The sequence below is a fragment of the Pelodiscus sinensis genome, unplaced genomic scaffold (assembly GCF_049634645.1).
Source record: "Pelodiscus sinensis isolate JC-2024 unplaced genomic scaffold, ASM4963464v1 ctg67, whole genome shotgun sequence".
NCBI lineage: Eukaryota > Metazoa > Chordata > Testudines > Trionychidae > Pelodiscus > Pelodiscus sinensis.
The window spans coordinates 553,360-618,479 of NW_027465935.1; the positions used below are offsets into that span (position 1 = coordinate 553,360).

The 65,120-nt window shown below is 55.2% G+C and overlaps 1 protein-coding gene across 8 annotated transcripts; it reads left to right on the forward strand.

Moving 5' to 3' along the window:
* Positions 1 to 423: 423 nt before the first annotated feature.
* NF2 (NF2, moesin-ezrin-radixin like (MERLIN) tumor suppressor) lies at positions 424 to 49,790 on the forward strand. 8 transcript variants are annotated; one of them, XM_075916994.1, is made up of 17 exons: positions 424 to 815; positions 2,542 to 2,741; positions 13,507 to 13,632; positions 14,175 to 14,297; positions 14,666 to 14,749; positions 20,741 to 20,809; positions 21,513 to 21,595; positions 22,551 to 22,626; positions 23,093 to 23,227; positions 26,500 to 26,574; positions 28,175 to 28,288; positions 30,153 to 30,275; positions 30,360 to 30,577; positions 32,166 to 32,271; positions 32,989 to 33,119; positions 34,307 to 34,466; positions 43,838 to 49,790. In XM_075916994.1, exons 2-17 carry the CDS (start codon positions 2,637 to 2,639, stop codon positions 43,886 to 43,888), a joined length of 1,779 nt encoding a protein of 592 aa, XP_075773109.1. In that variant the 5' UTR covers positions 424 to 815; positions 2,542 to 2,636; the 3' UTR covers positions 43,889 to 49,790. The 8 variants fall into 8 exon arrangements, with proteins under 8 accessions (XP_075773109.1, XP_075773113.1, XP_075773110.1 ...); XM_075916998.1 differs by having other exon boundaries at positions 2,542 to 2,702; XM_075916995.1 differs by lacking the exon at positions 2,542 to 2,741 and adding an exon at positions 37,053 to 37,101.
* Positions 49,791 to 65,120: the final 15,330 nt, after the last annotated feature.

Here is a 65,120-nt window from a genome sequence, read left to right on the forward strand (position 1 = left end):
CTAGACCCCCCCCCGCGGAGCGCCCGCCCCTCCCCCCGGGCTAGGACCCCCCCAGACCCCCCCGGGCTAGACCCCCCCCGCGGAGCGCCCGCCCCTCCCCCCGGGCTAGGACCCCCCAGCCCCTCCCCCCCTTAGTCCCCCTCCGTCCTAGGCCCCCCGCCCCTCCCCCCACCTCCCCACCCTCCCCCCCGAGCTAGGCCCCCTCTACTCCCCCTACATCCCCCCCACCCTCCTCCCCTCCCCCTCTTAACCCCTCCCCCATAGGCCCCCGCCCTTCCCTTAGCCCCCCCGCCTCTGCCCTCCCCCCCTCCTCCCCTATAACCTCCCGCCCTCCCCATCCCCCCTTTAGCCCCCCCATAGCCCCCTCCCCCGTTCCCACCCCCATCAGGCCCCCCCCTTTCCTCCCCAGGGCTAGACCCCCCCCCGGGATAAGCCCCCTGGGTCAGCCCCTCTGCACTCCCTTCCCACTGCCCCCCCTCTCGGGCTGGGTCTCGCAGGGCTGCCCCCCCCCCACTCCGGCCAGGCCCGCTGCACGCTCGCCCCGCCCCCGTTGGCGAACCGGAGCCACTGGGGGCTGGTAGGGTGCCCCCCCGGGGACCAGACCCAGCTCACCCCGCCCCCCGCCTGCCCCTGGTGCCGGGCCTCGGGCAGCGTGTTGGAGGGGAGAAGTGGGATCTTGCCCTAATTCCCGGCACCCCACCATGGCCGGGGCCATCGCGTCGCGGATGAGTTTCAGCTCCCTGAAGAGAAAGCAGCCGAAAACCTTCACGGTGCGGATCATGACCATGGACGCCGAGATGGAGTTCAACTGCGAGGTAACAGCGTCCGCAGAGCACCACGGCCAGCGCCTCCGGATCGCTGCCGGCGCGGGGTTCCCGGACACCCTGCTGCCCGGCGGGCCGCTTTCGTTCCACTGTGGAGCGATCCCTGAGCCGGCCACGGAGACGCACCCACCCCTGGAGCGGACGGTGGCGGCGGCTGGGTAAAGCGCAGCACGCCACAGCTACACAGTGGGTTGGGACAGGCCCCGAGGACGGATCGGGGGGAAATCAAGGCAGGCCACATGTAGGTAGTTGGAGCCCTCTAAAAGTTGGCCCACTAATGGCTTGCCGCGTATTGGTAAATCAGAGCAAAGTGCTCCCGATAAAATCCACTTTCTGCGCGCTGCTGCATCCCGGCGTCCAGAGATGGGGAGTTGCTAGCCAAAGACACACCCTCTAGAGCAGCGTCTCTCAACTTTTTTTTTTTTATAAAGTACCCCCTTCAAAAAAAAAAAAAATAAGTATCCCCGATACCTCCAGTTTTATAAATAAAATTTAAATCACTGGAGATTGCCTATCTCCTAGAACTGGAAGGGACCTTGAAAGGTCATCGAGTCCAGCCCTCTGCCTTCACAGCAGGACCAAGTACCATCCTTGACAAATATTTGCCCCAAATCCCTAAATGGCCTCTGTGAGGATTGAACTCACAGCCCTGGGTTGAGCAGGCCCATGCTCAAACCACTGAGCGATCCCTAAAAAAAATTTCCGACACACAATTTCAGACAGGTACAGATGTGGTCTCCTCACCTCAAAAAAGATATTTTGGCCTTGGAAAGGGTTCAGAAAAGGGCAACTAAAATGATTCGGGGTTTGGAACGGGTCCCATATGAGGAGAGGTTAAAACGACTGGGACTTTTCAGTTTCGAAAAGAGGAAACTGAGGGGGGATAGGATAGAGGTCTATAAAATCATGAGTGGTGTAGAGAGGGCCGATAAAGAAAAGTTATTTATTAGTTCCCTAAATAGAAGAACTAGAGGACACTAATTGAAATTAATGGGTAGCAGGTTTAAAACTAATAAAAGAAAGTTCTTCACACGGCGTGTAGTCAACCTGTGGAACTCCTCGCCAGAGGAGGCTGTGAAGACTAGGACTATTATTAGAGTTTAAATTGAAGCTAGATAATTTCATGGAGGTTAGGTCCATAAAAGGCTATTAGCCAGGGGATACAATGGTGTCCTTGGCCTCTGTTTGTCAGAGGCTGGAGAGGGATGGCAGGAGACAAATCGCTTGATCATTGTCTTCGGTCCACCCTCTCTGGGGCACCTGGCGCTGGCCACTGTCGGCAGACAGGATACTGGGCTAGAAGGACCTTTGGTCTGACCCAGTACGGACGTTCTTATGTTCTTAATTTTTTTTCTACCGTTGCAACATTTAATCGTCGCCGGGCAGGCGATGAAATTTTTGGATGTCAAATAAGGACACCCATAGTAAAACGCTGTGAAATTGAAAACAACGATTCAGTTTTCTCCAAGTTTCAGCAGCGTAAAAAGTCTACAGAAAAGAAAGCGCTGTAAAACTTAAAACGCAAATTCAGTTTTCTCCAAATTTGAGCAGCGTAAAAAGTCTACAGAAAAGAAAGCGCTGTAAAACTTAAAACGCAAATTCAGTTTTCTCCAAATTTGAGCAGCGTAAAAAGTCTACAGAAAAGAGAGCGCTGTAAAACTTAAAACACAAATTCAGTTTTCTCCGAATTTCAGTAGTGTTGATGTTCCCCTCCCAGACTTCTCTCGAGTACCTCTCAGGATCCTTGTACCACTGGTTGAGAAACATCGATTTAGAGTGTCTCCGGAGACACCAACGTGTTTGTAGCCAGAGATGGAACATCCACGTTTCAGTTTGAATGTTCTTGGATCTACTCCCTGCCACCTGCATCTGTTCCGGGTAGGCAGCTGTGTTCGTAGATGGCGCCACTTTTCAGAGGTCTGCATTGTAACGCCCTCGTTAATCTGCCATGGAAGCAGGAAGGGTTGGGGGGGATCTGGGCCCGCCCACTACTCTGGGTTCAGGTCGAGGGACCAGGGTTTTCCCTGTAGTCCAGTGGTTCCCAAACTTTTTGGCATCACGCCCCTTCCCCCCCCTCCCCAAAATAGCAGTAAAACTTGTTGAGAAAAAAAAAAGGAACTGAGCTGAGGGCGGGGGGTGAAAAACAAAACTTGCAGCAAAACTTGTTGAAAAAGAAAAAAAGATTGCCCTGCCCTTTTAAGAACAGAACAGGCATTGCTCTTTTAAGGTGGCCATTGTGAAATCTGCCCCAGCCAGCCCGAGCTGCATGTGTTCCGGCGGCCAAGCAGACAGACAGACAGACGGACTGGGCTCTTTCTTGAGGGGGAGGGGCAGGAGAGGGGCAGGAGAGGTCTTCGTGGAGGGGCAGGAGAGGTAAAGACGCAGCATCTGAGACAAGGAGTGAGTCGGGACACACCCGGTCCCTTGCTGCATCTCTGCCTTTTAAATGTAGTAAGAGCCAGGCAGGACTTTAAAAGGCAAGGCCCGGAGCTAACCCCACTGTGGCTCTGCAGGTCTCCCCTTATCGATTAATCGAGTAGTCGATGGAAATTCCATCGACTACTCGATTAGTTGATTAAACGGACTTTAACATCCTTAGCTCTGACTAGATTCCAATGTAACAAAATCAAATATAGGGTCACCCTCTATTTTATAGCTTAATTAGGTAAATTAATTTTGTTAATTAAAGGCTAATTAGATCATTTATCCCCTCTAACCCATAAAAACTGCTAGCAGTTGCTTTGTGTACGATAGGGGTGCGTCTACACAACACCCTTCTTTCGAAAGAGGAATGTAAAGGAAAGAAATGGAAAATGGAAACGACGCGCCAGATTTACAAATCTCGTGCTTCATTTGCTTCATCGCATCCGATCGCTTTTTCGAAAAAGGTTTTTTTTTAAGAAAAAAAAGTCTAGACGCGGTTCTTTCAAAACAACCCCTTTTCCGAAAGAACCCTGTACACCTCATTTTTTTCAGGAATCAGGGTTCTTTCGAAAAGGGGTGTTTGTTTTCGAAAGAACCTCATCTAGACTGCTTTTTTTAAAAAAAAAAACCTAACCTTTTTCGAAAAAGCAATCGGAGGCAATTATGTAGATGAAGCGTGAGGCTTGTCAATTGGCGCGTCATTTGCATTTTCAATTTCCTTCCTTTACATTCTTCTTTCGAAAGCGGGATGTACTCTAGACGCACCCTAGGTGAGCAGAAAGCTTTTGAATGACTTGCATGTTTTGGGAACACTAATGGATAAATCTTCGAATGAGGGCTCCGAATATGCATTTGGCCTTTCATGTCCTTCGTTATCACCAGCAACATCTCTGCTTGAGCCGGCTTCAGCAGTCCTGCCTTTGACATGGAAATAAATGATTAGCGGCTTTGATCGCCCCAGCTGGTGGACAGCCAAGGCCGGCGATAAACATTTTGCAAAGCGCATCGGAGATGTAGCGATTTGCCATTGTTCGTTGGCATTCCAGTGCTAGCAGTCTGCGTGGCGCAGTTCAAAATAGAAGCAGGATGGCGTATCCAAAAGGGGGAACTATGAAAACCACCCACAGGCTGTGAGATTTCTTGAGTGTTTTCACGCCGTGATGGAGCCCTGATTCTGATAGAATCTATATATTTGAGCGAGTTTGTATGTCTGTCCATCAGTCTGTGAGTATGGGTACGTCTGCACTACATCCCAGTTCGAACTAGGGATGCAAACGTAGGCGACCAAAATTGCTAATGAAGCGGGGATTTAAATAGCCCGTGCTTCATTAGCATGATCTCGCTGGCGTGTTTTAAAGGAGTAACGTTTTTTGAGGAATGACATTAGCTCGAAACAAGGGCTTTGGTTTGAACTAACGCGTCCCACTTTCGTTTCCGGAACAGCTGTTGAGCGGAGTAACGCGCCGGCGAGATCATGCTAATGAAGCGCAGGATATTTAAATCCCCGCTTCATTAGCAATTTCGGTCGCGTACATTTGCCTCCCTAGTTCGAACTAGGGTGCAAGTGTAGAAGTACCCTATGTTTGTTCAAGAACTCCTGATCGATAAGAGCGAGGACCGTTGTGTTTGGTAGGCAGCGTCCTCTTATCACAGGGGCAGGTCTGGGTTTGGTTGTGCCGGGACGGTGCGCTGCGTGTGAGACGGGATGGTTTCATATCGAACGGAAAGGAGGGGTGTGGTAGCAGGGAGAGTTATACTCCGGAGTGACCACAGGGGGGCGGTAAAAGTGTAGTTAAACTGCAATCCCGAGAAGGTACAATATCTAGACCAGCGGTGGCCAATCCGCGGTTCAAGAGTTGTGTGCGGCTCTTCCTCCCCCCCCTTAAAGTATGGTTTACAAAGCCCCCCCCCCGCGGCTCATGAAGCCACCCCTGCCCCCCTAGAAACCATCCCCAGCTCCCTGTGCTCACTGGGGCAGGGGACCCGTCCAGTGCGGTGATTCAAAATTGCGTTGCCAAGCTGGCGGCGGCCGATGGGAGCGTGATGTGGCCAAAAATCTTGTCTTTTAAAGGGGCGGCACCTTTTTTTTTTTTCTTTTTCTTTTTCTTTTTTTTTTTCAACAACTCCGGAGAGCTTTTCTTTTTTCTCGGCAAAAATTGCTCACAAAAAAATTCTTCGCGTATTTTCGGCTCTCTTTGTTTCGTGGGTCCCCCTCCCCGATCTAGACACGATGCCGAACGATGCAAACAACGTGAGCGAGGATTTGGAGGGGTCCATCAGCTGCAGTCGGGGAGCCCCGTCGATGCGGGAAGGGAAGTGACTTGGGGATGAATTAGTTAACCGATTAAGCTGAGAACTAGCCCGCAGAGATGTTATGATGCAGCCAGCTGGCTTTGGACAGGTAACCTTGGCGATCGAATAGCCCTTCTTTCTGCCAGATTGTGTTGTTTCCGTGTTCCGGTTAAGCTCGCCCTGTGTCAGGATTAAGGTTAAGACTTGCTCGCCGTGATTTTTAGTCAATCCTGGACAGGTTGTGGGGCACGGGGCCTGTATGTGATTTTTACTAAAGATGATGAGTGGGGAGGGCTGATGCCTGAGGGGAGGAAGAGAAAGTCTTAGCTCCGTTGCAGCAGAAGGGGATCGGGCAGCCGTTCCAGTGCCCGTGCCGGGACCCTGGTGGCTCCGAACTCACTTCCCACGGCAGCTCACGTCTCCAGGTCCTCCTGCCGCCCCATAGTGCTTCAAGGTCCCCACTGGCTGGGCCTTCCAGTCCTTGGTAGAGATCTCTGCGCGTTGTCGGATCCATGACATCACCTTTTACTGGCTAGCACAAGGGTGGGCAGAGGGGCCTTTGCGGGCTGAATCCAGCCCACCAAGCCTGTGGATCACCTGCGGCCGCCCTGCCACTTCCCCCACCCCCAGGCCAATTGAGATCTGGGAACCCCTCTTCCTCCGAAAATCAACCACTAATTCCTCCCCCACAAATACAGTCAGTAGCCGAAGAGCCCCACCTTCCCACACGTCACCTGCCTTCCAAACCTTTCTGCTCTCTCTGTCAGCCCAAGAACGTACCCTGGTGGTGCACCGCTGCCCATGCCTCGGTGCAAAGAACAAAATGTATTCCGCACGCAGGTGGGCCCAACAAGATGGAGCACCGTCGACCGCACCATCTGGGTGGATGTGCCGTTAGTGCACTTTCAGCCTCCTTGGTGGCTAGCGGGAATCGAGTTTAATTAAGAAACTCGTTATCAAGCTGTCCCACCACATTAGCAAATAAAAATAGCGTTTCCAGCTGCCTCCTGTGGCTGTTGAAACCATCTGACACCTCTCTTATTCCAATGCCGTTTGCCAAAGAATATTGACTGCCTTTGCTCTATGTGTCCTCAGGTTTTCCACTCCCATATTGTCTTCCCCCTCGCTCCCGCCTGCTGTCATTTAAAATTCCCGGTGGGAGGGGTAGCAGGCGGTCTTAGGTTTACTTTATTGGGATTTATAAGGTGCCACTTGGCCAGGCTTGGCGTTAGCGAGCACACGTTTTCTCGGCGACTCGAGAGGGAGTTTGAACTGGATTCCAGGAACTGAACCTGACGAAGCAGCTAACTCGTCATTTTGCAGCATAGACTAGAGTGCCTGTTCTCTTAGGGTACCGCTAGACTACGAGTTCTCTGGGCAAAAAATATGCTAATGAGGGAGTCATTTGCATGAGTCGCGATCTCTTTTGCGTATTTTCTGCCGAGCTGTTTTTGCCCAAAAACAAGCAGTGGGGACGTTTTCTTTGTTGCGCACAAACTCTTGCGGAAAAAGGGGGTTTGGCGCCCAAAAAAAAGTCCCCGCTGCTGGTTTTTGCGCAAAAACGGAGCGGCAGAAAATATGCAAATGAGATCACGACTCATGCAAAGGAGTCCCTCATTAGCATATGTTTTGCCGGGATAACTTATCGTGTAGACGTAGCCTTAGGATACGCCTAGACTACGGGGTTTTTTCTTCGAAAGGAGATATGCAAATTCGGCGCTAATTTGCGTCTCTTCTTCTGATCACTTTTTCGAAAGTGAAAGTAGCCTGGACACGGTTTTGGGGGGGGGGGGCCCTCTCTTTTTCAGAAAAAAAAAAGCTCTTCCAAAAAAAAAAAAGGAGGTTGACGCGGTTTTTCGAAAAAAGTGTTTTTTTTTCGAAAAAAACCTCAGCCAGGCTACGTTCGAACAACCCGCTTTCAAAAAAGCGATCAGAAGAAGGTATGCAAATTAGCGCCGAATTTGCATCTCTCCTTTCCGGGGGGAAAAAACCCCGTCGTGTAGACGTAAGCCTTCTAGCACCTGGCTCCTGTCTGCGGGCGCGCTCGCAAAAATTTGCCCTCCTTCCCGTTTGCTCGGCGGTATTTCTGGCAGCTCAGCCGACCTCCCGGCTCATCTCTGCAGCCACTCTGTGGGCGGGATTAGCCGGCGAATGATGTCGGGAGCAAGGATGCGCTACCAAAATTAATTGTCTCGTCCCAGTGACATGTTGGCTGCCTGCCAGTTGCAAATGACTCTCGGTGCGGGTTAATAAATAACACACCCCACTAATAGCTGCCCAATCTGATGTGTCTGTTGCAGACAGAGCACCTGCCAATAAACCCGGTCTTATTCCAGCAGCTCGCTGCTGAGATTTCAAGTGCTTCGTGTTTACCTAATGCACTCTCTGCTGATACATGACAAGCCCTCTGCACTTAGCAAAGAAAATAAATCCGGCCCCGCAAAATAACAGCTTTGCGGCACTCAGCCCTGTCTGTAGAGTCATTCGGCCACGTCGTCCTCTACATCCAGCCCACGAGCCACGTGGCGATCGGATCGATGGGGTGCTACGAAACCACAAATGCGAGGCCGGTGGGTTGGAAGGCTCTGGCTTAACGGTGACGTGGAAGGAACCGGGTGGCTCCCCTACCCTGTGGGACCTAGACAGTAGCAGAGCCGCTGTTGTTGTGTGTGTGTTTAAGGCAGGGCTAGGGTTGCCACGGAAAAATCAGTCGGGGCGGCGCACGTGAGAAGCGGAAAACAAACTGTCGTTGTGGCCCCTGACTGAGGAGAAAGACCTTTCCAACGCACACCAACAGGGCCCAGCCTGGTAGATTTTGTGTGTCCCAGCCCCACGGTGGGGCAGCAGGGGGGCTAGAGCACTAGCACAGCCTCCCCAATGCTTGGGGGGGAGGGTTGAGCTGCAGAGGCCGGATCCAGACAAGCCGAGGGCCGCATCCGGCCCCTGGGCCTGAAGTTCCCCGCTCCTGGTTTAAAGGCGTTTGTCTAACATCATTTTCGTTCAAGCTTTTATTACAGCAACCAATCTAGTTTATAACCCTGGGGTAGAGTGTTCATGGTACTTTTTGCTTTCAGGCCCCCTTCGAAAAGTTGATCCTTTATGCTGAAACCGTGGGGAGACGCACAGGTCAGAGAATCAAGAAGTCTGAGTTCGATCCCTGGCTGTCTGTGTAGCCAGGCCAAGTCATCTGAACTCTCTCGGCCTTTTTATAGGCCTTGCTTGTACACCGGCGGTTGGCGATATCTGTCCGTGTAGGGGCTTCGATCAGGAACATCCTGATCCTTCCTCTTTACTCGGCTCTGGTGAGGCCACATCTGGAGTATTGTGTCCAGTTCTGGGGCCCCCATTACAGGAAGGATGTGGATGCGTTGGAGAGGGTCCAGCGGAGGGCGACCAAAATGGTTCGGGGGCTGGAGCATATGACCTATGAGGAGAGGCTGAGGAAGTTGAGTCTATTTCGTTTGCGGAAGAGAAGAGTAAAGGGGGATTTGAGAGCAGCCTTCAGCTTCCTGAAGGGGGGTTCCAAAGAGGATGGAGAGAGGCTGTTCTCAGTGGTGTTCTCAGTGGTGACAGATGGCAGAACAAGGAGTAATCGTCTCAAGTTGTGATGGGAGAGGTCCAGGATGGATATTAGGAAAAACTATTTCACGAGGATGGTGGTGAAGCACTGGAATGGGTTACCTAGGGAAGTAGTGGAGTCTCCATCCCTAGAGGTGTTTAAGTCTCGGCTTGACAAAGCCCTGGCCGGGTTGATTTAATTGGGATTGGTCTTGCCTTGGCCAGGGGGCTGGACTTGATGGCCTTCTAAGGCAGTGGTCCCCAATGCGGTGCCCGCGGGTGCCATGGCGCCCACCAGGGCATTTAGGTGCATCCGCCTAGTGACCAGGGCCGGCCCAAACCATTCTTGCGCCCTGGGCGCCCAGCACATGCGTGGCCTCCACCCCGGGCACGCGGTGCTGCGCCCGGATGCCCAGCATCCCCAAAAGGTTGGGGATCACTGTTCTAAGGTCTCTTCCAGATCTATGGTTCTATGATTCTACGAACATCCCGCGTTCATGCTGTCGACATGCCAACTCTTTCGACAGGCTGCGGGATTCAGTCCTGCATGTTGAAATGAACTCAGTGGCTGTTCAATGTTTTGATTTTCAGCGACCAATGTGTGTGTGTGTGTATGTGCGTGTATATAATATCTGGCTGTGATGTTGTGGTCGGGATTTTCACTCTCCAGTAAAACATCCCGTTCCCACAGCAACATCACCATCTTCACAAGTGTACATTAAGACCTAAAACGTCACAGCATAAACAGTCATTCAAAAGACTTGTTTCTACACACGGGGTCAACTTACATTTGCGGGGAGAAAACTCAACTCTCTGAGGACTGCCGATATTTTAAACTAACCATTGACGTCTATCGGCAGAGGTGCGAGGCTTTGAATTCCCTGACTGGTGTGCGTTAATGAGCGTTGCTCGTTGCGAATGTTAACATCGGTTTTGGCCCGCGATTATGTAACGGCAGATCATTTGTAGTCTGCTGGCTGGTTTAAAACCCAGCTGGGAGTGCCTCCGAGGAGTTTGCAGCTTAAAGCACAGCTGGAGTTTCAAAAGAGTGATTCCATAGAGTACAAATCAGCATCGCTAGAGGACTACCTCCCATGGCAAAGCGCAGTCGCCTGCATCGAGAACACTTGCTTTCCCCTCCATTTGACTGACTGGATAAATGTCGGCACGTAACCATTAATTGCTCCCTTCAAACAATCGCCATAAAGCTGGCTTTTAAAAATTGCTGATGCTGCTGTATGCCTAGATCGGAAATAACCTCTTGCTAAAAACGTTGGCAACCCAAATCCGGGGGCTGGATTTGAGAAGCGCAGAAGAGCAGCAGAAATCTTTTCGTCTCTCTCTGGTGTGCTGAAAACCCTCAGGTGACATTTTCCTTGAGAAAACTGGCCCCCAAAACCTACCTCTGGGTTGAGCCTTCACATACCACGCTGTACCCCCGTGCAAGGGGTGGATTTGAACCCGTGGATTTAGGGAAAATGAGTTTTCATTGCGGTCTTTCAGCATGTAGATTTCGAATGTGTTTAACGTGAATCCCAGGGATACCTTCGGTTTGTGGTGTTGCATAAAAACGTTGTCTCCGGTAACGTTTGTGCATCTGTTGGGTGGAAGATCATCTGGCTTCTTCTCTTTGACTCTGACTAGGGATGTGAACGACTGGTTGACTGTCGGATAAGCAAATACTTACCGCAGTGTTTCCCAACTGGTGCTTCCCGCCCTCTCTTAAAGAGACAGAACCTCTTTGAGGTGGGACTTCCCCCTCTCCCCCCCCCCCAACAAATTGCAGCAGGACTTTTTTTTTTCTCAATTGCATGGCGGGTCTTTCGGTTTTATTTTGCTTGACAAATTTTACCCTGGCAACCCTAGGGGTTTCCTTGAAATTCTTTCAAGCTGAAAAGGGTTCCGTGGCCAGATAAAATTGGGAAACGCTGGCTTATCGGATAGTCAACACGCTAGTCAACTCGTCGCTCCTTCCCCTTGCTGCCTCTGGCGTTTAAAGCAGCAGCGCCACGTGGAGTCCAGGGTCTGCTGCTTTGAAACGCCGCCTGGAGCTTGACGCCGGTCTCCCTGCGGCATTTCAAAGAGCCAGTGCTCCGTGGGGGCCGGCCTTTGAAGTGTAGCAATAGCTTTGGAGGTGCCTTTATTGACTAATCGAATAGATGCAAATTGCACGACTATCCGCGTAGACACCTAATTGGAATGTACCATCCCTACCTCCGACACGTTCCGGACTAATGAGGCACTGGGACCCACAAGGTGGCATTGTATGACAACAGCTGGTACAGGTACAGTGGCCGGCTGTTCTTCAGCATTAATATTGAAGCCGTCCCGGTGGTACTAAGATTGATCGGCAGTGACAGGGAGACGTTCTGGGATTCTTCTGTCCTTGGGCTTTAGAGAAATGGCCATCTGTCCCTGTCCAGCGGTGTCTCCGTCCGCGCGAGTGACAAAGTAAAATGGCTTGGGAGTACCGGGCCCCCTGTGTGTAACCCTCTGCGTCTCCCTGCCCCCTTCACAAACCAGCTGTGGAGCTGTTGGAAGGTCGCGGCCGGTAGTTTTCTCCGCTCCAGCAGGTCCTTTTGATTACCCATAGTCTCCAGGGCAAAGCATGGCTGTGCTCTGCGTAAAACCGGCCCTTGGCACGCCCCCCACAGCTGCTCCTGGCGTGTGTTGAGAACAGAGCAACAGCCGTCCGGGATGAAAACAGGACGTGTTCTTTTTATGTTGTCAGTCCCAGGGAGCTAATGGCTCTGGGAGAATAAGCTAGATTCGACTTTGGTTTGTGCATCAGCATTCGAAATAGTGTAAGTGTCGGGCTCAGGCCCAAATTCTGCCCTCGGTGTCGACTGGGAAGCCCCATGGAAGCTAGTGATGTTAGTCTAAGACAGGGCTACTCAACACGAGGCCCATCTGTTTGCAGCCCACGGTGCAGTTTGGGTGTACACTGCGGTTTGGGTTACGTGTTTTAGTTGTTAAATTCTTAGACTGTGGTGAAGTCGGAACAAGAAAGCAGTCAATATACCGGTATTCTGTCGGTATGCGTTTTAGTCATTAAGTTCCTGGACTGTGGTGAAGTCGGAACAAGAAAGCAATCAATATAGTGGTATTCTGTCGGTATGCGTTTTAGTCGTTAAATTCCTGGACTGTGGTGAAGTCGGAACAAGAAAGCAGTCAATATTACGGTCTTCTGTCGGTATGCGTGTTAGTCGTTAAATTCCTGGACTGTGGTGAAGTCGGAACAAGAAAGCAGTCAATATAACGGTCTTCTGTCGGTATGCGTGTTAGTCGTTAAATTCCTGGACTGTGGTGAAGTCGGAACAAGAAAGCAGTCAATATAACGGTCTTCTGTCGGTATGCGTGTTAGTCGTTAAATTCCTGGACTGTGGTGAAGTCGGAACAAGAAAGCAGTCAATATTACGGTCTTCTGTCGGTATGCGTTTTAGTCATTAAATTCCTGGACTGTGGTGAAGTCGGAACAAGAAAGCAGTCAATATAACGGTCTTCTGTCGGTATGCGTGTTAGTCATTAAATTCCTGGACACTGGTGAAGTCGGAACAAGAAAGTAGTCAATATAACATAAGAATATAAGAATGGCCTACTGGGTCAGCCCAGTGCCCTGTCTGCTGATAGTGGCCAATGCCAGGTGTCCCAGAGGGAGTGAACTGAACAGGTAATGATCAAGCGATTTCTCTCCTGCCATCCATCTCCACCCTCTGACAAACAAAGGTGAGGGACACCATTCCTTACCCAGCCTGGATAATAGACATTCATCGCGGTAACCTCCATGAATTTATCTAGTTCTCTTTTAAACCCTGTTATAGTCCTAGCCTTCACAACCTCCTCCGGCGAGGAGTTCCACAGATTGACGATGCGCTGTGTGAAGAAGAACTTCCTTTGATTTGTTTTAAACCTGCTGCCCAATTTAATTGAATTTAATTTAGTCGTTCAATTCCTGGACTGTCATTGCTCATTAAAAGTGCCGTCACATGGGTGGAAATGGGGTAGATATTGCATTTTATTAATATCAACAGAACTGACGTAAATGGGGCCTGCGTGTTTGGTAGTCTTGCCTTAAACTTTGTATTCATGCTCGTCGGTGTGAAAGAAGCTATTTGCATATATTTGCATATATATTTGCATGCATATGCAACCATACGTAAGTTGCAACGTTTCAGATCCCAGACGAGGGTTGGTGCGTTGGCTGTAAGAGAAACTCTCTTCTAAATGGAACCGGTTTGATTCGGATTCGCCGAGTGACGCTCTGCATGGGACCCCGTCGTGTTACGTTTGTGGTTGATTTCCGGAGTCAAGCCAGATCTCCAGGGCGGGTTAAAATGGCTGTGGTGTGTCTTTGGAAGGACTTAGAGGAGAGCGTGATTGCCTTTTGCTGTTTGTTCTCTTGCTGCAGGTGAAGTGGAAAGGCAAGGATTTGTTCGACTTGGTGTGCAGGACCCTCGGACTCCGGGAAACCTGGTTCTTTGGACTTCAGTACACCATCAAGGACACGGTGGCCTGGCTCAAAATGGACAAGAAGGTGGGAGGGGACGTTCCTTTTCAGGGGTGCGCGGGGAGGGTTGAGCTGTCCGTGGAAGTCGGGAGATGCCTCCGTGAGAATCCTGGAGGTGCACCAGGAGTAGAACAAGGCGTTGGCTAATCTAGAAGCCTATCAGTCAGGTGATCCGAGGGCAGGGTGATTGTCCTCCAGCCCGGTTAGCGTTCGGTTGTACCGTTAGTCCGTCCCTGAACCATCGCAAAGCCTTGGACTGGAGACCTGAGGGCCCACCCAAGCGATTGGGCACCAAATTGGCAAATGAAATTGAATGTTGATAAATGCAAAGTAATGCACGTTGGAAAACATAATCCCAACTCTACATACAACACGATGGGGACTAAGTTAGCTACAACTATTCAAGAAGAGATCTTGGCGTTATCGTGGATAGTTCTCTGAAGATGTCCACTCAGTGTGCAGCAGCAGTCAGAAAAGCAAATAGACTGCGAGGAATCATTAAAAAAGGGATAGAGAATAAGACAGAGTCCAACTCCGCGGAGTCACTGACTGGTTGTCCGACCCTGCAGGTCCTGGATCACGACGTTCCCACGGAGGAGCCGGTCACGTTTCACTTCCTGGCCAAATTTTACCCGGAGAATGCAGAGGAGGAGCTGGTTCAGGAGATCACACAGCACTTGTTCTTCCTGCAGGTATGGGCCTTCCCCTTGCATGTGGGGCTAAAAAAATGGCAAAAAGACGGTTGGTGGAACCCCCGCTGGGGCTACCTCCTCCCCCCACTTCTTCAGGGAAGCGATATCGGGCATGGGTGGGGACTCAGCTGTCCTTGCTACTCGTGGCTTCTGGTGGGTTTGAAATGGGATGTGGCGGTACACACTGCAGAGGTCTCCCCTGTCTCCTGGCGGGAATGGGATGTGGGGCGGAGTCTGTCTGCATCAGTCAGAATTGTTCCCCGAGCAGGGAAAATATTTTCCTGGCTGATTGGCAGCCTGCATTACAACTGCTGCCGCCGCGTAGCTTTGTTTAGCGGCGTTTTTTTCTCCGGTGATGCTTTGCTCAGGTAAAGAAGCAGATTTTAGATGAGAAGATCTACTGTCCTCCGGAGGCGTCTGTCCTGCTGGCCTCATACGCCGTGCAAGCCAAGGTAGGTACAGAAGCATGATGGGAAATCTCCCATAAGCCCCCAGGGGGCCGAGCGGTTTAGCATTGTTTCCTCGTGCGTTCGGAAGTGCCATTGCACTTTTTAGCTCTTTCTCTCCCGATGGACTGCCGCCGGGGATTATACATCCCCTCCAAGCCTTGCTCCTGCCCATTTTACGTTAATATTGGTGCAAAATTGTTGGGATGAGGGAAATAACTTGAATAAGGTGTTTTTCTGTCCCCTCTTCCTTTCTCTTAGGCATCAGATCCTGGGTCCTCTAATATAGCTGGCCTAGCCAGATCAAACAAAACACGCAGCGCACAGCCAACTTGTGGAACTCCTTGCCAGAGGATGTGGTGATGACCAGGACTTGAACAGGGTTAAAAAAAGAGCTAGATAGATTCGTGGTGGATTTAGCCAGGATGGGTAGGAATGGTGTCCTTAGCCTCTGTTTGTCTTGAAATGGGTGACAGGAGAGGGATCATGTGACAATCTACCATCACTGGGTTGCCTTCTCTTTGCAGAATAAGAACTTAGCCCATACCAAACTCGATTGTGCTGGAGACCTCTGGGTCTTGTGGGTTTTATTGGCTTTAGAAATAAAGCCTCATTTCTGTTTTTAACGGTGTTCTCATTTTCCTTAGGGCTGTTTTCAGCCAGAGAAATGGGTCTTTTAAAATATTTATTGGCTAAGGAGCGCTGTACTGAATATTCATGCCGAACCCTCGTATTCAAGAGCACGCGCGAACGTTTGTTTTGCTGTCTCGCCTTCCCTGTTTCATGCACAATGTACACATAGGCCGTGTCTATATTTTTAGCTTCTTTTGACATAATTAATGTTATTTGGGGTGGGCGTAACCTCCATGAATCTGTCTAGCTCTTTTTTTAATCTTAGTGTGCACAACATCCTCTGGCAAGGAGTTCCACAGGTTGACTGTGCACTGCGAAAAGAAACGACATTAATAACTCCCCTCCCCCGAAGTGACAATGCCCGATTAGCCACTCTGGCCAGCGCTTTTATTGCGTAGCCGTCCTTACAGCGTCGGTCGTTCAAGTGGCAAGAAAGTAAGCCAGAAGCCGAGAGAGGGCTGGGAAGCCAAGAGGTGGCTGATGGAACATTTTTAACGTTCCTAAAATTCCCAGCTCTTCGTTGCGCGTTCTCACAGCGCTTAGTAGCAGGTGGTGCCACCAGGCACCATGGGATGCCTACCCATAGAGTGTGTCTAGACTACAGAGTTTTGTCGACAAAAGTCCACTTTTGTCGACAAAACTATACCTGTGTTTACACTGCCGCTGAGTTCTGTCAACGTAACGGCGACCGAACTCGGCAGTTTTGTTGACGATGGTAAACCTCATTCTATGAGGAATAACACCTTTTGTCGACAGAGTTCTGTGGACAGAAGGCGTTCTTGCATCTACACTGTCCTTTGCGTCTACACTGTCATGTCGACAACGCGGCTTGCTTTGTCGACAGAACTGGATGTAGTCTAGATGCTCTTTGTTGACAGAAGCTTTGTCGACAGTATGTGTCAACAAAAGCCTGTAGTCTAGACGTACCCATAGTGCTTTGCTCTTTCTGTCGCCAGGGACGCTAGCACTGTGGCCACAAAATGTCGACAGTGGGCGGCAGAACTGATTTGAGGAGTTTTGCGTGTCGACGGCCCTTCCATCCCCAAACCTTTCCCTGTGCAGACCAAGGCTCAAAAAGGCCTTTCCTAATACGCCTTTCACAGCCAACAGATGTGCGTTTTCATTGGATTTCACCGATTGATAAGTGCACGTTTGTGTGGCAGTTTTACCTTCATAATAACAAAGAACCCATCAGAGAATTTTTTTAAAAGTCTACTCATCCTGGGAATTACAGTAGATTTCTCCCTCCAGAGTTGTTTTCAAATCGCCGCCGTTTCCAAATGTTGGCGTAGCCTTCAGTTTTCAAGAGCAAGCGTTAGGACGGAGTCTATTGAAAAATCTACCCCTGCAGAAAACATCCGAGAGATTTTCCTGTTTCTTTTCCACGTGTCTTCTTGATTCTCCGCCCGTTCTGCAACGTCACAAGAGGCTGGATTCTAGCCCTGGCGAGAGTTTTTTCCTCTTTCTGTTTTAATTTTTCTTTTTTTGCCCCAATGAATAATGTATTTCGTTGCTATCCAGAATATTAATGCACACAGATTTATACGGCACAGTATAAACCCCCGTGTCTGAGTGATATAACGACAAGCTCAAAGTAGAAACACGATCATAGAATCGGAGAACACTAGAACTGGAAGGGACCTCGAGAGGTCATCGAGTCCAGTCCCCTGCCCTCATGGCAGGACCCAGTACTGTCTCCAGTGATCCTCAGCTGTGGCCCATATGGCTCCCCACGGGCCACGCCCTACCTCTAGGGGGCCACATGGAAAAAACGGAACATTAGGTAAATTATGTATCTTTTTTTCCAAGTAACAGCAGCTGTGAGGGGGGCCACAGAGGTAAACGAGGCTCAGAAGGAGGCTATGAGCAAAAAAAGGTTGAGACGCACTGGTCTAGACCATCCCTGATAGATCTCTATCCAACCTGCTCTTAAATATATCCAGAGATGGAGATTCCACAACCTCCCTAGGCAATTTATATCCGAATATAATCTATACGAATAGGCAGGGCTCGACAAACTATACAATCTACACGCCCGTGGCGAGTAGATTTCAGCCGCGCGCCCCGTTCATTCGCGGCGCGCGCTTGCGCAATGCGGCTCTTCCGCATGCGCAGTACGGGGCTGGCAAGTGGTTTTCGCCGCCGTTTGTCAAGCCCCGCGAATAGGCAACAAATACTAATTGTATAGTGCGTTTAACAGAACCCGAATCGCTGTGCCAGTTTTTGAGTTAGACTGCAGTGGAAACGTGTTTGCCAAAGCACTTGAACTAATATCCCTTGCGATCGTTTGGCCATTAGTGGATTGTCATTCTTGAGTAATTAATGTTTTCCAGTGTTTTTCCCGGCACGCATACTTCTTTGAGACAGGGATTTTCTTGACCATATTCAAATCACACATTCCTTATGTAGCCGTCGGCCCCCCAGGATAGATCGCATCCATCCTCGTTATCATTTCTTTCCCATCCAGAAATCATTTTTCTCCCTGTCGGAAGTTGAACGTTGTTCCCTTCCAAATCCTGCGTTTTTATACCTGTTCCCCCTGTTGACGGGTGTTGAGTAATTCGATCTATGCAGCCTGTTCTGAGAAGCGCCGGGTTGCCTGGGGCGCCGCATCTCTCAGGATCAATCCAGCGGCCTCTCGATGGTATTAATTTATCTCCGAGTCCGTTGTGGCGTATTGCAGACTTCCTTTGCATCTGGGTTGGCGCGAAATCAATAGCACTCTCTGTAATCCCCACTCGTCTGAGCGTTGACCGTTTTGCCGCTCCGAGGTTGTGTGCCGAGATTGATTCTGGTGTTTGTGAGTGTTTGGCGGGGCCGCTCGGGCATTAAATGGAGACTGATTTGGGATGTCTGTCGAGTGCCTATTGTTACGGCGCTTTATTATTTGCCTGCCTTGTCGGGATCTCCCCCCGGAGAACGAGAGACAAAGGGCATTTTCAGCGTGAAATGATTGACTCGGGGAAACGGCGCCCGGTCTTCCTAATAGGATGATGCCGTAGTGTGACTCGGGCCATGAGAGGTGAATTAAAACCAACGCATTTCCCTCACGCTTCCCTTGTAAATCATTCCCTTGTCAGTCGAGCGGTGCGTTATGGGCCCTGTGCCGCGTTTCATGCTCACCGCAGAGGGTGCATTTGCGCCGATGCTCTTTAATCGAGGCACTAAGCCTGGGGGAGAGGTAGATACGCTGGAGGGCAGGGATCGGGTCCAGAGTGACCTAGATACATTGGAGGATTGGGCCAAACGATATTGGATGAGGTTCAACAAGGACAAGTGCAGAGTCCTGCCCTTGGGACGGAAGAATCCCAAGTATTGTTACAGGCTGGGGACCGACTGGCTAAGCAGCAGTTTGGCAGAAAAGGATCTGCGGGTTACAGTGGATGAGAAGCTGGATGTGAGTCAACAGTGTGCCCTTGTAGCTGAGAAGGCTAATGGCATATTAGGTGCATTAGGAGGAGCATTGCCAGCAGATCTAGAGAAGTGATTTTTCCCCTTTATTCGGCACTGGTGCGGCCACATCTAGAGTATTGCGTCCAATTCTGCCCCCCCCCCCCACTACAAAAAGGATGTGGGCGCATTGGAGAGGGTCCAGCGGAGGGCGACCAAAATGATTCGGAGGCTGGCGCACATGACCTACGAGGAGAGGCGGAGATATTTGGGCGTATTTAGTCTGCAGAAGAGAAGAGTGAGGGGGGATTTGAGAGCAGCCTTCAACTTCCTGAAGGGGGGGTTCCAAAGAGGATGGAGAGAGGCAATTCTCGGGGTGGCAGATGGCAGAGCAAAGAGCAATGGGCTCAAGTTGCAGTGAGGAAGGTCTAGGTTGGATATCAGGAAAAAACAATTTCCCGAGGCGGGCGGTGAAGCGCTGGGATGGGTTCCCTAGGGAGGGGGTGGAATCCCCATCCCTAGAGGATTTTAAATCCCAGCTTGACAAAGTCCTGGCTTGGTTGATTGGTCCTGCCTTGGGCAGGGGGCTGGACTTGATGACCTCCTGAGGTCTCTTCGAGCCCGACGATTCTATGATTTCTGAAGCGTTGGGCCAATTTCGTTGTACAAGACACTTGACGTGATTTAGAATCTCGCCCTAAGAATGACCGGGCACGCTTTTCAAAGGCGAATAGTATTTTGTGAGCCACGGTGTGGAAGAGAACTTTTGGCGGGGGGGGACAGATTCCTGTCTGAGATATGTCCCCTACTGGTCGGGTGAAGTCCCTCTTTAAAAACTGTCCCGAATGTTAAACGTATGAAATAGGACATGGAGACGTGACCGAAAGCAGGGAACCCGCTGCATCGGATGAGTTGCTGGTCTTGGCCCACGCTACAGAATCATAGAATACTAGGACTGGAAGGAACTTCGAGAGGTCATCGAGTCCAGTCCCCTTTCCTCATGGCAGGACCAAATACTGTCTAGACCATCCCTGATAGACATTTATCTAACCTGCTCTTAAATATCTCCAGAGATGGGGATTCCACAACCCCCCTGGGCAATTTATTCCAGTGTTTCACCACCCTGACAGTTGGGAACTTTTTCCTAATGTCCAACCTCAACCTCCCTTGCTGCAGTTTAAGCCCATTGCTTCTTGTTCTGTCCTCAGAGGCCAAGATGAACAAGTTTTCTCTCTCCTCCTCATGACACCCTTTTCGATACCTGAAAACGGCTCTCATGTCCCCCCTCAGTCTTCTCTTTTCTAAACTAAACAAACCCGATTCTTTCAGCCTTCCTTCATAGCTCATGTTCTCTCAACCTTTAATCATTCTTGTTGCTCTTCTCTGGATCCTCTCTAATTTCTCCACATCTTTCTTGAAATGCGGTGCCCAGAACTGAACACAATACTCACGGGTACAACTGGACCACACTGGCCAATGCCTGCTCTTCTCCCTCCCCGTGTTTATTGTAAGGACGGGGGATACTGAGATGAAATGTAAGGGTATGTCTAGACTACAGGCTTTTATCGACAGAGGCTATGTCGACAAAACTTCTGTCGACAAAGAGCGTCGAAACTACAGCCAGTTCTGTCGACAAAGCAAGCTGCTTTGTCAACATGACAGTGTAGACGCAAAGGACAGTGTCGATGCAATAACGCCTTCTGTCGACAGAACTCTGTCAACAAAAGGTGTTATTCCTCGTAGAATGAGGTTTACAGCCATCGACAAAACTGCCGAGTCCTGTCGACGTTATGTCGACAGAACTCGGTGGTAGTGTAGATGCAGATATAGTTTTGTTGACAAAAGTCCACTTTTGTCGACAAAACCCTGTAGTCTAGACAGACCCTAAGACTGTAAACGGTTCTGAGCTCCTCCTCAGCTGAAGTCTGTGTAGGTTGCCGTCTGACCCCTGCAGTGTTTTGCTTTTCTTTTCAGTACGGGGACTATGACCCCAGCGTTCATCAACGGGGCTTCTTGGCGCAAGAGGAGTTGCTTCCGAAGCGGGTAAGGCATTCAGCCAGGACCGACGCTCTATGGCTGGCATAGCGATTCCAGCGGACCTCGGTCACGCTGAACGAGGAGCCCTTAATTAGTATCTAGGTTGTTGTCGTGGAGATGGAAGGGAAGGTTTTCTGCCTGCTTCCTTTGGCCGGAATAGCCGCTGTATTTGCAAGGCTTGTGGGCTCGCTGTGCTCCGAAGGGCTGACTGCGAGCTGGTTCCAGGTGTGGGCTTAGCTTGGTTTTTCTTCTCACAACCTGTGGAACTCCTCGCCAGAGGATGTTGGGAAGGCCAGGACTTGAACAGGTTTAAAAAATAGCTAGATAAACTCATGGAGGTTAGGTCCAAAATACTTATTAGCCAGGATGGGTGGGAATGGTGCCCCTAGCCTCTGTTTGTCTGGTAATGGGCGGCAGGGGAGGAATTACGGGATGATTCTGTTCACTCCCTCTGGGGGACTTGGTATTGGCCGCTGTCGGCAGACAGGACCCTGGGTTAGATGGCCCTTTGGTCTGACCCAGCCTGGCCATTCTGATGTTAGTTAGAAGTGGAGAGCAGCGTGCGGATCGGGCGTGGGAGGGATCTGAGGGGGGAAAGAAGGGCGTTTGGAGTAGGAGGTCCTTGGGTCTCGCTCATTGATAAGGTGATGAGACGAAGCCCCGAGGCAGGCCCGAGCGAGCTGAAGCTTTCTCATCCTGCCCCGCGCAGGTCATCAACCTGTACCAGATGACTCCCGAGATGTGGGAGGAAAGGATAACAGCCTGGTACGCGGAGCATCGAGGCCGGGCCAGGTGAGGAAATGTCTCCGTTTGGTTAGTCTCTGAGAGACTGCAGCACTATTTGCTGTTTTTAAATTTCTCCGGTTACAACCCAAGCCAGCTCCCGCTCTGAACCTCTCCGGCTCTGAACTTAGCCACCTCCCCCAGTCTCTGGGAACCTTGAGACCTCCCTATAACTCGTGGGGCCGGGCCGGGCCCCGCTCATGACAACACCCTGACCCTTCAGAAGTAAACAGCCGCCAACCTGCAATGGACGATTGTTAAAATCCCCGGGTGGTGAAATTGACCAAAAGAGCCAGTGGCTTTGGTACACCCCATGGAGCTAGACCCTGGCTACAGAAGAGCCACTTGCGTTACAAATACCGTATGGTGGGCGGCGGGAGGGGGAGGACGTAGGAGCAGTGCTGTCTTGGGTCCCTAAAAGTCAGTTTTGCCGGGTAACTTCCCAGGCGTGCCCGCGCCGTGCTTACAACGCAGAACGGGTCGTCCCAGTGTTTCGCGCCAGGTGGCTTTCTCAGCTGGGACACTTTCTGCCACCGTCAGCAGCCGGGTGCACTTATAGCTCTGGCAGCTACCTTCACAGCAGTAGCGCTAGCCCCCTCCCCCACCCCCGCTTCCTCCCCGAATCAGCTGTAAGCACCATTGGACTGGCGGTACGAGAACGTGGAGGAGCGTAGGGATCCGGTAGGAAAACGTGTCTCTCGGCGACGATGATTCCTCGGGACATGAACTAGGATGGGCGGTAGCCCTCTCCCGCCTCTTTGGGGGCACGAGGAACCGCCCACGCAGTCGGCGGACGGGATTGGGGTAGAGGCGGGGCAAGGCGGGAAACGTCGCGACGCCGACAGGGAATCTTTCTCCTTCCTGCTGGGAACCAGACTTGATCTTTGCCTGCGGGATGTGCCCACCAGGCTAAGAAGGAGTCCCCCTTTCCTGTCCATCACCGGGGCCTGTCTTTTCCCGCCAGAGATGAAGCGGAAATGGAATACCTGAAGATCGCGCAGGACTTGGAGATGTACGGCGTCAATTACTTCGCCATTCGGGTGAGTCCAGGGCTCGCGTCCGGTTCTCGGCGCATCTTGAGTCCACGGAGGCGGTGGGGGGCTGGTTTTAGCTTAGCAATGGGCCACTCCCTTTTTCATCGCAGATCGGCCTCACCGCGCCGGTCCCCCGGGATCGAGCGACGCTGCTAAGCGTGCTTGCATCCCTAGTATTTGCGCTGGGCTGTAGCATTGGTGACCCCCCTGGTCTGCAGACGGCTGTGTGGCACTCAGGGTCAGATCCACCAGCGGGCGGTGGGGAGGGGGGTTGGATCAGCTGCTGCCTAAAACCTTCCCCCGAGAAGGCGCGAATGAGTCACCGCTGGCCCCGGAAGCTGGATCCCTGAGGGAGCGTTGAGCCAGGCGGGATGAAGCTAGTCGAACGGAGCCGCGTCGCTCAGCTGCTCCCTGAGTTGAATACCAATCACCGTGCCTCAAACGGAGCCTGCACGGTTCTTCCCTCCTGTAGAATAAGAAAGGCACGGAACTGCTCCTCGGAGTCGACGCCCTGGGCCTCCACATCTACGACCCAGAAAACCGGCTCAGCCCCAAAATCTCCTTTCCGTGGAACGAGATCCGGAACATCTCCTACAGCGACAAGGAGGTAAGGCGTGCTGGCTCGCGTCCGGGTGCTGAGCACCGGTTTCACTCCCACTCGCTCCGGGACACGCAGCCGAGCCTGCCTCGGCCTTTCCGTGCGTTCCCCGGCTTTTGTGCGTTTTTTTCGCGCCCGAGCCCGAACCCCAGAGCTAGTTTTGAATTTGTTTTTCGAGCATTTTCCAAACCATTGACTCCTGCATGCAGATGTGGTCGCTTCCTCTCCGAAAAGATCTTTTGGCATTGGAAAAGGTTCAGAAAAGGGCAACAAAAATGATTCGGGGTTTGGAATGGGGCCTGTATGAAGAAAGATTAAAAAGACTTGGACCTTTCCGCTTAGAAAAGAGGAGACTAAGGGGGGATAGGATAGAGGTCTATAAAATCATGAGAGGTGTGGAAAAAGTGAATAAGGAAAAGTTATTTACTTATTCCCATGATGTAAGAACTAGGGGGTCACCAAACGAAATCGATGCAATTTAAAACAAACAGAAGGAAGTTTTTCTTCATGCAGCGCACCGTTAACCTGTGGAACTCCTTGCCAGAGGATGTTGTGAAAACTAAGAGTTAAAAAAAGAGCTACATAGATTCATGGAGGTTAGGTCCATTGATATCTATTATCCAGGATGAGTAGGAATGGTGTTCCTCGCCTCTGTTTGTCTGGAAATGGGTGACGGGAGGGATCACGTGCGGATTCCCTGTTGTGTTCCCTCCCTCTGGGGCATCTGGCATTGGTCACTGTGGGCAGACAGGACACTAGGCTGGCTGGACGATTGGTCTGACCCAGTCTGGCCGTTCTTATGTTCGAATATATTAAAAGGAAAAAAAAAATTCCCTTTCTGTGTTCAGCCCAGAGGAAAATCTCTTCCCGGAAATATGTCCCGGCCTCGTGAATATAATGAAACGTATTCCTGGTACGAAAAGCAGTTGGCTTTCGCTTTTGCGTTACATTGCTCTGAACCTGCCCAAAGCTTAGTGCAGCCGGCTGAATCTGTGGTCAGGTGATGTAGGCCCAACACCCGTGGTCGCTTTGAACTTCGATTTTTTTTCGGGGACTAGAAATGGCTTCCTGTGAGAATAAGGAGCCATTAGAAAAAGGAGTTCAAATTGACAATTGGGAGTGAAACTGACCAATTCCCTGTCTAAAGAAACTAGCTACTCAGAGAGTCATTAGTAATGGCTTTCAGTCCTGCTGGAAGGGCCTAACGAGCGGGGTTCTGCAGGGGTCTGTTTTGGGACCGGTTCTGTTCAATATCTTCATCCACAATTTAGATATCGGCATAGAGAGGATGCTTATAAAGTTTGCAGATGATCCCAAGCTGGAAGGGGTTGCTAGTAAGGTGGTGTGGCTGGTTCCCGCGTGGCCTAGGGGATAGGGTGCTCGCCTGGGGAGGAGAAGATCATGGGTTCAAGTCCCGCCTGGTCCGGTTGGGACGGGAGGGCCGAAACTGGTCAGCCTCGGGGCAGGAGGGATAATTCATACTGATCTGGAGAAATGGTCGGAGGTCAACAGGATGAAGTTTAAACAGGACAAATACAAAGTGCTCCACTTAGGAAGGAACAATCCGTTTCACACACACAGAACGGGAAGCGACTTTTAGGAAGGAGTACGGCAGAAAGGGATCTAGGGGTCAGAGCGGACCACAAGCTAAATATGAGTCAACAGTGTGACACTGTTGCAAAAAAAGAAAACATGATTCTAGGATGCATTCACGGGAGTGTTGTGAGCAAGACACGAGACGTCATTCTTCCGCTCTTCTCTGTGCTGATTAGGCCTCAATTGGAGTATTGTGTCGCGTTCTGGGCACCGCATTTCAAGAAAGACGTAGAGAAATTGGAGAAGGTCCAGAGAAGAGCAACAAGAATGATGAAAGGTCTAGAGAACATGAGCTATGAGGGAAGAGTGAAAGAACTGGGCTTGTTTAGTTTGGAAAGGAGACAACGGAGAAGGGACAGGATAGCGGTTTCCAAGTATCTAAAAGGGTGTTACAAGGAGGAAGGAGAAAAATGGACAGGACAAGAGGCAGGGGACTTAAATTGCAGCAAGGGAGGTTTAGGTTGGACATTAGGAAAAACTTCCTACCTGTCAGGATGGTTAAACACTGGAATAAATTGCCCAGAGAGTTTGTAGAGTCTCCATCACTGGAGAAATTTAAGAGCAGGTTGGACAGACATCTATCGGAGATGATCTAGACGGTGCTTGGTTCTGCCGTGAGGGCAGGGGACTGGTCTTCATGACCTTTCGAGGTCCCTTCTATCATGTCAGTAATCCTCACGCGGCGATGATCACAGATGGACCTTAATTACGAGAAGCAGGCTTCCTAGCAGTATATGAGAGCTGTCTGGACACAGCGGAGGTGTCTCATTGATTGTAATAATGATCGACTGTAGCTAGAATGGCCTTCCACTTTTCAGCCCAACCCTCTGGCGAATAACAGAGGGGTGGGGTTAAAATTCAAAAAGATCCATGCTCACCGGCCTATGCGAAAGACTTGGATTGTGTTGTTATGTCATATCACCCCGGGAGGAGGACATAAGATCTGTAACGTCGGGGTTGAATTAGCCAAAGTCCTGGAGAATAGACGGTATGGGAGATAGAGACTAGAACTGTGGATGAGCTATAGCTAGGCTTGGAAGGGTTCGATTTTTACGCCCGTTTACACACAAACCCGTGAACAGTTTTGGTGGTTGGTCGCCATTTACAGCTCGACAAAGTCAGAAATCGGCTGCTGGAGCTTGTCGGAGTTTTCTGTAAGGACGTGTATTTGGCGTATTTTTTTCCCATGCACGCTTGACGCTTTGTGTGCTAGCGATCAGAAAGCGTAAGATTCATCGATCTCGGAGATTAAATTGTCCACTCCCCCCACTGCCCCATTGTCTGAAATACCGCGGTTCCTGCGGCTGGGAGATTTTAAATCAATACATGTGGGGAAAGGCTTAAAAATCAACATCAATATTATCCATCAAAATTATTCATACCAAAAAAAAGAAACCCAGTTCTGCCAAGCCTCAATAGAATTATTCGATTCCATCTCCGCAGGCTTTAATGGAGCCCCAACCCCCAGGGCAGCTGAAACTAGTTTTTCTACCCTGATGGGTCACGATTGTTTTTCTCCTCCTTGTTCCTAGCCCCCTATGTCCTGTGGGTCGGACCTCCATCCAAGACCTGTGAATGGGGGATCAGACGTCTCTTGCTTAGCCAGGGCGCTTTGATTCTTTCCGCTGTCCGGTGCTGTGCCAGTGCCCCCGGCCGGTCACCACGTCCTTTCTCTTTCCTTGCAGTTCACGATTAAACCCCTGGACAAAAAGATCGACGTCTTTAAATTCAATTCGTCAAAGCTGCGGGTGAACAAGCTGGTGAGTTTTCCAGCACGGTGTTAGCCTTGCCAGCCGCCACGGCTCTCGAGGATGGCTCCGGGGGCCGTATTTCCAACATCTGGGCTCCTGTGGGTGGATGGCAGGTGTGATACTGCGTGCTGCATGCGGTCACGAAGTTATCGTCTCTGGGGGAGAGGGTGGATCTGCGCTAATTTCTCCCCTTCACTTTCATTTCTCCCCTTTTTTCGAGCCGTCTGGTGATGTCTGCCCTGGAAAAAAAATGTTCTTAGCTCCCTTGTTCCCCAAATCTTTTGCTTCCCCTGGGCTCCCTTGTGCTGATCTGCTACCGTGTCTCCCAGAAACCACTAACCGATCACGATTAATCTCGTGAACCATGCCAAGGGATTCTCTGAAGATGTTTCTTAGGCCAGAGGGAAAACGTCACTCACTGGACACGCCGGTGTCTGTGCCTTCGCCGTTGGGCCTGGCCTACTGCCGTAGCATTAACGACTTGTCTGTCCCGATTTCTCCCAGTACAAGTGACCCGCATCATGCCCTCCGAGGGTCCTGTTTTCCTCTGTCCAAACTGTTTTCTGCTCTTCTTCCATCACGATCAGTTTCACTTCCTCCTTTTCCACCGCCCCTAAGTGAGAGGGTGAGGGATGTCCAGTCCCTGGAGTGCATCGTTGAACTGGTTAAAGGGGAGGCGAGGGGGCCGCTCCAGTCCCCACCCCCCGGCCGCAGACAGGGGCGTCTCCGGGCGGGACAAGGAGGAGGGAGAAAAATTCTTCTCCTTGACGCCTAGTGATTGGACAAGAAGCAAGGGGCTGAAATTGCAGCGAGGGAGGTTGAGGCTGGACATTAGGAAAAACTTCCTACCTGTCCGGGTGGCGAGAGACTGGAATAAATTGCCCAGGGAGGTGGTGGAATCTCCGTCACTGGGGATATCAAAGAGCAGGTTGGATAGACGTCAATCAGGGATGATCTAGAGCGTAGGTTCCCAAACTAGGGCACGCCCCCTTTGGGGGGGCATGAGGAAATTCCAGGGGGGCGTGAGGTGACCCAGACCCCCTGTCAATCCTTGTCCCCCTCCCAAGAAAGAGCCCAGTCTGTGCAGCTCAGGTTGGCTGGGGAGGGGGAGGATGGAGCATCCCGAGCAGACTTCAAATGGCCGCCTTAAAAGGGCAATGCCTGCTCTGTTCTTAAAAGGGCAATTTTGTAAATTTTTTTTTTTTTTTTGTTCAACAAGTTTTGCTGCTATTTTGACGGGGGGGGGGGGGATGAGGGTTTCTCAAAAATCAAAAAGGGGGCGTGATGCTGAAAAGTTTGGGAACGACTGATCTAAAGGATGCTGGGTCCTGCCGTGCGGGCAGCAGACTGGACCTGATGCCCTCTCAAGGTCCCTTCCAGTTCTACGGTTCGATGATTCGTTCTGTAACCCTCCTCCGATGGTGCTTTTGGACCCTGGAGGGGGCCTTGCGCTCCCGCACCTAAGGAACTGCCATGGGATGTAGACCGCTGTGAGGGTAACGCACTCGACCTTCCAGTGCCTCAGTTTCCACATCAGTAGAATGGCAACGAATCAGTCACCCCTATAGGCATGTATTCATTCCTTCCCTCTCCTCTTTCTCCGGAGCAGATTCTCCAGCTGTGCATCGGTAACCACGATCTGTTCATGCGGCGGAGGAAGGCTGACTCCTTGGAGGTGCAGCAGATGAAAGCCCAGGCCCGGGAGGAGAAGGCCAGAAAGCAGGTGAGAGCCTCCTTGCTATAAACATCAGTCTGCGTCCGACCCCATCAGAAATCGCGCCCTGCGGTCCCCGAGCCTGCATGCTCATTCGGTCCTGGCCTCTCTCCGCCCCAGGGCAGGCGGCAGGAACAGCCCGTCGCTTGTAGCTAATAAGCGTCCGTCAACCCATTGGACTGTACGTATCACTGCTTTCTGTTCGGAGACCTTTTCCGCTCCCTGGACCCCACCCGGTGGATCTGCGAACCGCTGCTCGGAACAGCAAGGAGGAGGGAGAAAAATTGTTCTCCTCGGCATTGTGGGGGCCGGGCAGGAGCCTTGTCTCCAGTTTTGAAGATGATGCGCCACTAAGAGGCTTCAGGGTGGGAGGGGGAATAAGTTTTGATGGGCACGTTTTGATACGCGAAGATTTTGGTAAGTGGCTGAGGGCTGCACTTTTCTATGGAGCAGGTGCGGGGTCTGGTTCCAAGGTTGGGTGCACCAGGGTGCTGGGGTGCAGGAGAGGTTGTGGGGTGTGAGTGGGAGTTTGGGTGAAGGAGGGGGTTGGGATCTGGGTCCGGGTCCGGGAGGGAGTTTGGGTGTAGGAGAGGGTGTGGGGTGTGAGCAGGAGTTTGGGTGAAGGAGGGGGTTGGGATCTGGGCCCGGGTCTGGGAGGGAGTTTGGGTGTAGGAGGGAGTGTGGGGTGTGAGCAGGAGTTTGGGTGAAGAAGGGGGTTGGGATCTGGGTCAGAGTCCGGGAGGGAGTTTGGGTGTAGGAGGGAGTGTGGGGTGTGAGTGGGAGTTTGGGTGAAGGAGGGAGTTGGGATCTGGGTCCGGGTCTGGGAGGGAGTTTGGGTGAAGGAGGGGGTTGGGATCTGGGTCCGGGTCTGGGAGGGAGTTTGGGTGTAGGAGGGAGTGTGGGGTGTGAGCGGGAGTTTGGGTGAAGGAGGGAGTTGGGATCTGGGTCCGGGTCTGGGAGGGAGTTTGGGTGAAGGAGGGGGTTGGGATCTGGGTCAGGGTCCGGGAGGGAGTTTGGGTGTAGGAGGGAGTGTGGGGTGTGAGTGGGAGTTTGGGTGAAGGAGGGAGTTGGGATCTGGGTCCGGGTCTGGGAGGGAGTTTGGGTGAAGGAGGGGGTTGGGATCTGGGTCCGGGTCCAGGAGGGAGTTTGGGTGTAGGAGGGAGTGTGGGGTGTGAGCAGGAGTTTGGGTGAAGGAGGGAGTTGGGATCTGGGTCCGGGTCTGGGAGGGAGTTTGGGTGAAGGAGGGGGTTGGGATCTGGGTCCGGGTCCGGGAGGGAGTTTGGGTGTAGGAGGGAGTGTGGGGTGTGAGCGGGAGTTTGGGTGAAGGAGGGAGTTGGGATCTGGGTCCGGGTCTGGGAGGGAGTTTGGGTGAAGGGAGAGGGTTGGATCTGGGTCCAGGAGGGAGTATGGGTGTGGGAGGGGGTTGTGATCTGGGGTAGGGAGTTGCTGGGATGCCAGAGACGGGTTCTGGATGGAAGGCACCTACCTAGGTGGCTCCTGGCCGGCAGCCCTGCAGGACTCCAAGGCCAGTTCCCTGCCTGCCGCAGGCTGCTCAAAATGCCTGGCTGCTCCCTGGGGCTGTATCTTGCCCGCCCCCTGCTTCAGGGGTTAATGGGGCAGGGCTTGGAATTTGATGGGCTCCTGAAGCCAGAACGGAGACGCGCTGGGTAGGGGCCCAGGAACTTGGAGGACCCCCTGGCTCTGGAGGTGGGGCCTGGGTCGACGTTTTATCACTCCATTTGAGGTGAACCCCGCGGAGCTTTGCAGGGGGCCCCAGAGAGGGGCTAAGCGTCCCTGGCTTGTCCCCGGTGCGTTGAATCCGGAGAGGCCGCCCCCGCGCGCCGGTCTCAAAATGTGGCGCTTTCTCCCCCAGATGGAGCGCCAGCGGCTGGCGCGGGAGAAGCAGATGCGGGAAGAGGCTGAGCGAACGCGGGACGAGTTGGAGCGGAGGTTGCTGCAGTTGAAGGAGGAGGCCACAATGGCCAACGAGGCCCTGGTAGGTGTTTGTGGGGCTCGCCCTCGGTCGCGGAGCGGGACTGCCCCGGGGGACGCTCACCGGGCGTTTTGTGCCGGCCCCCAGATGCGCTCGGAGGAGACGGCCGATTTGCTGGCGGAGAAAGCCCAGATCACGGAAGAGGAGGCCAAGCTGCTAGCCCAGAAAGCGGCGGAGGCGGAGCAGGAGATGCAGCGCATCAAAGCCACGGCCATCCGGACGGAGGAGGAGAAGCGCTTGATGGAGCAGAAGGTGCTGGAGGCCGAGATGCTGGCGCTGAAGATGGCGGAGGAGTCAGAGAGAAGGTCAGAGTGGGGGGACCCGACACCTGCTTCTCCCCTCTCCTTCCCAGATTGCCCCGGGGATTTCGCAGCGACCCAGCCCCCACCCCCACCCCCCATCATTCCCTCCCCCCCAAAGCAAAAGTTTTGCTGCTATTTTTGTTTTTCAGCCTTGGTCAGTTCCTTTTGTTTGCTCAACAAATTTTGCTGGTATTTTTGGGGGACGAAGGGGGGGGGTTTCTCAAAAATCAAAAAGGGGGCGTGATGCTGAAAAGTTTGGGAACCCCTTGGGCTAGAAGGTAAGAGCCACCAATTAATATACTCATGGAGGATCCCCCCCATGGGCCAACACTTAGGGTGTGTCCAGACTCAGGGGTTTTTTCGGGAAAAGTAGCCTTTTCCCGAAAAAACTTCCCCTGCATCCAGACTCAAGCCGCGTTCTTTCGAAATTATTTCGAAAGAACGCGGCTTTTCTTTCGATGGCGGTAAACCTCGTTTCACGAGGAAGAACGCCTTCCTTCGAAAGTTCCTCTTTCGAAGGAAGGCGTTCTTCAATGTAAAGAGTCCGTCTTCGAAAGAGAGCATCCAGACTCACTGGGTGCTCTCTTTCGAAAAAGTAGATTTTTCTTTCGAAAGATCCGCATGCAGTCTAGACGCGATCTTTCGAAAGATGCTCTTTCGAAAGATGCTTTCGAAAGAGCATCTTTCGAAAGAAGCCTGCAGTCTAGACATAGCCTTAGTTGCAAAAGAGAGGAGAACCCATTTCTAGCAGCCCAGGCCTCAGTTCCAAATTCCCCAACCAGAAAACAATAAAACCTGATGGATTTATCTAGGCGTTACCCTACTTACACATGATGAAGAGTCTTTTTCTTGGAGAGACACATGTCTTCTGTCTCCCTCAGTATCTAGAGAGCAAACTGGTCCAGAGACAAAGGAGAGAAAAACCCCAAAACTCGGTTTGAAATCCCTATCTGCATTTCTGTTGGCTGACCGCTACCAGGCTAGGTACGGGGACATAGTTAACTCCTTAGTCCCCAGCCTGCTGGCCAACCCTCATGGTTATAACACACGCGTGATGCCCACACGACCCAGCGGGTTTCTTTCTTTTGGCCGCTGCTGGATGGGAAACTAACATCTCGGGCCTTTCTTTTTCTCATGGGTTTGAGCTAGGGATGCGATAGTGGAGTCAGTTATCCGATGAGCGAAAGCATATAGGCTCCCATCGACTGCGTGTCTCAGAAGCAGCAGGGAACTGGTTTTTCAACTGGCTCCCCTCACGGACCAGCTCCCGCCTGGCGCCCCACGCGGGACGGCAGGAAGCTCCTCGGGAGTGGGGCTGGAGCGTGCTGGCTGCCATCCCTGGGGACTGTCAGCTAATCGAGTAACGGCTAAGAATTCATGAGGTCACTCGACTATTCAATTCACCGCTATTTAACATTCCTAGTGCGAGCCTGATGTTGGAAACTGCTGGTGGGGGGAGAGGAGAGAGCGTCTCTCTCCCCTCGATAGCGTTCCTTGCCCGATTTGTTGCGGCGGCGTTTCTCAGACTTCCCCTCCTTCCCTGCCCCGCCCTGACGAGCACAGCCCTGACCCTTGTCGTGGCTTGTTGCAGGGCGAAGGAGGCCGATCAGCTGAAGCAGGACCTCCAAGAGGCGCGCGAGTCCGAGCGGAGAGCCAAGCAGAAGCTCCTGGAGATCACCAGCAAGTCGTCTTACACGGTAGGCGGGTTTGGTTTCCCCTCCCCCGTCTTCCCCCCGGCACTCCAGCTGCTTGCCGTCTCGTCGGGGGCATTGTGGGACCCATGCAAACTTCATAAGAACATAACTTTGCTCAGACCCAAGGTCCATCCAGCCCAGTGTCCTGTCTGCCGACAGTGGCTAATGCCCAGAAGGAAGGAACAGAACCGGGAATCATCAAGTGATCCCACCGCTGCCACCAATTCCCAGCCTCTGATGAACAGAGGCCAGGGACACCATTCCTACCCATCCTGGCTAATAGCCATTGGTGGACCTAACCTCCATCAATCTATCTAGCTCTTTTTTGAACCCTGTTCAAGTTCTTGCCTTCCCCGCATCCTGTGGCGAGGAGTTCCACAGGTTGGCTGTGCGCTGCGTGAAGAAAAACTTCCGTGGGTTTGTTTCAAACCGGCTGCCTGTTCATTTCCTTTGTTAGATGGTGGGAACAAGTCCATAACTTTTCTTTACTCACTTTTTCTGCTCCAGTCGTGATTTTAAAATAAGAGGACCATCCCGTCCGGGCAAAACAGAGACTTGCTCGGCCAGTGTGTCTGGAGGTCGCTGAGGCCCCTTCTGTCGGTGATTTAGCCAGCAAGGCGGCGGCTCGTCGCCCAAGCGCCCTTCGAGAGCTCGCGGCGGTCGGGCCGGCCGTTGCCTGCTCTCCTTCCGACTGACGCTTCATCCGCCCTCTCTCTTCAGCAGCCTCTGAACTCAGGTACCACCGCCCTGCCTGCCGACTCGCCCAGCTTCAGCCTCCTCGGCGAGAGCCTCTCCTTCGACTTCAAGGACACGGACATGAAGCGGCTGTCCATGGAGATCGAGAAGGAGAAGTAAGTGGCCGGCCTCGAGTGGCCGCGGGCGTCCACAGAGCCGGGGGTTCAGGATGCAAGCTCTGGGAAGGAGTTTGGGTGCATGGGGACTCCCATCTTGGGTGCAGGAGGAGGTTCAGGGCTGAGATAGGGGGCCGGGAAGCCGGCTCTCGCTGGGCCCCGTTGAACGTTGTGCGGCGGGGCTACGACAGGCTCCCTCCCGCCCTGGCCCCGCACCTCTCCTGAAAGCAGCAGGAATGGATAGCAATCCCGCCGTGGGCTGCCCCTCCTCGCTAGGCCCCGAGCCCACGGATGTGTGGGGCTGGGAGCTGAGATGTGAAGGGCAGCGTGTGTGAGGATGACAGAGACCCACACGCTGGGTGACGGAGATTTGCCTTGCCAGCCCCCCTGCGTTCCCCACCCCACCCCTTCTCCCTGCCAGCAACCACTGCTTTAAAGGGGCCTATTGTTTCAACCGTGTGGACCCCCCTCCCTGTCCAGATCAGGAAGCTTTAGCACATAGGTTCCCAAAATGGGCTGTGTGCCCCCCTGGGGCGGCATGAAAAAATGGGGGGGGGCACAGTGACCCAGCCCCCTCATCAAATCCCCCCCCTCCAAGAAAGAGCCAGGTCCATCCGGGGCAGGGGGAGGATGGCGGGTCCTGGGCAGACTTCAAAATGGCCACCTTAAAAGGGCAATTGCCTGCTCTGCTCTTAAAAGGGCAATTTTTTTTTTTTTTTTTTTTTGTCAATTTCCCCTGGAGTACTACTGGTCCTGGGAATTAAAGGGGGTGGTGACTGTTTCAGTCCTGGTCAGTTCCTTTTTTTTTTTTTTTTGCTCACGTTTTGCTGCTATTTGGGGGGTGGGGGAAGAGAGTTTCTCAAAAATCAAAAAGGGGGCGTGATGCTGAAAAGTTTGGGAACCACTAGCACATCTTGGGTAGAGCAGAACTTAAGCCACTCCCCCTTCCCCCAATCCCTATCCCCTTCCCACTCTTGGGAAATCTGGCCTGGCGGATGCCGGACGAGCCACCTTTTCCCCCCTGCGTGGCAGTTTTGCGCTTCATTCGGCCCCCTGTCCTTAATAACGTGCAAAGCGGCGTGTGAACCAGCGTGACCGCTTCCACCCCCCCCCCGGGGATGTGGTGGGGTCCTTCTTGGCGCCGTTTGACCCCCCCAGGCCACGTGGTTTTTTTGTGTGCCCGCCAGGGTGGAGTACCTGGAGAAGAGCAAGCACCTGCAGGAGCAGCTGAACGAACTGAAGACGGAAATCGAGGTGCTGAAGCTGAAGGAGCGGGAGACCGCCTTGGATCTGCTGCACGGGGAAGCCGCCGAGCGCGGCACCGGCAAACACAACACCATCAAAAAGGTACCCGCCTCGCACACGAGGAGACCTTGTCCCGTTTCGATTTGCACTCGTCCGTGACTGGGCAAGATTCCGGGCAGGACCGCTCAGTAGCCTGGGAGAACCGCAGGGTTTCTTTTTATCCAGCGGCTTCAATAAAACGCCTCATTGGTATTCATCCAGGCTGCCTCCCATCTGTTCTCCGCTGGGAGACATCCTATGCAGAGGGATCCTCGCTTGGATCCAGGCAGCCTGTAGCTTCGACCCTTCCCTTAGCGTGGCATGACAAAGCGGGGACACGGGGGTGGCAGATGGCCTGGCCGTAAATCTTGTGCCACTGTCAATACCGAGAGGAAGCGTCTCTCTTGGAAAAGTCCCTTTTCTTCTGTTCAAGTGACTCTTTGGTCTTCCCAGTCGCGGGGGACTGTAACCGGGGCCTGATTGGGTTGTGACTGGTATTAGTAGGGTTGTCCGATAGTGTCACAAAAAATCCAGAACGTGGTGGGGGGGGGGGAATTAATTGAGGCGGAAGGAAAAAAAAAAAAAAAAGACTGATCTTGTTGAGAAAAAAAAAAGAATCAAAGAATATTAGGACTGGAAGGGAAGGTCATCGAGTCCGGTCCCCAAAAGAAAAAAAAGGAAACCAAACTTGTTGAACAAAAAACAAAATTAAAGCGCCTTTAAATTCCTCTCTCCCCCCCGCCAGACGCAGCAGGGGGGAAAAAGGTCGCTGCGCCTTTCGATTCCCGTGCCAGCCGCAGCAGGGGAAAAATGTCCCCCCGGCCTTTCGTTCGAGGAAAACAGAAAATCCCGGCTATTTTACATGTCCGATATTTTCTGTTTGTTTTTTTTTACCGGATGGAAGACGCGATTACTGGCTGTTCGGGCGAAAACTGGACACTTGGCAACCCTAGTGATTACTCTGGAAAAGTTGAGCGTAAGGAAGAAGAAAAAAAAAAAGTCCGACTTATTTAGCACCTGGCTTTCAGGCAGGCTTTTTCCTTCTGGAAGGTTTGCAGTGCCTATGATCTGTGCCAGGGCTACAAGGCCAACCGTAAAGGCTGGTCCACCAGGAGAGCCCCGGTGTATAAAAGAATCGCACCGGAGAATATTAAAACAAAGCGTGTCGGCGGTCTCGTGCGCTCTGCCTTTCGCCGGGGAGCGTCTGAGTCCGCTGCCACGAGGCACACGGAGCAAACGAATCGCGTCCGTTTCCCTTCCCGCTTTGCTGCGCGGCGTCAGATCCCGGGGAGAGAGACGTCGATGCGCCCGGGCCTCGTGTGCTTGCTAACGCTCTTCCGTTGCGAGAGAGCCCCCCCTTTTAAGATGCTAAATGTGACCCCCTCTACCTTCTCCCGACGGTGAGAAGAGGGGCTCCCACTTGTTCGGGGACGTGGCTGGGTTACGGAGCAGGCTGTCTCGGCTGACGCTGGAATCGTCTCCTCTCCGCTTGTGTTTGGTCGTATTTTCTGAGCGGGCAGCTCTTGTGCCACGAGGCCATGTTGCCTAGTGGATAGAACACTGGGCTAGTTCTCCAACGCCGGGTTTTGCTCCCAGGGCATCTGCTGCCTTTGGGCAGGTCACTTGACTCGTGCCTCAGTTTCCCTGTCCCCAAAACGGGTCGAACCCTCCCGGTATGATATTTTATATTTAAAATATAACATCATCTATATAGTAGCCCAATGTCTGTGACTCTGTAATGCTGAAATGTTGGCTGTTGCCTCTGGGGCGGCGCTGTTGTGTCACGTCCTTTGCCTCCCGCCGTGGTGCTCGGCTGACTTCCGCGCCGCACAGCCGGGCCGCCACGGGGGAACCCAAACAGCCGCTTGCTCCCCCGTGGCGGCCTGGCTGAGCAGCGCAGAAGTCAGCCGGGCGCCACGGCGATGACGTGCGGCGTGACAGTGGCTCCAGGCCCCGCCCCCTGGCTGTGACCGTCACCACCCTGCCCCCCCCTTCGCCTCTCGCAGGTGTGCACGGCCAGGGGGCGGGGCCTTTGCCCCCCACCGTGGCACTCGTCTGACTTCTGCGTCGCTCAGCCAGGCCGCCTCGCGGGAGCAAACGGCCGTTTGGGCTCCACAGTCCCTCGAGGCAGAGGCAGGAGGGGAAAGAGAGCGACGGAGAGAGAGGCAGGAGGCGGAGGAGAGCTGAGAGGGAGGGGGGGAGGAGACAGAGAGAGAGAGAGACGGACGTAGAGGAGAGACCCAAAAATTGCATTTTATGACGGGCTATTGGCTCGTATTATAATAATGGCCGATGAGAAATGCCGATGACCCGCACTCCCAACACACAGCCCTACCTCACCGTGCGGGTTTGTTTACGATCTCCGCCAGGGGAGCAAACGTTTTAAAGCAGAGTCTGTGAACAGGAGGCGTGCCAGGTGAAACGCAGGCCGCTTGGTCGGTGCCATTCGGGTCCGAGGGGCGCTCATCTTCCACGCTCTGACAAAGGGGGCGATTTGAGGCCCCCGACGTAGAGAACTACCTGCCTCGTGTTCCCCTCCCTCTCGCGGACGCTAAACGCTCCAGCCCACCGTTGTATACGAGTGCGCCAAAGAATGCGGCTTCAAATCACGGAGAGTTTGTTTTTGTTCGTTTTATTTTGCTGGTTTAGCCTCAAGGCCAGGGCAGAAGACCTATCTGCATTTGAGACTTATTCCCAGGTACTCTGTGTGTGGTGATGGGGTTGTCGTCTGTCGTACTAACTGGTGCATGAGCTTGTCCCCCAAACACGCGGCTAGCGCCGGCTGCAGCCCCCCCGAATGCCTGCACCCCGCCAGCGGAGAGACCCACGCCCGTGTCCCATGCCACCCTCAGAAGAGCGTGTCAGGGCTAGCCGCGTTGTTCGGGCGTTTGCTGCCGCTGTCTGCTCGCTTCTGTCCGGAGTCCTCTGTCTCGGGGTGGGTCTTGCTTGATGGAAGCCGAAGGAAGACAGTCCGCAGGGAGCGGGCGAAACGCAGCATGCCTTCCCTGCAGGAGGGTGGCAGCCGAGCAGAACTGCCAATGAGTCCCCTCCCCCCTCCCAAAAAAAAGCAAAAACTCCTCACTCCGTCTCGGTGCCGCCCCGTGTGTTTCCAGACCGGCTCGGAGGAGAGCAGCAGGTAAGCGTAGAGTCTGCAAGCTCTCGACTGCGAGGAAACAACGAAAGCCAGCTGGTGTTTGGAAGCCTCCACCAGACACCCCTGGGAGACTCACCCCGTCGGGGAGACGCGTAGGTACCCGGAGTCGGTGTCTCGGCTGCCGATTTGGCTCGGATGGCTCCGCGTCCGGCGGGTGTGCTGCTTAGAACGGTGTCGATGACTAAACGCGCGGCGTTTTCTCTCCCCCTCGCTTCGACTCAAGCCGAGTTTTGTGACCTGTTCGGTGAGCGAGGCCCCGGACGTCAAAGAATTTGTTGAGGGGTGGGTTTCCCCTCGCTCCTTGCCTGCCGTCCTGCAACAGCGCCCTGGAAATGTTAAAGGCCGTTTCGGTCTCGGCTTCCCCTGCCTCTTGGGGGCACAGGTGTTGCCCTGTCCGGTTTTCACCGACTCCGGGAATGGGGAGGCTTTTAGTGCCTCTGTCTCAGCCGGCGTTTCGCAGGGTGAACGCCACGGGGGCCAGATTAGGAGCCTAAACGAGCCAATGAATCTTGATTTTCCTAATCTCTCCGGGCCTGATTCGTCTCTGTAAACAGCGCACAACTCCAGTGTGGTCAGCAGGAGCAGGCGGTGGTCTCTGCAGCTGAGCCTGGCTCTACGATCTTTCCGATTTTGATCTCTTTCTCACCTTGCGTCCCTCTTGCCTTGCCTTATCCCCTTCTCCCCCAATATACTCAAGAACCACCATGCTGGTTGTCTACGAAACGGGTTTCTCCAAAGCCTCGGTCTGTGCTCGCCTGGGTGCCGTTTACTGACGTGTGCGCCTTTGTGTAGACCCTGAACGGCTTCAGAGGTGGTGTCTCTCTTTACGGTCCCCACGGCGGGTATGTCCCGATCAGCCGGCCCCGGAGAACCGCAGCCGGCCCCGAGCGTCGCCGGCGGTCTTTGGATCCTGCCGGGGTGACGCGATGCGGGTTCACACCAGGGTCTGCGAGTGCCTGGAGCCGTCTAGATGTCTTGGAGCTGTAAATGTTCAGTCCAGATTTTGCATACACCAGCGGCTCCGGGCCCCAAACAACTTGTTTCTGCTTTTATCACGTCACTGGGAGGTTTGGGTGAAGGGTTCAGCGAGAAGCACACTTGGAGCCTGTTGGGCCATCTCTTAATTGATCGTTATTTTTACGGATCTTTTAATTTGAGCCGACTCTCGTGATGGGCATAACTCCAGCACGAACGACTCTGGGAAGCAAAAAAAAAAATCCGTCAGCTGTAAGAAACGCTGGGTCTGGAAGGAGCCCCTCCTGTAATTAAACTTGATTCCTGGCAAATGTTGTCTTTGTGATCTCTCGGGTATTGGGGACCTGCTAAACGTTTTGTGTTTAATTAGGCGGTTAACATGCGAATCCCTTTTTATGAGCTCGGCACAGCTACCTCATCTGGATCCTATTCCCTTCCCATGCTGCTTGGTCTCTCGGCTGCCGATTTGGCTTGGATGGCTCCGCTTCCAGCGGATGTGCTGCTTAGAACAGCGTCGATGACTAAACGCGCGGCGTTTTCTCTCCTCCCCGCTTCGACTCAAGCCGAGGTTTGTGACCTGTTCGGTGAGCGAAGCCCTGGACGTCAAAGAATTGGTTGAGGGGTTGGTTTTCCCCTCGCCCTCGTTTGCTTTTCTCTTCCCTGGATTTCTCCACCTAGTGCAACGACTCCCTCTGAAGTACCCAGGCTGAGAGCTAGGCGCGATCTGTCCCTGGAACAATAGTGGTCGGTGATTTGGTAGTTATGCACATGGGCGTTGGAATATCTTTTCATGCCGCTGCCTTGCCATGATTGAAGCAAGGTATGTCCAGGTGCCGTCTCTAATGGGCTCCTCAGGTGCAGCTTGGAGATCCCACGGCCCTCGGAGGAGAGGGAAAGGAAAAGAGTCAACCTGTGGAACTCCTTGCTGGAGGATGTGGTGAAGACCAGGATTTTGAAAGAGCTAGATACATTCACGGAGGACAGATCCATCCGTGACTATGGAGGGTGTCCCTAGCCTCTGTTTGTCTGGAAATGGCTGACAGGAGAAGGATCACATGATGAGTCCCTCCCTCTAGGGCATGTGGCGTTGCCCACTGTTGGCAGACAGGACCCTGGGCTAGACGGACCTTTGGCCTGGCCGTTCTGATGTTCTTACGCGATTCCTTCTGGCTAGGTTGACGTTCCCCTGTTCTACACCTCCCGGGTTCAGCCCCGTGTGGGGCGCTGGGGATCAGGGCTTCAGCCTTATCTGTTGACTTCAGCCTTGTGGGGGGCCCTGGGGCTGCAGTTGTAGGGCCCCATTGTCTCCTCCCCACGGCCACAGCGGACCCCAATCGAGAGCTGCCTCTCTAGACCTCCTCTGAGCTGGAAAAACGAAACTGACCAGCAACGTAAAGGAAACTGACCAGCAGCGTAAAGGAAACTGACCAGCAACGTAAAGGAAACTGACCAGCAGCGTAAAGGAAACTGACCAGCAATGTAAAGGAAACTGACCAGCAACGTAAAGGAAACTGACCAGCAGCGTAAAGGAAACTGACCAGCAACGTAAAGGAAACTGACCGACTGTTTTTTTTTTTCCTGTTCACCCCCGACTGAAATGCAACCAGTGAAAACCGGGGGTGACATTTGGCCAGCATTTGGGAGGCGTTTCCTGGACGTGGCCTTTCCTCTGTTTTCTTTCCACGCCTGCTTCGCCCGAGCGTGGAGGAGGAAAACCTTTGGCCCCAGGGCGTCAGGGAGCGGCGCCGGATGTGGTGAATCTCACGCCGGCAGAAGCACTGCACAGGAAGAGACGGGGTTAGTTGCCGTCAAACGGGTTTGGAGGCGAGGGCCTCCTTGTCTGCTTGAAAATCCGAGCACAGATCGGGCGATTTTTGTTGGTGCCCTGCACCGCCCCGGCATCAAGACACAGGGAATGAATCTCCACGTTCCTTTTTCCTTTTTCCTCCTCTTCATGCAGCTTAGCTCTCGCGGCTTAATTGCCTCCCTCCCTCCGAATTGTCTTTGATGGCGCGTCCCCCGCCTCCTTCCTGCACGAAGGAGATTTGCCATCACGCGGCCCTTGTAAATCAATTTTCTCTCTGCACTGACGAAAATGTAATTTGCTTGTACTCCCGCTCCGGGGCCCGCCCTGTCTCGTGTTGCGCCTTACCTCTTCCCACCTCGCCAGGGGGGTCGGAGAGGGCGGCCGGCAGAGCTGGTGGCTGATCCAGTGCCCGGCTTTCCGGATGGGAGGTGCTGAGCCACTTGTGCCAGACAGCAGGTACGGAGGGGAAGTGATAGGGTGCCAGGAATCGTGTCAAAACAGTGACAGCTGTTCTGGTCCCAGTCGCTTGCTGGAAGGATCTAACAGCCCTCTGCTTTGACCAGCTTGGCTTCCCAGTTGGAGTGAAGTCAGGGGGTTCCCGGAATCGGAGGGGGGGCGGTTCCCGGGTGCCAATCAGTTTCAGCACAGAAGAGCGATGATGCGTCTCGTCGCTCGCTCTTTGCAGTGTCCCGTCGAGGGGCCGAACTTCAGACACGCCAGAAAGCCGAGAGCAAGGAGAAATTCTTTCGGCGCCTCTCACGCAACCGATTCGCATCAGAGGGGAGAGGGCAGCCGGGTAGGAGATGTGGGTTAGCCCCAGGGCTGTCAGAGCTGTGCCCCGCTAGCCAGACCTGCTACGGTGAGGCAAACTGTAGACGTGACGTGGCCCGCTCGACGGTCGTTACGCCGCAATCGGCAGGAGCCAGGACGTTGGGGATCAGGAGCGAGCCCCCTCCTTGCTCCGTGCCTCAGTGTCCTTGTGTGTTCAGCGGGGGAGAGCCGTGCCGAGCTGCTCCGGAAAAGCGAAGAGACCGACGGGCCAAAGGGCCGTGCGAGAACAGAACGCGATTCCATCTTTCTCCTTGCGTCTGTCCCCCGCCAGCTCTCTTGCACTGAGACCGGTGCCAAGAGAGGGATTGTGTTTGGGTTTCCTTACGCCCAGCGGGGAGGGAATGGTGGAAAACTCCCCGGATATTGCAAGGCATTAGCCCCAGGGCGGAGCTGAATCGAAATAAGTCCGAATCTCTCTCTGAACCCGGCGGGAAACACTGCCAGGGAACTGGGACAAGAATTCTTTGCCCGAAGGGAAGAGGAGACCTCGTCGAACCGGCAGGCCTTTTCATTCTCCGTCCTCCGCCCAGGAGAGATTCAGATGCCGCCCGCGGCCAGCAGCCAGTGTTTCCAGTGGCGGTGCCCATCTGCACCTGCCTTGGCGCATGTGACAATATTTATTCCGCACGCAGGTGGGGAAAAAAACTCTCGCGGCCGCCCGGGCTCTCTGGCCGGAACGGGAGCCGGCAGGAGTGACTGAGGAAGGCACGAGGGCAAGCGTGCGGCGAAGGGGCAGGGCGGCTTTTAAGCCGTATCACACGGTGCGGCTAAGAGCCGTGTCTCGGCCAAAGACCAGTCCTTCCACTGTAGGCACATCAGCTGTGTCTGGCCCCCCGCCACGGAGCACTGGGGTCTAGGGACACCCTGCGACAGCTGCGATGGTCCACCCCATTCACTGACTTCCCCTTGGTGCAGGTGGGTCTGGTGAGGGTCCCCGAGCCAGGGTGGGTGGCACCGGACATGGGGACAGGAGCCAGGGAGCCAGCACCTCCTTTTCCCACCCAAGTGGGAGAGTCCCCAACTGGGGTAGCACCAGATGGTGGCAGCCAAGGGCGTGGAGCTGAAATACCTTTCCTGAAAGTCTGCTTGTAGATGGCCGCTTTGCACCGGAGCCAGCCCCCTTCCCAGCCGTGCTGGCCTGCTCCCGGCTAGGCCCCCGGCTCCTCCTCTTCCCTGCGAGAACCCAGAGAGCTCCTGCCCCAGAGTCCAGCCAGGTCTGTGGCTGGGCTCCCAGGAACCGGGCAGGGGCAAAGCCACCTCACACGGGCCTCTTGCAAGGAGCAGTGGCCCAGCCAGCAGGCCAGGGGCTGAAAGGGTGAGGGCAGAAATCTCTCCTCTTTGGGGAAACTGAGGCTGGTCGTGCAGCTACGGTTCCTCTCCAAAGCAGGGTGGCCTGGGGTGATTCTGGGCCTGAGTCGATGATGCGGTGAGGAGGGTGCAAGCCAGGAGCTGGCCTCCCAAGAGGGTGGGAGAGAGAAGGTCTCGTTGATGGAGTCTGCTTCTGAGATGTTTCTCCAAGGGCTCCACTTCCCTCCCATCTTGGCTAGAAGGAATCCTACCTCCCGGATGCTCTCCGGGCTGAGTGATCGGGAATTCCTGCCCCTCTCCTTCCCTGGCTGCTCACTCTCGCTCCACAACTGAAGAGAGATGAAAAAGACGGGGCCTCTTCAGCTTAGAAAAGAGGAGACGAAGGGGAGAGTAGGACAGAGGTCTAGAAAATCATGGCAGGCGTGGAAAAAGTGAATAAGTTACTGACTTGTTCCCATAACACAAGAACGAGGGGGTCACCCAATGAATTGCCCAGGCAGCAGGTTTGAAACAAACCAAAGGACGTTTTTCTTCATTCAGTGCACTGACAACCTGTGGAACTCCTCGCCAGAGGATGTTGTGAAGATTAGGACTTTAATTGGGTGACTTGATGACCTCCTAAGGTCTCTTCCAGCTCTGGGAATCTATGACTCCCGTTCCCTCGCCCAGCTGAGAAGAGCCACCGGTGTAAATCTCAACTATGATTGACCGAGAGCCTCTCCCCTCTGGGAGTAGGCCTCACACCCAGGCCCGTTAGCAGGTGCGTTCCTCGGGAGCATCTCCTGCAGACGCAGCTGGCCAGATGCTCAGGAGCTCGGAGGTGTTTTCAGCACCCGGTCAGACGGCCCGTTTTCCCACGCTGCTCTCCGAGGAGTGCGTGGGGGAGGAATGGGGAAGGCCGCAAACATTTGATTGGTCTGTGCGGGTCATCTGTCCTAGCATCCATCGATCACGTATTTCAGAGGGTAATATGTCTCTTGGTGAGATGACTCAAGGCGAGGGAGGGGTGGTCCTTTCTATCTGGGGTCTTTTCCTGCTCCCTTCCCCTCCTAGCGCCATCTAGGACTCCACGCGGGGCAGTTGGGTGATGGTCTCTAAGCGTCTTCCCTCAGCTGTGTCCTCCTCGCCGTGGGATCTGCACCCTCAAACCCGTTTGTTCATATTTGCCCCCCAGGTTCTGGGCCAGAGGCCCGTTGGTTGCCAGGCCTCTCCCGCCACTGACATCTCCCCAGTGTGGGCGGGAACACGGGTGGGGGGAGGAAATTCTTGTCCTGAGCATGGCTGAAGGCCCCCTTATTTGGGTGAGCAGGAAGCTGGTCTCGTTCTTTCTTCAGCCTCTCTCTTTCCTCTCTCTTGCAGCTCACCTTGCAAAGCACCAAGTCCCGTGTGGCCTTCTTCGAGGAGCTCTAGGAGATGTCCCAGCAAACCCACCACCCACCAGCCAGGACCACCTCCTGCAAGGCCGGGCTAGAAGGCACCTGCAGGTGGCGAGGCAGCCAGGAGCGGATCCCTCTGCCTGCTGGCGGGCTGCCGTCCGGGACCCGGTGCTGTTGTGCTGCAGACAACTTGGGCCGTGGACTTCAGCATGATGTTCTCTAGTTTCATGTCCCCTCCTCCCCTTGTTGGTTTTCCTCTCTTCTGCCGTTTTCAGCGCAGAGCTGCGTTCCCCCCGCCACCCGCCACCGCTCTTGTCGTCAGCAGCATTGATGTCTGGTCGGGCCTGTCCTGTGCTCTCCTGGGAGCCGGCAAACCGTGCTCTGGGGAAGGCCCGAATCACGTGGCACTTTCAGTAGTTCGAGGGACAGGGAAAGCTGGGTGCGACCTTCTCACAGTCCGGCCGCCTGATTTTGGAGGGGCGGAGAACCGGGAGCCCCCCCGGTGATGTGCAAACCCGTCTGATGCCGTGCTGCAACTCAGGGCGGTAGCCTCACCTAAGAGCACGATGAGGTCTTAAGCGGCTCGGACAGCCCCAAAAAGGAGAGATCAGGGCGAGTGGTCCAGAGCGGCTTCTCGAGGAGGAGAGATGGAAAAGATTGGGGTTCCTGGCGTCCCTTGATTTCCAGGGGAGTGAAGCACCTAAATCCACGCCGATCCTACTGCCTCTTTTATTTGTGGTCAACTCTGAGCTCGTGAAGCCCAAGGAAGTCGACCTGATTGGACCAGCTCCAAATTGCTGTCGGCCTCCTCGGCGCTGCGCTGGATGGACCCTTGGTCTGGCCGGTCTTGAGTTCTTCCTTAAACACTAGCCCCCGGTCCCCCGCCCGCTCGTAGCAACGCCGAGCTAACACTAAGGCTCTGTCTTTTACCCGCCCCGGTCGCTTGCCTTTTTTAACGTCTCTTGACACCCCGATGCCATCCCCAAGCTCTGTTTCAGGCCCCGTGGCAGCCTCACGTTGGAACTGGCCCTGAGAATCACCCCATAGCCCGACTTTTAGACGACCTCATCCCTGGGCCCTTCTATTTAAAAGGTCCCTGCTGATTCTTCTCCCACGTGGAAGTGTCCGGGGCCGAAACTCAAATGGCTCGAGACAGAGCCCCTTTTCCCCCTCCCGTTCCCATGGATTGGGACACCCTGAAAATCCCTTTTTTTGGTTTTGCCTTTGGTTTAATAAAAATGCTGTTCCTTTCTCGGGAGGAGGCGTTAAAAAGAAGCCAGGGCGTTTCGTTGGTGTGCGTTTGTAGCAAGCCGTTGGAAGGAATATCCCTGGGGCCAGTTTGGTTCAGCATCTTCACTCATGACCTGGATGAGGGGATGGATTGCACCCTCAGCAAGTTTGCAGATGACACTAAGCTAGGGGGAGAGGTAGATACGTTGGAGGGCACGGAGAGGGCTCAAAGCGACTTAGACAGATTAAGCGACGAGGAGTCCTGTGGCACCTTATAGACTAACTGAAGTGTAGGAGCAGATGTACATGCATCTGACGAAGTGGGTCTTTGCCCACGAAAGCTTATGCTCCTACACTTCAGTTAGTCTATAAGGTGCCACAGGACTCCTCGTCGCTTTTGCAGATTCAGACTAACACGGCTACCCCTCTGATACTTAGACAGATTAGAGGATTGGCCCAAAAGAAATCAGATGAAGTTCAACAAGGACAAGTGCAGAGTCCTGCCCCTGGGATGGAAGAATCCCAAGTATTGTTACAGGCTGGGGATCGACTGGCTAAGCAGCAATTCGGCAGAAAAGGACCTGGGGATACAGTGGCTGAGAAGCTGGAGATGAGTCAACACTGTGCCCTTGTAGCCAAGAAGGCTAACGGCATATTTGGCTGCATTAGGAGGAGCATTGCCAGCAGATCCAGAGAAGTGATTATTCCCCTTTATTCCCCTTTGGGGAGGGCACAGCTGGAGTATTGTGCCCAGTTCTGGACCCCTCGCTACAGAAGGGATGTGGACGCATTGGAGAGGGGCCAGCGGAAGGCGACCAAAATGATTCGGGGGCTGGCGCACATGACCTACGAGGAGAGGCCGAGGGAGTTGGGTCTGTTTAGTCTGCAGAAGAGAAGAGCGAGGGGGGATTTGAGAGCAGCCTGCAACTCCCTGAAGGGAGGTTCCCAAGAGGCTGTTCTCTGCGGTGACAGATGGCAGAACGAGGCGCAACGGTTTCAAGTTGCAGTGGGGGAGGTCTAGGTTGGAGTTTAGGACTCACTCTTTCCTTAGGAGGGTGGTGAAGCGCTGGGCTGGGTTCCCTAGGGAGGGGTGGAATCTCCATCCCTCGAGGTGTTTAAGTCTCGGCTTGACCAAGCCCTGGCTGGGCTGATTGAGTCGAGATCGGTCCAGCTTTGGGCAGGGGGTTGGACTCGATGCCTCCTGAGGTCTCAGCCTGCCCTGGGATTTTATGAAAGCTCAAATCTTCCTCCGCTTTGGCCCCCGCTGTTCTGGTTCTGAGCACGTCCCACAAGTTGCGTTCCCTCTGGCCCGGCCACCTCACTCGGAGCTTTGGAGCAGCCCGCACCGTGCTGTTCGCACGCAAATGATACTTCGGTGGCCGCGGGAAGCTGCTGTGGACCTGGGTTAATAGATATTTGACCCAGCTCCCGCAGCGACCGGCCCTGTTTAACTTCCATTATCCATCCTTTGCGGAGGGCAGGAGGTGCCGCATACAATCAGCAAGGAAGCAGCTCCCTTGCACGACCCCCCCAGCCGGGCCGGCGGTGAGGTGTTTGCCTTCGTCCGGTAATGAATTCAGCGGCAGAGCTGTGGATCTACGCCGTGTTTGCACAAGGCCGGCCGCCAAGCCTCTGGAGGTGAAATCCAACTCCCGTCGAGGGCTTTGCCCTAGAACGGCGGTTCTGTTTGTCAAGCGGAGGGGCGCTTTCCTTCCCTCGATCATTGACTCAGAAGCGGGTGGGTTTGCCTGCCCCTAGGCAAAGCTTGAGTTGCTTTTGTAAGCGCGGCTTGAAAGAACAAGAGTCCCCAGCTGCAGAACAAAGGGAAAATAAAGAGAGGCTGGCCTGATTTCCCTGCTATCAAACGCAGAGTATTTCTCACAGATGCCACTCACGCGGGAGCACACGTGGAAGACAAGAGCCTTAGATTTCAGGGAACCGAGCTGGTACGCAAAGCATTTGATACGGTCTTGCACAACCTTGTCCATAAACTAGGCAAATGCAACTTAGATGGGGCTACTATAAGGCAGCTGCATAACTGGCTGGATAACCGTTCCCAGAGAGTCGTTCTTAATGAGCGAGGGCATAACGAGCGAGGTTCCGCAGGGGTCTGTTTCGGGACCGGTTCTGTTCAGTCTCTTTAGCCATGATTTCGATACTGGCACAGAGAGGACACTTATTGGCTACGTCTGGACTGGCATGATTTCCCGCAAATGCTTTTAACGGAAAAGTTTTTCCGTTAAAAGCATTTGCGGAAAAGAGCATCTAGATTGGCATGGACGCTTTTCTGCAAAAGCACTATTTGCGGAAAAGCGTCCATGCCAATCTAGACGCGGTTTTGCGCAAGAAAGCCCCAATCGCCATTTTCGCCATCGGGGCTTTTTTGCACAAAACAGTTTTTAGCTGTCGACAAAAGCATTTGTGCAAGAGGGCTTTTTCCTGAGCGAGAGCAGCATAGTATTTGCGCAAGAACGCTGACAATCTTACATTAGATCATCAGTGTTCTTGCGCAAATTCAAGCGGCCAGTGTAGACAGCTGGCAAATTTTTCCACAACAGCGCCTGCTTTTGCGGAAAAACTTTCCAGTCTAGACACAGCCATTAAGTTTGCGGGTGATCCCAAGTTGCAAGTGTTTTGGAGGAGATTCAAACTGATCTGGACGAACTGCAAAAATAGTCGGAGGTCAACAGGATGAAGTTTAATAAGGGCAAATGCAAAATGCTCCACTTAGGAAGGAACAATCTGTTCCACACACAGAACGGGAAGCAACTTTCTAGGAAGGAGTCCGGCAGAAAGGGATCTAGGGGTCAGAGCGGACCACAAGCTAAATAGGAGGCAACAGTGTGACGCTGTTGCGAAAAAAGCCAACGTGATTCTGGGCTGCATTTACAGTTTTGTGGTGAGCAAGACACGAGAAGTCATTCTTCCGCTCTACTCTGCACTGATTAGGCCTCAATTGGAGTCTTGTGTCCAGTTCTGGGCACCACTTTTTTCTCGTTTCCCTCTCTTTTTTTCTTTTCTCTTTTTTCCTCTCTCTCTATTTTTTCTTTTTCTTTTCTTTATTTTTCTCCCGCAGGGAGTTGGGGGAAGACCCAAGACATTTTAACCGCTTGTAACGGGAACCACTGGTCTAGAACCATCTTAATCTCCCACCTCGATAGAGCACCTGCTTCTCACATCCTTAAAAGCGGCCTTAGCATTTTGAGCGACGGTTGGAGAAGGGGCTGGAGCTCTGGGATGAGAGATGTGGGGAAAGTCGACCTCCGGGAGCCAGAAGCAGAGAACAGATTGATGGCAGGCTCGGGCGGCAGCAGCTTGCGGTGTCGGCCGACGGCATAGATTGATCGCGGCGCTCGTCCTCGCCGGAGAGACGGCTTCCCCTCGGAGGCTGTTAACCTAGAAAAGCAGCTGTGAGCGGCCCATTGTTAGTCTGGCGAAGGTGGAGGGGGAACGTCTGTGTGATCCTAACGGGCTGGCGTCCCGTTGGGCGGGGGCGGGCTTTTGCCCCACGATCAAGTGCCAGGCTGGGTGCATGGTCTCAGCTTTGCTACGATTTCAGACACCTCTCCACTTCCTAGCTTTTCCAGTGATGGCTTTCCCGACCGCGGGTTCATGACGTGGAGAGGATGCCAACCATCCCAAAGGAGTCTAGCCTGTGATCTTGGGATGCCCCCAGACGTGCTGGGAGCCCGACTTTTCTGCCACCCTGTGACTATTTGCCAAGTTCTGAAACATCCTCCGGCCCACGCACCGAGCCGTAAAAGGATTCAGAGATTTGTTCTGGGAGGACTCCGCCTCAGAACCTGGCCACCTCCCTTGGAGGACAAGCCCCAAATGATACGAAATTCGCTTCCTCCCTCAATCATAGAATCCTAGAGCTGGAAGAGACCTCAGAAGGTCATCAAGTCCAGCCCCCTGCCCTAGGCAGGACCAATCCCAACTCAATCAACCCAACCAGGGCTTTGTCAAGCCGAGACTTAAACACCTCTAGGGACGGAGATTCCACCCCCTCCCTAGGGAACCCATCCCAGCTCTTCCCCACCTGCCTAGAGAAATAGTTTTTCCTAATCTCCAACCTGGACCTCTCCCACCACAACTTGAGCCCATTGCTCCTTCTTCTGCTATCTGCCTTCACTGAGAACAGCCTCTCTCCATCCTCTTTGGAACCCCCCTTCAGGGAGTTGAAGGCTGCTCTCAAATCCCCCCTCACTCTTCGCTTCTGCAGACTAAAGAGACCCAACTCCCCCAGCCTCTCCTCATAGGTCATGTGCTCCAGCCCCCGAATCATTTTGGTCGCCCTCCTCTCCGATGCGTCCACATCCTTTCTATAGCGGGGTCCCCAGAACTGGACGCAATACTCCAGATGTGGCCTCACCAGAGCCGAATAAAGGGGATAATCACATCTCTAAATCTACGGCAATGCTTCTCCTAATGCACCCCAAAATGCCATTAACCTTATTGGCTACAAGGGCACCCTGTTGACTTATCTCCAGCTTCTCATCCACTGTCATCCCCACGGCCTTTTCTGCTGAACTGCTGCTTAGCCCGTGGAAAAAGGCATGCATACGTTCTTGACATGTACCCCCGTTTGAAATGATGCAAATGGGGTTATATTATAAGAAATGAATGTCGTAATGCCAAAAGGTGGATGTGAGAGGTAGCAAACAGAACAAAGCGGATGACTAAGTAAAATGAAACGAAGCATGCGCACGTGAGTTTGAGTCACTAAAGAAACCGGCGGCAAACATAATTCTTAGATAGTGTTTAGGTTGATTTCTTCACAGGCCAGGTATCTTTCCAGCTGGGGGTCAAATAGTTCTTCCTTCCTCCTCACTAGTCCTTTGGTTTCTGGATGTTTTCAAGTATCTCTTGGGGTGGGGAAGTGGAGGAGAAGGAAATCGAAGGCCTTGATTTGTTTTCTTGCCCGACCGTCTATATCATCGGTTCCCAAACTGAGGGGCACAAAGAAATTCCAGGGGGGGGTACAAGGTGACTCAGCCCTTCCCCCTCCCCCGGTCAATCCCCACTCCAAGAAAGAGCCCAATCCGTCTGGTAAAAAAAATTCAGGGGAGGATGGAACGTCTCCGGCAGACTTCAAAATGGCCGCCTTAAAAAAGCAATGCCTGCTCTGCAAAGGGCAATTTTTTTTTTTTTTGCTTAAGTTTTGCTGCTATTTTTTTGGGAGGGGCGTGAGGGTTTCTCAAAAATAAAAAATGGGCATGATGCCTAAAAGTTTGGGAACCATTGGTCTATATGATTTCCAACAGGTCGGGATCCGTTCTTGATCCCACTCCCCCCACCATCCCATGAAAGTGTTCAGCGGTCCAAGATGGAGGTTAGTATCAGGTTACCTGATCATCTGACCGCAGGACTGTCGCATCCATGAGTCGGTGGTGGTATGGAGGGTCTGCAGGAAGGCCAGGTGAAGGTTTCAAAGCCGCCTGGAACCTGCCTGGGTCATTGGTAGACGATCAGGACTTAGGAAGAGCCAGCCGGAAGTCGGATCAGCTGTCAGTCACAACCGTTTTACACCAGCTGCTCCGGGGCTCTGGCTGGTCTCGGTGTCTGATGCCACAGCTGAAAAACCCTGCACACCTCCCTCTTCCTCTCAATATCCCCTCTTCCCCACTGATTGTGGGATACAAGTGAATAGCAGCTCATTGCTTGTGGTTTTCTTCTCAGCCGAGCGCTCCTGCCTTGTGCAACCAGGCTCCAATTAGCATAATTGTTCCGTCAATTAACTGCTTCACCCAGGAGACCCGGGTGTGATGGCTGGGTGTGTTAACCCCGCAGCGTACGGTATTGCCTCTCTGGCTGATTGGTGCTAACTCTTCTTGCCTGGTTTGCTGATGTGGGTATTTCCCTTAGCCCCCTCTAACGGACCGATTGACACTACAACAGCCCGTTGCTTGTTAATTACGTTCACTTCCGCAGTACCACAAAGCTCAGATTTAAAAATACGAGACACTCCCCTCTGCTACAGAGCCAAACGTTAATGCTACGATGGTCACAAGCAACGGAGCCCATCCTGCCATTCCAGTGCAAAGACCAGGAGACAGAAACCTTGCTGTGCAGGGCACAATCACCTTAACTCTGCCCTTGGAGAGCTGTTTATTGCTTTTAGACAGTCTCGGACAAAGATAGCACTGAGGACAGCTTTGGATGGTTTTCCCTGCCCCTCCTCGGGCACAGTCCAGGCACATGGTGGAGCTCAGACTGTCCAGGAAGTACCACCCAATAACATTCCCACTCATTTCTTCCCTCCATGTGCAGAATGAATTTTGCTGTGCGCCCCATACTGAGGCGATGTGCACCACCAGGAGACACAAAACCCCTCACAGCTAGAAAACATATTTTGTAAAATGTGACCAGAGGGCTCTTTCCTCCAGCCAGGGCAGGCTAGGTCTGTTAGAAGCCACCACCCCACAAATTCAACGTACGTGCAAGAGAGAAATACACAGGCTCTCGTAACAGGAATGGTTCTTGGGCCCGAGGTGCCTCTCACACCACGTTGGCGCGCTGAAGCTCCGCCACCCGCCCGTTTCCCCAGGCACCGGGTCGGAATTTCTTCACACAAGGCACCGACAACCTGTGGAACTCCTTGCCACAGGATGGTGTGAAGACCAGGGTGAGAAAAGAGCTAGATAAATACATGGAGGTTTAGTCCATTGATGGAATGACATCCCTGGCACCCCGTCTCCAGCAAGATGAGATATCACCAACCAGTAGAATAGAGGGGGTTTATTGCTTCTCCAGGATACAGCACAGCACAGACGCGATGTGGACATAAGGAGTCAGGGGCTGGCAGCCCTAGACCCCATGGGGCAGGGGTAAATAGCCCCCCCGAACCGCCTCCGCCTCCCTTCCTTTGTCTCTCCCCTGGGAAGAGCCCTGTTATCGTCTCAGGCTGGAATTAGGTGTCTGGGCCAATCCAGATGTGGGGGAGTCAGTAGGAGTCACACAGCACAGTGGGGGGGGACCCTGGGGTACAGAGCAGACAGCCCCCCCCACTGCATCACAGGCACCTGGCATCGGCCACTGTCGGAAGTCAGGATACGGAGCTAGACGGGCCTCTGATATGAATCGACCTTGAGATGGGGGCCGGTTTCTCTGTTAGCCCCAAAGGCTCCGCGCAGAGCTCCTGCCCGGGACCTGAGCCTGGGTTGGGCAGACGGTGGCAGAGGGGCCGCGAGGCTGAAATCCTCCCCGTTAAACCGGAGCGTAGCAGCGGTGAGGTGGGGCCTGGCTCGGAGCCCGTCGTCTTGGGTTAGGAGCTGCTCAGCCAGCTGCTCCTGCCAGCGAGCGACCGGAACGCGCCTCTCCTGGGAGGCGCCCGGCCAAGCAGTCCATTAGCCTGTGATTTAGGAGGCAATATATCCACCAAGCGCTGGTCCCGGCCGAGTGCCCAGAGCACCATGAGCAGGGCTGGCTGGGCAGAGCCTCGATTTATCCCTGGGCATTTTCTAGCCGCTTGGCTGCCTTCGTTAATGTCTTCATTACAGGTGGGGGCGCGCGGGCCCCGCTTTCCACAGGGGAAACTGAGGCCCGGGGCAGCGGAGGGGGGGAACCGTGAGAGGAGGGCCGCTGGCCGAGGCTGAAACGCCGCTGGGGAGGGGGGTTGGCTGTGGGAACCGAGCCCCTCCAGGAGGACTTGCTGGAGACGGTTCCTGCCTCCCACGTCTGTATGCTGACCGCTTGTCACGTTATTGGGGAGCAGCCGAGTCACTGCGGGGGGGTGGGTCCCAAAGTCCGTACAAAGGGGGCCATGTGAGGTGTCAAACAAAAGCTGATGTCCTACTGGTTCTGCGTCTGCTACTCGTGCACCTGTGTGATGTCCGTGTGTGGAGTTACGGATACGGGCTCGGTGCCGGTGCGGGGAATATCCTCAGCCTGAGACAGAGCAGTGGGCCTGCTGTACAGAGCAATTGTTCTATCAATGACTGTGCTAATTAGCACGGCTCCAGGGACAAGGCTGTCAGAGAGGCCAACCCACACCCGAGGAATGCATCTGAGCCCGGCAAACCAGCCAGAATCATGATTGCTGAGATGGGACGCAGGGCAGCTTGGAAGGGACCAGGGCTGGATCTAAAATGCCATGTGGCAAACTCCATGTGGGCTTCGGTTCTGATCCGGATCCCAGATGCAGCCTTGCGAGGGACAGCGAGCCGGGAAGGGCGGCCGACCCGTCCTAACATAAGATGTGCACCAGAGACTTTTAAACCAGCAGCTGTACCATCTCCGCTAGAGCCTGCATTGAGAACCGGGAGATTCGATGCATGTAATGTAGGATCCTTTAACAACCTCACTCTCAGGCTTTTCTTTCTTTTAGTAATAAATGTTTCGATTTAGGTGCTAAAGGACTGGCCCAGCGTGGTCTTGTGGGGAAGATCCAGAGGGTAAATTGACCAGGGATTTGTGGCTGGTTTCTTGGGACTGGAAAGACCCGTTCGGGGTGGGTGAGGTTGGGTTCTATAACCCCTCGCCTGTGTGTTAGGCCTGGGGCTGATTGGGGTACAGGCAGAGTTGGGGTGTCCTGCTGGCCGGATTGGTGGCTGAAGCGCTCGGTGTGACTGGCGTGTGGCCTGTTTGAAAGGTCTCCAGTATGGGACTAGAAGGAGCGCCGTGGAAGAAGATCTGCCTCCATTCCTGTCGCTCTGTGGCTGGAGAAACGCAGGCTCTGGGGGATCGGCCGCCTTCAAACACCCGGGGATGCCCTTGGCATGAAACCAGCCGAGAAAAGGCCTCTCCGGAGCCCTCACCCTGACCACCTGATTCCTCGTGTCCCTGATACTCATGCCGCTGGCAGGACTCAGTCGGAACCGAGTCAAACCCAGCCGGCTTCTGCCCGGGGGGGCCCTATGAGCGAGGTGGGTGCTTCCAGCCACCGGTACCCCCTCGCCTTAACCCCGAGGCAGGCCCAAGAATCCCCTCGCTCCTGCCCATCGGGCAGGCTGATACCAGCCTTGCTCTGCTTCCTAGGGGAGTTGTGTGCGACCCATCAGGTACTTGGGTAACAGGGGCAGATAAGCACCATAGAGAGCACACGTCAGAACGGCCAGGCTGGGTCAGACCAAAGGCCCAGTGTCCTATCTGCCCAAAGTGCCCCAGAAGGAGGAAACAAAACAGGGAATAATCCAGTGATTCCTCCCGTCACCCCACTCCAGACAAACCAGACCCCCATTCCTACCCATCCTGGCGAATAGTCACTTATGGACCTAACCTCCGTGCCTCTATCTAGCTCTTTTTTGAACTCGGTTCAAGTCCTGGTCTTCACAACATCCTGTGGCGAGGAGTTCCGCTGGTTGACTGGGCGGCGGTTCAAGTCCTGGTCTTCACAACATCCTGTGGCGAGGAGTTCCGCTGGTTGACTGGGCGGCGGTTCAAGTCCTGGTCTTCACAACATCCTGTGGCGAGGAGTTCCACTGGTTGACTGGGCGGCGGTTCAAGTCCCGGTCTTCACAACATCCTGTGGCGAGGAGTTCCGCTGGTTGCCTGGGCGCTGTGTGGAAAAGCGAAAGCTCAACACCTAACAGCCCATCTTGTGAGTCTTTAAAGTGCTGCGTGACGGCTTGTTTTGTTTTACCGAGATCAGACTACCACGGCGACACCTCTGTTCCTTTTCACCCCGCTGCGTGGGTTCTTCTAAGGGGCTGTCCCACCAGCGGGCGCCTGGGTTCTGCCTGACTCAGGTCCCAGTGGCGGTGGGTAGGAGACTTGGCCAGACCCGCAGCCGGTGGCCAGCCGGGCCTGGCAGGCCTGTGTCTCTGGGGAAGGTGCTTGGCTGGGCATCCGGGGTCAGACCTCATGCGGCCTCCGTGTGCCGCAGAATTCACCCGGCGTGTGACGCGCCCGGCCCTGGTCCTGCGGGGCAGACACCTGCGGGCCCACCGAGGCTGAGGGTGCTGGGGAGGGGTCTGCTGAGGAGGGGAGCAGGTCCCACTGCTTGGGGATCTGGAGGGGGGGGGCTGATTTTGGGGGTTTCCAGGTGCCCAGATCCAGGGCTTGCTGGGAACCTTTCACAGCCCAAGGCCTGGCTTTGGGCGGGAAGATCTGGCCATGGCGTGTGGGCCGATCTCGGTAAATATCCCTTCCTGCTTAGCCCCGGCATCTCTCGCTGTGGGTGCCCTTTGCCGGAGCCTCTGGCGTGAATCTGTCCGCCCTGGGCCCCTCGCCACGGAGCCGGGATTCCCCGCGAGGGGGGATAGAGTGAAAGGCAGGACAAGGCCTGAACTGGGGGGTCCCCAGCTGTGCGGTGGGCGAGAGGGCATGGAAGTTCTCCTGGTGTCTGGTGAATAAGAACATAAGAACGGCCGTACTGGGTCAGACCAAAGGTCCATCTAGCCCAGTATCCTGTCTGCCGACAGTGGCCAGCACCAGGTGCCCCGGAGAGGGTGGACCAAAGACAACGATCAAGCGATTTGTCTCCTGCCATCCTTCTCTAGCCTCTGAAAAACAGAGGCCAGGGACACCATTTCTATCCCCTGGCTAATCGCCTTTTATGGACCTGACCTCCATGAAATTATCCAGCTTCTCTTTAAACTCTGTTCTAGTCCTAGCCTTCACAGCCTCCTCCAGCGAGGAGTTCCACAGGTTGACTGTGTGCTGTGTGAAGAACTTTCCTTTATTACTTTTATTACCATTAGTTTCATTTGGTGTCCTCTAGTTCTCCTGCTATGGGAACGAATAAGTAACTTTTCTTTATCCTCTGGCAAGGAGTTCCACAGGTTGACAACACGCTGTGTGAAGAAGAACTTTCTTTTATTAATTTTAAACCTGCTCCCCATTCATTTCATTTGGTGTCCTCTAGTTCTTCTATTATGGGAACTAATAAAGAACTTTTCTTTATCCGCCCTCTCCACACCACTCACGATTTTATAGACCTCGATCCTATCCCCCCTCAGTCTCCTCTTTTCTAAACTGAAAAGTCGCAGTCGCTTTAACCTCTCCTCATAGGGGACCCGTTCCAAACCCCGAATCATTTTAGTTGCCCTTTTCTGAACCTCTCCAAGGCCAAAATATCTTTTTGGAGGTGAGGAGACCACATCTGTCCACAGTATTCCAGATGTGGGCGTCCCATAGTTTTACACAGGGGCAGTAAGATATTCTGGGTCTTATTTTCTATCCCTTTCCTAATAATTCCTAGCGTCCTATTTGCCTTTTTGACCGCCGCTGCACACTGTGTGGAAGTTTTCAGAGAACTGTCCAAGATCTCTTTCCTGATTTGTCGTAGCCAAATTTGCCCCCATCGTACTGAATGCGAATTCTCCTTCCAGCCTCCCCCGGCGGCCAGGGGGCCTCCTTGCTTTTGGGTGCCCAGCCCTGAGCCGGCTGTCTTGGCTGCCCTGTGCCCCTGCATCCAGCCAGAGGGGCCTGGCAGGTCCAGAGGGGTCCTGCCTTGGGCAGGGGGTGGACTTGATGCCTCCTGAGGTCTCCTCCAGCTCTGGGATTCTGAGCTAGGGCACAGCCAGGGGCGCATCAGGAGAGCAGCTGGGGGGGAGGGCTGTGGCCGGGGCTGGTGGCGGAGCGCCAGGCCGCAGGAGAAAAGCGTCGCCCGGCCTCGCCTATTTGGCCCGATCAGCCCCGGCCTGGTGGTAAAAACCAGCCAAGCGCGGCGCCATCTGCTAACCCAGCCGCTCGGCCTCGCCCTTCATGGGCACCGGACTCCCGGCTCTCCATGCTGGGCGCCGCAGCTGGGGGGCTGGGATTGGGGGCACCAGACGCCGGGGCCGCGAGCAGGGGGGTCAGGCAGGGTGCGGCGGGCTGGACCCGCAAACGGAGCCCTCTCCATCACCTCCCCCCCTCCCGCCCCACGGCCCCCGGGGTCTGCGGCTGGCGCCCTGATCCTGCACCGGCTCCCCGCCCCCACTGGATCGGGCACCGGCAGCAGCGTCGGGGGGCACGAGAGCCGCGTGGGGTCCCCGCTCCCCCCCCCGGGGGCTCCGTTTCCCAGCACGGTGCCAGGCAGGAGTGAAATTGACGCGCTGGTCAATTTCCCCCTGGGTGTGGCAGGCAGGGGGCCCTCGGGCGGATACAGCGGGAAGCGAGACGGGGGGGGTCCCGTCTGCCTGGTTCGCGGCCCGGGGGGGGGGCTCCGATCCCCTTGCGGCCCCGATCCCCTGCGCCGGGCCCTGCGGCGCGCCGAGCTGCGGGAACGCCCCGTGCGGAGCAGGTGAAACTGACCAGCGCGTCAATTTCACTCGTGCGCGGCGCCGTGCAGGGAAACAGCCCCGGGGGGGGGGGGGGCGGCTGGGACCCCACGCGGCTCTCGGGCCCCCCTGCGCTGCTGCCGGGGCCCGATCCCGTGGGGAGCCGATTGAAGCGGGAGAGCGGATTGAATTGCTGCAGCGGCGGCGGGGGGGGTGACCTAGTTTCGTAGCCCAGCGAGGGGGGAGCCAGACGCCGGGGCCGCGGTCTCCGCACACGGGCAGCCTCGCGGATCTTTGCAGGGAGGGGCCCCACTAGCCGGTCCCAACCCGAACCCCTTCAAAGCGAACCTACACAGAGAGCGGCTCTTCTCCCTGGGACCTGGCTGGCTCCGTCCCCGTCCCCTACGTGTAGCTCACGCACCCAGGGTCAGCCAGATGGGAAACTGAGGCAGGAGCCCGAGGTAAGCCAGCCTTAGCTGGTTTCTCAGATGGGAAACTGAGGCAGGAGCCTGCGGTAGGCCTGCCTTAAGCCCGTTTCTCAGATGGGAAACTGAGGCAGGAGCCTGAAGTCGCTGTGCCTTAGTCCATTTCCCAGATGGGAAACTGAGGCAGGAGCCTACAGCAGACCTGCCTTAGCACATTTCTCAGTTGGGAAACTGAGGCAGAAGCCTACGGTAGGCCCACCTTAGCCCATTTCCCACATGGGAAACTAAGGCAGGAGTCTGCAGTAGGCCTGCCTGAGCCCGTATCTCAGATTGGAAACTGAGGCAGGAGCTTGAGGTAGGCCTGCCTTAGCCCATTTCCAAGATGGGAAACTGAGGCACGAGCCTGAGGTAGGCCTGCCTGAGCCCATTTTTCAGATAAGAAACTAAGGCAGGAGTCTGCAGTAGGCCTGCCTTAGCCCATTTCCCAGATGGGAAACTGAGGCACGAGCCTGAGGTAGGCCTGCCTGAGCCCATTTTTCAGATAAGAAACTAAGGCAGGAGTCTGCAGTAGGCCTGCCTTAGCCCATTTCCCAGATGGGAAACTGAGGCACGAGCCTGAGGTACGCCTGCCTGAGCCCATTTTTCAGATAAGAAACTGAGGCAGGAGTCTGAGGTCTGCATGCCTTAGCCGAGTTCCCAAATGGGAAACTGAGGCACGAGCCTGAGGTAGGCCTGCCTGAGCCCATTTTTCAGATAAGAAACTGAGGCAGGAGTCTGAGGTCTGCATGCCTTAGCCCAGTTCCCAAATGGGAAACTGAGGCACGAGCCTGAGGTAGGCCTGCCTGAGCCCATTTTTCAGATGGGAAACTGAGGCAGGAGCCTAAGGGACTTGCCTGAGGTGGCAGGGCAGGAAAGTCATCCTGGCTCTCACAGGCTGGCACGGGAATCGTCGGGCCAGTGTATAACCACACCCAGCAGCTTTCCTGGGAGGCCCCCCACAGAGGCTAAACCACCGCCTGCGGGTCGTGGGGAAACTGAGGCACGGTGGCTACACCTGTGACACGCCGCGGCAGTGCTGGGCACGCGAATGCAAGGCATGAGGCTACCAGCCCGCTCGCCCTGCGAGGGGTGTCTGGACATCAGGAGGCTGCCCGGGAGAATAATTGAGCTGCCAAGACGGGTACAAGACGAAGGAAGCGGCCCATATTTCACGTGGCCAACTCCTGCGGTGATCCTGTCAAGCGTCTCGCACCGTTGTTTGATTGTCTCCAATCCTGGGGCACGGAGCCTCCTGCCTCCTTTCAAGGACACTTCATGCCCTCGTCACGTACAGATGTGGGCTCCTCATCTCCAAAAAGATCTACTGGCACTGGGAAAGGTTCAGAGAAGGGCAACTAACATGATTCGGGGTTTGGAACGGGGCCCGTATGAGGAGAGATTAAAGAAATTGGGACTTTTCAGCCTGGAAAAGAGATTAAGGGGGGGATGGGATAGAGGTCTATAAAATCATGAGTGGTGTGGAGAACAGGGATAAGGAAAAGTTCTTGACTTGTTCCCATAATATAAGAACTAGGGGCCATCAAATGAAATGAATGGGCAGCAGGTTTCAAATGAATAAAAGAAAGTTCTTCATGCAGCGCATTGTCAACCTGTGGAACTCCTCGCCGGAGGAGGCTGTGAAGGCTAGGACTATAATAGAGTTTAAAGAGAAGCTAGATAAGTTCATGGAGGTTAGGTCCATCAAAGGCTATTAGCCAGGGGATAGAAATGGTGTCCCTGGCCTCTGTTTGTCTTCACACAGTGCAGAGTCAATCTGTGGAACTCCTCGCCGGAGGAGGCTGTGAAGGCTAGGACTAGAACAGAGTTTAAAGAGAAGCTAGATAAGTTCATGGAGGTTAGGTCCATCAAAGGCTATTAGCCAGGGGATAGAAATGGTGTCCCTGGCCTCTGTTTGTCTTCACACAGCGCAGAGTCAACCTGTGGAACTCCTCGCCGGAGGAGGCTGTGCAGGCGAGGACTGTAACAGGGTTTAAAAGAGAACTAGATACATTCATGGAGGTACATACATTAGCCAGGATGCGTAAGGAGTGGGGTTCCCAGCCTCTGTTTGTCGGAGGATGGAGATGGAGTGAAATCGCTTGATCATTTCCTGTTCGGTTCCCTCCCTCTGGGGCACCTGGTATTGGCCACTGAGGGCAGACAGGACGCCGGGCCAGATGGGCCTTTGGTCTGACCCCGTGTGGCTGTTCTTATGTTCTTGTTGGGTGCATTGTAAACGCTGAAACTGCCACCCCAGCAATTTTGGAGCCACGTGGTCGGAAGCACGGTGCAAAAGCCGCGCGCATGCGGAAAAACGTCCTTACCCAGGGGGTTCGACGGGGGAATAAATTGCCAAGAGAGGTTGGGGAATCGCTATCTCAGGAGATATTATAAATAATTACGGAGCTATACCTAGCGGCTACGGCTACACTGGCATGATTTTCCGGAAATGCTTTTAACGGGAAAGTTTTCCGTTAAAAGCATTTTCGGAAAAGCGCGTCTAGATTGGCAGGATGCTTTTCCGCACAAGCACTTTTTGTGGACAAGCGTCCGTGGCCAATCTAGACGCGCTTTTCCGCAAAAAAGCCCCGATCGCCATTTTCGCCAGCGGGGCTTTTTTGCGGAAAACAGTCCTGTGCTGTCTACACTGGCCCTTTTGCGCAAACGTCTTTTGGAACAAGACTTTTGCCCGAACGGGAGCAGCATCGTATTTCCGGAAAAGCCCTGATGATTTTACAGGAGATCCTGCCTGGACCAAATACCATCCCTGACAAATTTACCCCACATCCCTAACTGGCCTATCAGGGCTTGAACTCACAACCCTGAGTTTACAGCCCACTGCCCTGAGCTCTCCCTCCCCCTCTTTTGAGGGTAGGTTGGACCGATCCCTGTCAGGGATGCTCTAGTTTAGGGGTCTCCAACTTTTTTACGCACGAGATCCCTTTTTTAATTTAAGTGCCATCCAAGCGCTATAAATACCCTGGCCCCGCCTCCTTCCCCAAAGCCCCGCCCCTTTCTCTTTCTCTTGCCCATCCTCACTCGCTTTCATCAGGCCGGGGCAGAGAGTTGGGGGGCAGGCTCTGGTCTCTGAGCTGCTCCTGGGGCAGGCAGTCGGGCAGTAGGAGGCGGGGTTCTAGGTGCAGGCTCTGGGATGCAGGGTGCTGGAGGGGCTTCAGGATGTGAGATCCACCTGGGCCCTGCTTATCTCCGGTGGCACCTGGGTGGTGGTAGGCTCACCCCATGCTAGCCCACTCCTTAAAGCAGCCAGCAAACTCCCCCCCCCCCCAAGTCCTGTGGTCCCCTTTCTGCTCTGTGGAAACAGGATACAGGCTGGGAGAGGGGGTAGCTTGACATCAGCCCCCTCCTCTCCTGAAAGTAGGAGGTTCCCCAGCGGGAGGGCAGGAGATGCACAGCAGTGCGGGCAGGGGCAGCTGACGTAGCTGGCACGTGGTAGCTGCTTGGCCAAACCGGGCAGGATCCCCTGTCAGAGGCTCCAAGATCGACCCGTCGATCCCGATCGACTGGTGGGTCACCCCCGTTCTAGCTGGTGGTGGGGCGCGCCGGCGGGGCAGGGGACTGGATTCGATGACCCCGCGAGATCCCTTCCCGTTCGAGTGTGTTAGGGTTCTGGGATCATTAGGGGGCAAGTGAGCGCGTGGCTGAGTCCTGGTGAAAGTGGATTTCACGTGGGTCCAGCCCTCGTGTGGCGGGGGGGGGTGGATCCGGTCACCCCTCCTGTGGAGGGGTGTTGGGAATGAATGGGGGGGGGGTAGCAGTGCCTGTTTGGCCTCAGGGGCATTTCATGGGGGCGGTCTCCGCCCGCACGTGGCGCTCGGCTCGCTCGCGTGTCATCCGTGCGGCGAGTTGTGAGTGTGGCGGGCCGCAGGGCGAGCCATTCGGAGGCTGCAGGAGCCACATCTCAGCATGTGGGGGCCAGGAGCCGGTTGTGACCGGGTCCCCGGATCGGCTGCTGGCCCTGGGGAGCCCTCGGGCCCCATCCCGGAGCCGGGGGGTCCGCACGTGGCTGCCGCCCGCACCTCGTGAGCAGGCGAAGCCCACGGGAAGGGCAGTCAGCTCACGGCGGCTTGCGCATTCGCCCCAGCGGGCTGCAGGTCTTGCATTTTTCATGTGGCTCGGGGCGTTGCAGCCGCTGACGCAGCCGGAGTCCTTGTCCCTGCAAGACCCCGCCGAGGGAAACCTAAAGCGCGGAGGAGGCAGGACAGATCTCGCGTTGCCTGAACACGGGCTTCTCGGCCCGACAGCCCCCTGGAGACGAGGTAACGCCTCTTAGACCCTCCCGGGAGGGGTGGGACACAGCCGGACTGGTCCTCTCCAGCGGGCGGGCTGGCCAAGGCCACCTCGGAGATCTGATCACACTCCCAGGCACAGGAGGGATTGCTGGCCCCTCACGGGGAGAAACTGAGGCAGGGAGTGACGCAGAGCGGGGATTTATGCCTGCAGCATCCGGGACTAGAGGCGGGAGCAGGCAGGAGCCAGTGGGGAGAAGAGGGAGCAGGAGGGGAGAGGGCAGGAGCTGGTGGGGGGGAGAGGGAGTGGGAGGGGAGCGGGCAGGAGGGGGTCGGGAGGAGAGGGAGCGGGAGGGGAGCGGGCAAGAGGGGGTGGGGAGGAGAGGGAGCGGGAGGGCAGCGGGCAGAGGGGGTGGGGAGGAGAGGGAGCGGGAGGGCAGCGGGCAGAGGGGGTGGGGAGGAGAGGGAGAGGGAGGGCAGCAGGCAGAGGGGGTGGGGAGGAGAGGGGGCGGGAGGGCAGCGGGCAGAGGGGGTGGGGAGGAGAGGGGGCGGGAGGGGAGCGGGCACGAGGGGGTGGGGAGGAGAGGGAGCGGGAGGGGAGCGGGCAGAGGGGGTGGGGGGGAGAGGGAGAGGGAGGGCAGCAGGCAGAGGGGATGGGGAGGAGAGGGAGCGGGAGGGGAGCGGGCAGGAGGGGGTCGGGAGAAGAGGGAGCAGAAGGGGAGTGGGCAGGAGGCAGTGGGGAGGAGAGGGGGCAGGAGGGGAGCGGGCAGGAGGGGGTCGGGAGGAGAGGGAGTGGGAGGGGAGCGGGCAGGAGGCAGTGGGGAGGAGAGGTGGGCGGGAGGGGAGCGGGCAGGAGGCGGTGGGGAGGAGAGGGGGCGGGAGGGGAGCGGGCAGAGGGGGTGGGGGGGAGAGGGAGCGGGAGGGCAGCAGGCAGAGGGGGTGGGGAGGAGAGGGAGAGGGAGGGCAGCAGGCAGAGGGGGTGGGGAGGAGAGGGAGAGGGAGGGCAGCAGGCAGAGGGGATGGGGAGGAGAGGGAGCGGGAGGGCAGCGGGCAGAGGGGGTGGGGAGGAGAGGGAGCGGGAGGGCAGCGGGCAGAGGGGATGGGGAGGAGAGGGAGCGGGAGGGCAGCGGGCAGAGGGGGTGGGGAGGAGAGGGAGCGGGAGGGCAGCGGGCAGAGGGGGTCGGGAGGAGAGGGAGCGGGAGGGGAGCGGGCAGGAGGGGGTCGGGAGGAGAGGGAGTGGGAGGGGAGCGGGCAGGAGGCAGTGGGGAGGAGAGGTGGGCGGGAGGGGAGCGGGCAGGAGGCGGTGGGGAGGAGAGGGGGCGGGAGGGGAGCGGGCAGAGGGGGTGGGGGGGAGAGGGAGCGGGAGGGCAGCGGGCAGAGGGGGTGGGGAGGAGAGGGAGAGGGAGGGCAGCAGGCAGAGGGGGTGGGGAGGAGAGGGGGCGGGAGGGCAGCAGGCAGAGGGGGTGGGGAGGAGAGGGAGAGGGAGGGCAGCGGGCAGAGGGGGTGGGGAGGAGAGGGGGCGGGAGGGCAGCGGGCAGAGGGGGTGGGGAGGAGAGGGGGCGGGAGGGCAGCGGGCAGAGGGGGTGGGGAGGAGAGGGAGAGGGAGGGCAGCAGGCAGAGGGGATGGGGAGGAGAGGGAGCGGGAGGGGAGCGGGCAGGAGGGGGTTGGGAGGAGAGGGAGCAGGAGGGGAGAAGGCAGGAGGCAGTGGGGAGGAGAGGGGGCAGGAGGGGAGCAGGCAGGAGGGGGTCGGGAGGAGAGGGAGTGGGAGGGGAGCGGGCAGGAGGCAGTGGGGAGGAGAGGTGGGCGGGAGGGGAGCGGGCAGGAGGCGGTGGGGAGGAGAGGGGGCGGGAGGGGAGTGGGCAGGAGGCGGTGGGAAGGAGAGGGGGGCGGGAGGGGAGCGGGCAGGAGGGGGTCGGGAGGAGAGGGAGCGGGAGGGGAGCAGGCAGGAGGCAGTGGGGAGAAGAGGGGGATGGGAGGGGAGCGGGCAGGAGGGGGTCAGGAGGAGAGGGGGCGGGAGGGGAGCGGGCAGGAGGTGGTGGGGAGAAGAGGGGGATGGGAGGGGAGCGGGCAGGAGGGGGTCAGGAGGAGAGGGGGCGGGAAGGGAGCCGGCAGGAGGTGGTGGGGAGAAGAGGGGGGCGGGAGGGGAGCGGGCAGGAGGGGGTCAGGAGGAGAGGGGGCGGGAAGGGAGCCGGCAGGAGGCAGTGGGGAGAAGAGGGGGGCGGGAGGGGAGCGGGCAGGAGGGGGTCAGGAGGAGAGGGAGCAGGAGGGGAGCAGGCAGGAGGCAGTGGGGAGAAGAGGGGGATGGGAGGGGAGCGGGCAGGAGGGGTCAGGAGGAGAGGGGGCGGGAGGGGAGCCGGCAGGAGGTGGTGGGGAGAAGAGGGGGATGGGAGGGGAGCGGGCAGGAGGGGGTCAGGAGGAGAGGGGGCGGGAGGGGAGCAGGCAGGAGGCAGTGGGGAGAAGAGGGGGATGGGAGGGGAGCGGGCAGGAGGGGGTCAGGAGGAGAGGGGGCGGGAGGGGATCCGGCAGGAGGTGGTGGGGAGAAGAGGGGGGCGGGAGGGGAGCGGGCAGGAGGGGGTCAGGAGGAGAGGGGGCGGGAGGGGAGCCGGCAGGAGGTGGTGGGGAGAAGAGGGGGGCGGGAGGGGAGCGGGCAGGAGGTGGTGGGGAGAAGAGGGGGTGGGAGGGGAGCAGGCAGGAGGCAGTGGGGAGGAGAGGGGGCGGGAGGGGAGTGGGCAGGAGGGGGGCAGGAGGAGAGGGAGCAGGAGGGGAGTGGGCAGGAGGCGGTGGGGAGAAGAGGGGGGCGGGAGGGGAGCGGGCAGGAGGTGGTGGGGAGAAGAGGGGGGCGGGAGGGGAGCGGGCAGGAGGGGGGCAGGAGGAGAGGGAGCAGGAGGGGAGTGGGCAGGAGGCGGTGGGGAGAAGAGGGGGCGGGAGGGGAGCGGGCAGGAGGTGGTGGGGAGAAGAGGGGGGTGGGAGGGGAGCGGGCAGGAGGGGGTCGGGAGGAGAGGGAGCGGGCAGGAGGTAGTGCGGAGGAGAGGGGGTGGGAGGGGAGCAGGCAGGAGGCAGTGGGGAGGAGAGGGGGTGGGAGGGGAGTAGGCAGGAGGCAGTGGGGAGGAGAGGGGGTGGGAGGGGAGCGGGCAGGAGGGGGTCGGGAGGAGAGGGAGCGGGCAGGAGGTAGTGCGGA

Excerpts from the sequence above, each read along its gene's own strand:
- NF2 (XM_075916992.1), top strand. The coding sequence starts at position 702 with ATGGCCGGGGCCATCGCGTCGCGGATGAGTTTCAGCTCCCTGAAGAGA. Across the intron at positions 21,596-22,550 it reads GAGCATCGAGGCCGGGCCAG|AGATGAAGCGGAAATGGAAT; the intron begins GTGAGGAAATGT and ends TTTTCCCGCCAG. Across the intron at positions 32,272-32,988 it reads CCAGCAAGTCGTCTTACACG|CAGCCTCTGAACTCAGGTAC; the intron begins GTAGGCGGGTTT and ends CTCTCTCTTCAG.